We start from the raw sequence: 72,089 nt of genomic DNA on the forward strand, positions 1-72,089 counted from the left end.
CATTAGAATAAATAAATACAAAATACATATGATAAAACAATATGACAATCTAAAAATAAGTTTTGTAACAATATGAATGTCATCATTCATCATGTTTGATGATGTCCAATATTAATATTAATTGTGTCTCAGCTCTAAAATTGATTATTTTATATGTATGGTGCCTAACCTTATCTATGATAATTTTGTACTAAAATACACATAATAATATATGTATTATGTATTTATGCATGTAATATGTACCTATGATATAGTATACCTAGTAAATAGTATGTAGTTTATTAGTAATATTTTTATTTTTTATACTTTATTATATTTATGCTGGGAAATGAATGTTTAAATTGTCTATAAAATACTTCTGTGATATATATGACTAATTATTTAAATATTTTTTTTTTTTCATCACAAGTTTCAGCAATATAACATTGGTTACTGTCTGTCTGTAATTTTTTAATTATTGTGCCATAAATATTCTCTGTTCTGACCTTATAATAATTAATTATAGGTATTTATTGAGAATAACAAAATAATTAGCTATAATTATGTATTATATTTTTATTACAATCAAATAATGTGTATATGCCCACTTATCCCTGATAAACCTGTGGTACATTCAATCCAAGGTGCACCTTGATTTAACTGTTGACCGATAATTAAACACTTGGAATAATTTTTAGGAAATACGAAATTTGCTCCTGAGTCAAAGTAAAGTTTGTGTACTGGTAATATTAATAATAATAGTTATTATCATCACACATTTATACTACTCTATGAATTGGTTTCCAATGTTTCCATAAACATTAATGAATAATAGGTAGCCTTATTGAATATTATTAATATTTGATGTTTGTTATTTTTAAAGGTATGAGCAAAATTTTTCTCTACTTCAAAGCAAACTACTTATTATTGTGAATCGTTTGACATAAAACTAAATTTAAAATTTATTCCGAAATGTTTTTTTTTTATTTACTGAAAATTATATTTAAAATAATACTTTTTTGACTGGATTATCATTTAATTTTGATGACTCATTTATACATATTTTAGTTTTGTGAATATTTAATTTGGCACTTATTCAAAGTAAAAGGTTACATTGTTAAAATAAATTAATGGTTTGGAAAAAAGATAATACTTTACATTTGTATAATTGTTCTTAATTTGTTCAAGTATTTAAATTTGAAGTATCTACCTACATTGTACTAATAAACTAAATAGAAGATGTATAGTGTATATTATAGTACTCTAAGGTCTACCCTGTGTTAAAATCCAAAAATCTACTGTTGGGTAGCTTTAATGGTTAAGCGAAAAATGTGATAATTTAAATATTGTTTGAATTTAAATCTATCCATTTAAAATTATAATATTTTTACTTGTTAGTTAAAGGACCATATAACACAAAAATCATATTTTTTTTTTTATTGCGTATTATTATTACAAATTTGCATGCGCATAAAATGTAAATAAAAATCATCATCGGTGATTCGTTGTATAGTTACAGCGTTTTAAATAATACCTATTATGCGTCACGTCATAAGATCCAACTCTACGGCGGCCGTGTGTTATTCAGCAAAAATAAACGCATTATCGGTTATCAAACGGCTGTTATTATTATTTTATAGATGAAAACAATTTTATTTATATCTAGCACGGAGTACGGACTAATTGTATAATTATTATGTTAATTCGTACTTCGTAGTACCTACCTATCTATCTAACTTACAAATCTTAAAGTAATTAATGATTCTGTCAATTTAATATCGGTTTTAAATGTTTTAATGAACCTACGTATTACGTAGCCTAGGACATTTGTTAAATCGCATTACTTTGTTTCATTTTTTTATTTTATTTTACCTAGTCCTTCTTTAACTGTTAGTAAATTTGATATCAGTTGACAATTATTCTATTATTTATTTGTTTGTTCCATCATACTTGACAGTTGACGGGGTTTTTTGTATTTAGCAGATGCCAGATACCATATTGTCTATATCATAATAATTTTTAATTATAACAAAGTTCTCATTATTTTATATACTTTTTTTTTTTTAATATTATTGTCATAAATATGTTTACAGCAAGATACCGTTTTTTAACTAGGCGCCTAATCATTTTTTATACGAAGTTAAAAAAAAACTTTTTTCAGAATTTTGTTTTAGTAATTTCTTAGTGATTATTTATAAAAATATATATTACATACGTACATAATTTATTTATTATTTTTAAACTGGAATTTATTATAATTTTTCATAAAAAGTTTCATTTTACATTTTATAAGTTTATTTTTAAGTTTTATAATTAAAATGGTTTTAATACTAGGATTATTTGCGCAATTTTTCTTATGTTTTTTAGTACCTCTAACTTAGAATTTAAAAATTAATAATTAATATATTTTTATTTTAATTGATAGGTACGTTTTATATCTTTTGATATAGTCTATAATAAATGTAAAAAATATTTTTTTATGTGAATAAGTTTTGAATTTTTATTTGACTTTAGATTTTGAAGATGACGTTGTGCTCTGTTTTTAATTGTAATGAAAAAAGTGAAAAGCAATCTTCATTTGGAGTTTATTTTCATGAGTTTCCGTGTCGATCAAATCACCTTCTAGGTTTTTAAGTTAAACTGGAGGGTCAATTATTGTAAACGAAAAAACTTTAGCCCTGGTATGACACGATAATTTGTTCAAAGCATTCTAAGTCTGTAGATAATAACCAATCAGATTAATTACGACAACAATTAATGCTCAATATAAAAGTCAAAGTAAAACTTAATGCAAATGCTGTTCCTACGGTTCTTCAAAATATTTCAAATTTATCCGAATGAGAAGAAAGACAAAGGTCAAAAGAAAAAATCAAATTATATCTTCTATAATGACAAGTACACCGAAAAAGTTTAAGCCTTCATTTAGGTCTTTTGAAAATAGTGAATGTGAATCGAGTAATGTTGATGATGTCGAAGACAGTCATTTAGTGGAAATTACAAATTAATCATTTGTGGCTGATAGACAAAACGAGATCGGTATATATTGTGAATTAGGTAATGAAGTATTAAGAAGTCGTCATGATTAATCATTAAATTTATCACTTAATAAGTTTTCAATATCGGAGGATGAAAGTTTTGAAGTTTATGAAGAGGATATTGAAGTTCTTCAAACTGGATAAAAATCTAAAGAAATAGAAAATGATTCGTGTTACATTTTTTTCTGGGAGTCTTTATCAATTTTATTTACACGTTTTTATTACTATTCCTAATGTTAAAGTAGAAAATATTCATAATTATACCAAGGGAGCAATGTTGGCTGTATAAATTATATGTGAAAATGGCATGTTTTCTAATGAACATCTCAGTCATTATCTAAATATAATGAAAATATTTTAATGGGAGCTGCCCTAACATTATCCGGTGTATTGCATATTATTTAATCAAATGAAAACATTTTATTTGTCTTTAAAACTTGCATTTTTTTCAAGAACCATTTATGATAAAATTATTAACAACTATACAGCACCAGTAAAAAAACTAATTTGGGATCAACATAGACATAATAATATAAACGAACTAAAAATGGGTACAAACATTTGGTTAGCTGGTGAAGGTCAATTTGACTCCTCCGGTTTTTATGCCAAGTACTGCACATATTCAGTCATGAATATTCGAAGCTTCAAAATAATAGATTTTCAAAAAACTCAAAAAGGAATGGTTCAGGATGACTTGGAAAAAAAATCATGTGAATCACGACTTCAAAAACTTGAAAAAAACGAAGAATGTAATATTAATGTATTTTTGATAGATTGACATAAGGGAATTAGTTATTATATTTGAACGCATCATTCGAACATCGAACACGAGTTCGATGTTGGCACTTATCAAAAAGTTTGACAAAACCATTAAAAACTCTAGAAAAAAACCATCATAGTGCTTTTATGTGGAAAACGAATATAATAAACCACTTATGGTGGTCTGCTCAAACGTGTAATGATAATGGAACTGACAACTGTGTTAGTTGAAAAATGTACATCAATTCTGTATCAAATTTCAAATATTCATCAGTGAAATGATAATGGACAGATAAAAAATGTGAGCATGACCCACTCACCGATGAAGAAATAAAAAATAAACTTTGAACTCTTAAAAATAGTGAGTCGTATTTCGTGTTAAAAAAAGGATCACTGCCAAAGATTTACTGAGAAATTTGCCTCACGCTAAACATTTTATTCACATTGGCCGCCTAGAATCATATTACAACACTCGTTTAAAGTATACGCCAAAACGTATACATTTAAAGTACGACGGAATGTATATTCGATAAATAACTGATATTTTATACCATAATAATAATACCGACAAAAAAATAGTTGAGGATAAAATTATTTATTCCAAACTCTAGGACGGTATACAATAAAAAATACTTATGAAAACACGGAAGGAAATTGGAGGATAGACGTCATGAACAAAGTTCATTTAATGGCAATAAAAGGCTCTTCAGGACCACTGAAACTACGAGAAAATTTTTTTTTATTATTACATACAAAATAAAAGTTTGATGATAAGGTGTGACATTGTTAACTCATGATGAAATTTCTGTTAATTACCTTGGTATAAAACGATGTAATTGTTTTATAGTTTAGTTATTTTAATACCTATTATTATAAAATTTAAATGAACACAAACTCTGTATAATACTAAAATAATAATTATTACGTAGGTATCGAATAATATTATTAAATGACAATAATAATGTAATGAGAATTACAAATTAAAAAAAAAAAAAAATAATAAACAACAAAACTTCAGGTTTCATAATATCTACGGCTACAATATATGTATAAATAAACGACAAAATATGACAATCGTACATCGTCTTGACTGGCCCAACCAATTATGTTAAACATCCGTTATCTACGAGTTCTTTAACCAAGTCGGCAATCATTTGGCGGCACAAGTTGCTTGAGGTCATGACGGGGTAAGGTTCCTTGCTGGGTTCGTCGTCTACGTTAATCGTATCTTCGGTATACATGTCCGGAGCCAATTCCGAGTCACATGTAATGATTGGTATCATGTCTAGTGCTACTCCTAGACCGAACACGTTGTATTCACGCACCTCTTCGTACAACCTGTAGATAATATGACCAATGCGTTCATTTATTTGTTTGTAAAAACTAAGGTAGAATCCGTGTACATTTTAGTAATACCATTAAAAATATTTAAAAAATAAAACAGTAAAATGTATTAAAAATTAATAAAATCACAATAATACTAATACAATTTTAATTAAAAACCGTATTAATTTCAGAACAATATAGGTACTGCTCTACTACCAGTGGCACCGAAGTCAGTTTTTAGAGGTACTTATTGTAAAGCATACCTTTAAAGCAAGTAACCACCCACCTACCCTGTACCCACGTCCCACAGACCACATTGCCACAATAGGCTGTGGTAGTGATGTAGTAATACAATATTATTAAAATTAGTTGTTTATGGATATTAAATGTGATTATTACGTCTATTGTGTTATCTGTGTTTATAACTAACGTTTGACTGATGAAGAAATAATAGTTCAAACGGCTTTATTGCCATAAAATAAAACTCACTATAATATTACTCAATAGTTTAGCATTTAGCTTTATCATGATTATTCATAATGTTAGCTATGATGACATTATACTATTAATTATTATTATTATTATTTTAGCTATATAGGTAGTGTGTTTCGCAGCCTTACCACATCCACCCACCCTCAATAGGTATTGCAACTGCAAAAACTGGACATAAAGATCGGCGTCATTGTTTACTACTTTATCTACTCTACCTACTTAGAATCATTAGGTATAAACGAACATATACAATTTGTTAAATATTTCAATTTTCAACTCGAGAACACAAAACTGAGAAATTATCACGTTAAGGTCAGTCTAAAACTTTTAGAATAAAATTAATAAACTTTTATAGTTATTTTCTGAACCCTTTTCAAATTGGCATATTTCCGCAGCGACGAATGCGGAATGGATCATAAACAACCGGACAATATTTAAATATATTTCAAATAATAAAAAGTATAGTACCTTCCCGACTTAATATAGGCAGACAAATTAAAATAAAATTGTATATTATATTATAAATATCAATTAAAAAATTATAGTGATATACCAGAAAATATGAAAATAGAAATTAAATTAACTTCTTAATCGATTCTAAGTGGAAATCAGTTAGGTAATTAGAGTGTTTGAAGTTTGTAATATGATATTGTTCATATTTTAAAAGCTCATAACATAATATCATATTACTCTGATTCATAATTATATATATTTGTTGTATTACTTGACTGCGCACAAATTAAAATTAGTCTTTCTATTGTTTTTATTTCAGTTCAAGCAAATAATGTTTAAATATAAATAATATGTTTACATATTATTGATTAATTTTATGATTTTCTACTTTATAATTTTGGGCATATTTTTGATGTTAACACTAGAAACTACCTAACTATAATATAAGCTTTAAGGAGTTTCAAGGATTAATATATTAATATATAATTTATTGAAAATGGTTTAGTAGTTTTGAATTTAAATAATCGAATAATCTAGTTCTAGGTAAAAAAAAAAAAAAAAAATGTAATACTTACTTTTGTCGAATATTTGGATAATGGTTCAAGCAGTCTGTTTGCGTTAAAATACTGACAATTGAATCGTAATATTCTTCCAAAAGTTCAGGTAAATACTGTTTCCTTAACTCTGCGCTGGTACAGCAATACAAAAGACTGACCAAGTCCAATGCGGGAGAACCGTACCTAGCCAACTGAAAATCTACAATAGACACCTTGAAAATAATTGATAAAAATTATTATTTTTTTGCAATTGCTTTGCTCGTTAATAATGTTACGTCTTATTACTTCAGATATACTTCCGTCTTGAGCGTATTGAAACAAAAAATTGTTTGTCCAACAGTCACCATGACAGAGCACAGCTAGCGATTCTTTTGGGGATACCAGTCCCACCATATACCCAAAGAATGATTCGTGGTTGACAAATTTTCGAAATTTATCCAAATATTTTGGTTTCTCATCTTCGGTCAATTCAGACTCCAGCTGTTTAATAAAAAAACAAAAAAAATACCGCAAATATGATCGTTAGTATAATATTATACGTGACTCGCGATAATAATTATTAAGTGTATTAAGGATATCGATATGTATAGGTACCATTTTCTCTGCATTCTCTGCAGCTCGTCTGTAATATCCTTTGTACCACAATTCGTTTTCACTCTTGTAGTAAACTTCATTTATTGCGTCCGAAATGCATTCTTTAAACTTTTCCGGTTCGTCGACTTTCATAGACAGCGATAACCCGTGGAATTTTCCCAAAACTCTACAAAAACATCACGCCAAATCAAACTAATAAAATCATATTTTCACCAAAGCTCTATAGGTACTTTTACCTTAGTATGGCTCTACAGTGATTAAAATCAAGACCCTTCATCCTGTCTAGCATTGTGAATCCTTTGCATCGCATATCTTCTAATATGACAATATCACTTTGGGCCAAATAACATTTCGGCACACTATTAAAAGGTTCAACCAATTTTTTGTGCTCCTAAAGCATTATTTTAAGCCTCGCGATAAAAATAAATATTATATTATACTCTATTATACAAACTTGATATTTCGTCAATGCTGTAAACGATTTTGTATAGAATGTTACTTCGTTGTTAAACAGTATTTCGGATTTGTACGTATTTCTAGCCTGTCTGTTATCGGGCAAACATTTGTAGATCAGAGACTTTGACCATCCGTTGTCGCCATACAGTTGGATCCTGTACAACATTGATGTATAGTTATCACCTCGTTTTGACCCTAACGCTATCTGTAAAATACCGTAATTCGATCAAACCCTGCAGCAATAAACGTGCTTAATAGTGTTATACAATTTCACATCACTCACTTCGTACGAATTAATTTTCACTCCAGGTTCGGTTTTGTCAATCATAGATTGCAAAAAAAACAAATCTATGTTTCTAGATCCAGACGTCATGGTGCAGAGTTCTTGACTACAGGATGCATATGATTAAACTGAAGCTGAAATATTCCTGAGTACGAGACCCATTTGTCAATTACGGATACATTTTTGTTTATACTACTTATGTCAATGTGGGGACTGACGCACATCCGTATACACTCAAGTAGTTAAGTACAATCAACAAGACAACTATGTAGCTTCTGTTATGTGATAAAAATACAACTAATTTTTTATGACATCACAAAGTATTATGCATCAATTGCATTAAACACTATACGTACTATAATGTATTATGTATTAATAGCAAAATTTGTGCATAATCGCTGGAACAATGATTTGATTATACACAATAATTCGTGTCATGAAAAATCGGTCCGAAAACTTACATTAGTAATAAATTTAATAGAATAATTATTGATTCGCCAAATGTGAAAACTAGTTTTATATTTTAATTTATAATGAAAAGTCAATAGTATTTGAAGTATAGTGTATAATATATATTTTTTAAATTATACTAAGAAACAGTTGAGTCGAATGCAGCGGTGTCAAATTTTAGGGGTGGCAACAATTAAATACCAACTAAATTATCAAAATAAAACAGTGTATTTTATTTATGTTGATGAAGGAAATTATTGATCATTAGAATTATTTTAAAATTTAAACTTTATGATTATTTGATTTTTACAAAATAAACTCAATAATCATAATATTACATAGTATGATCTATAGATAGACGTGTAATTTCAATTACTTAAAGAAGTCAGTAAAATCTTTCCTCGGGATATGCTTGTAAAGTCTAAATTCTAAACAAGCCATTGTTGTCTTGTTGTCACTTACGGCTATATATAGTTTGTAAATAAACTAATAAAAAAACATATCTAATCAGTTTATAATATTAATTTAAACAGTTTTAGCTGCGTAATTTAAATATCTAATTATAAATATATAAAATATATAAATTGACAATTATTATTATTTGGGTTCAAAAATTGTTGACAGTAATTTATTTTTATATTACATCACATAATAATAATAACATCTATTAAAAGGAAAAAAGTAATTAAAGAATCTATTGTGGCCTGTTTGACTCAATCGTTCGTTGAACCATTTATGTCACCCATAGTAGGCGAGTTAAAATTTAATCATTGCATGAATGTAAATAGAACTAGGAAGTACCTTTATAATGTATAGCTATTATGTACTCATAACCTACAATTTTCTGTTAGAGAGTAAATTGCTGTACGTTTGCACTATGTTTATTAACAGGAACGTCAGGAACAGTATGCTGAAATTATTATAAAACCAGTAAGTCATAAATGTTCATTATTTTTATTTATTTAACACAGACATTGATCATTTACATGCTATAAAATAATATGCAAGTGAATAATTTATATATATGTATATGTATATATATAAATATATAAAAACTAATTATTGTCTTAGGAAAATCGATGATCAGGAAGTCCTACTTTCACTCAAAACATTAATCGCATAACACGCAATATTGATTTTTTAGATCCTTAAAACTACTGAGACCCATCACGTTTATAATGTAGTGTAGTTAAATAATATAATAATAAAAACAATAACAATACAATATAACAGTGGTACACGTTGACCTAAAACACGTTCCATCGCTTGAAAGTCGGCTAGGTCATGGTTGATATTCATCGCAGCCATCCAGCGAATTTCTCTTCCAGTCAGTAATAGATACCATTGGTTACTTGGTCGAGTTTTGACATTGGAAATCGTGCGGCTTCATTGGTATACCCGTCGGCCCGTCTGTAAACTGACAAATTTGCAAGCCCATTTTGGAGATTGGATGGCATTTACTGTGCTGGTTTCCCCATTTACCGTAATACTGCATCCAAATGGGAAGTTTTTTTGACGAGTTTAACACGTCGACCTTTAGCCAAGTTTTCCACGGAAATCCGTAACCGCTGTCGTCGTACAATCGTGGTATACGCACGTATTTGTGTTTTCCTGTAAAACGATTAGAAAGAATCAGTTTTGGTAATGCATAATATCATCAATCACATTATTATATTATTATAGTTATTGTGGTTTTTTTTTTTTTTTTTTTTTAATGAAAGCATTTATTCGAACGCTGACCGCAATGCCGTAGTTGTACGTATACGAATATTATTGTTATGATTTTAATGTTATAGATCTGACCTGGAGCGGTCCATAGACCGTGAGATCCCTTGGCCGCGAATAACACCGGATGGTTGCCTTCGTCTGTCAAATGCACCACTTCGGGAAACTTAGGTTTTTGCAAAAAACCTTTGCGCACTTCTTGTCGGTTGAACACGAACTTCCGACGATTCCGATCGAACCGGTAAAACGCGCCCGCATCGTGCACAGACACGTACATTTCTTCTGGTTCGTCGTAGCCCTGCAACAAGAGTAAATGGGTATTATTTTAACTTTATATCTATAAAATAAATAGATAAACTCTATGACAATGTACATGCAACACTATATAGCTGCTCGCAAAGATCACTTCTGTCGAAATAATTATATTTAAATTTTTTTGGTTATATTATATATTTTGCCAAAGCTTTATTTTTAAATTAAAAAATTATTTAGATTTGATAAGTAGGATATAACAAATGTAAAATTAATTATTATTATTATTAATAATTATATATTAACATCATATTTCTAAAATAAATGATTTAATAATCTATTAATGTCTATTCTGTTGAACGAACATATTAATAGGTACGTAGATATCCACTAGTATTAAAATTTGTTTCAACGTCGAAATTATTCCATTTTTTATTAAAGAACCTCGGACCTTAGAATATATATAAATACATTTTGCACAGTTGGTTTTTTTTAGATGTAACATTCAGTTTTGTATAATGAGACTTGACAATTTGATACAAGGTCATTTTTCACTTTTACATAATATCGAATTTATAAATGTTACATGGATAAATATTACAACATGTGCGTACCTATATAATTTATAATTTGTATGATTTTCTTCGATTAAAAAAAAAAACATTTAATAAATATTATTGCAAACCAAACGCTTCTAAGACTTAAGTACACGGTTTAAAATAATAACAGTAGGAAACTCGATTCTATAGATGATAAAATTGATATACTTAAAATCTGAAATAGATATAATATTTAATATTAATCTATTTAATTTAATTCTTACTAACTTATTCGGGAAATAAAAAAAAAAAAATGTTTTAAAATACTAATAACTTAATGTTATAGATGCAAAAGATTCATGAGTACTATTTTCAAATCAACGTGTATCTTCTTAACTAATAACCATGGACTTCCTATTAGTGAGTATATTGTATATAAAGTTTAATAACTAACTAGTTAAAAATTTTATTTAGATAATAAAGTAATACATTTTCAAAATAAATCATATGCTTAATAATTTGTATAATATAAAGATGGATTTCGATTAAAAAAAACAAGCCTAATGTATCACTAATTTTTAAAAATATTATCGTGACACGAATATAACCAAACCATTCTAAAAATCGGAACTTTAATAGACGCATATTCTGGAGGTTATGACTTATGAATATAATTAGTGAATTACCCTATGTATAATAAGTATCAGATAAGACTTTTATGGTTAATACATATTATATACAAAGTAGGTATCATACGTACGTTAAACATGAGACTCATGTGTTCCCAATCACCCACGTGACTGCCGAATTCTTTGAGGGTACCAAAACATCGGTTGTTGAAGACTGGTAACGGAAGTGGGCCGAGTACGCCCATGTCCAGTGTGCATATCGGTTTGCCCTGACTGAACGGGAAAAACAGCCAATACGACACGTGAAAATGTTTACGACCGCATTGAGTGACGTGAGCGTAGATGGGGACGGTGGTGGTGTTCGGGTTCTGCCCGTATAACACGGAAGTCGTATTTTCCAACAGTTGTTCTGCGGTAAACGAATAAAGAAACTTGCTGTGATAAATACCATCAAACGTACACGATATAATTCTTATTATATTTATATAACATTATTATTATCATATTAGGGAACATGATTTGTGCCATTTTTTTTTATACATTTTGTTTTCAGAATTTTAAACTATGTCTACCAAGAGTGAGTTATAATTTCTTGTTTCAGATATAAGTAGTTATAATAAGCACAGTTATTCAACATTTAAAATTAATGAATTTATGAATATCATATTGGTTTTCCAATCAATTTTTATTTCTTGTAAAGTAGAAGGTAATAAAACCTTCAAAATTGAGAGTGGTTTCTAGTAAAATTTGAATTTGTAAATCGTATTGTTAATCTTATCATTTTGAGGGATCAAAAGTATAAAATTTCAATTTTTTTAATTAAATAAAAAAAAACGAAAATTAAAAAATATAAAAATTAATTAATAGATAAAAACTCATAAAATTTACTAAATATTTTAAACTTAAAAATGTATTACCTGCAGATTCCTCATAGGAGCAATTTTTTTATATTTTATAATTCTTAGAGCAATTTTAGACCATAATATATGACACATCGTCTATCGTATTTAATCAGAATTGTTTTTAGTAAACAAATTTATCATTAAATTCAAATTGAACACATCCGCTACTGTAATCTGTATTCATTGTTAATGTAGGTACACCCAAAATTTACTACATAGTAGAGTAGAAATCTTTGAATTACATATTATTAATTTTTGATATTTTTTGTTATTTTTGTGTTATCAGTAAATTATTTTACACTTTTATATTGTTATGATAAAGAAGGTAAAAAAACTAAAATGCCTAAAAACCATTATACCAGTATACTATACAAATTTAAATTTTTATAGCATGAAAAATAAAAATATGTATGTTTCTTCTAAAATATGGGATATTATACCAACATTTCTCAAATTGTGGTACGGAAATAAACTTACTATAAAGTAATATTATTTAATATATATAAATAAATTATTAATCCTGCAAATTAACTAATGACCGCTGTCATACCATTTCTGTATCCTGCAGTATACATTTAATTCTAACGATATTCCTCTATCGTCGGGACGTCTTTATCGCAATAAAACGAACGGTTTATTTTGGAACTTCCGCGTCCAACTCTGACGCAACGGAAACAAATAAGATCAGCAAGTAGACTTATTTAGATATTTAGAACTATTCTTTTTATCCTGAAAAACCATATGAGTTGAGATAGATTTTCTGTAGAAAATTTGGGTTCTGTTGTAAAAAATTGAAAACCACTGGTACATGGTTTACCATATTAAGTTAGTGTTAACTGCAGTTTATACGGTTTTGTGTTCTATAACGAGGTTTTCATGTTTAATAAATAATCTTAGAAATTTATAACGCATTTTTAAAATACATACTTCATGTTTCAATAAGCTTAAAAATTATTATTTTGATTTACAACTAATACTTTTTTATTTTTACAATTTTAAACATTTAAAGTGTATATTAATTATTAAGCACTTATCGTATCAAGATTTTTAAGAACGTATGATTGTTAACACGATAAATTTTATTTTTTAGTGTCATAATTCATAAATCATAAGCTCTGATTATTATTATATGTTTGATTAATGGTTTTAACACGCAGTTATAATAATTATATACTATTATAAAATACGTATTTCGACACTTCAATTGATTTTAAATGTATCTATCATAGTATTATACCTAGTTCTATAATTGGGAATAAAGTAGATGGGAGCTCCAAAAGTGTAAAAAATTGGTGCGTACCTACCTGAATATTAAAATGTTTTATTGATCAGAATATAACTATAAGGGCTTAAGTGGTAGGTACTGTGCTGAAAAATTCAAAATTTAAGTCATTAGTTGAAGAAGATAAATCCAATGATATACTCGTCCTTAACAGTGAGTTCAATATTGTTGTTAACTATAGACAAATTAGTCAGCACTCAGCAACAGTCTTGAATGATATCTTAAATAATTATGAATGGAACTTTAATTAATTAGAATTATGTTTTATCTCATTAGAATCCGGTGTTAAGAATTGAGACTCGAGAGAACAATAAATACATAAAATGTCAGTCATTTTTTTAATAATGTATAATTGGTATACACTATACGCGTGTAGTATCACCGCGGTGATAAAAAAAATACATTAGAAACAATGAAAACTTTTAAATATAATTCATTAAATTAAACTTATCATATTAAAAATTATTCAATAATACTTAGAACGTAGGTAGTAGATAAGTGTAAGTATATAGTACCTAAATATTCTGTATATTTGATATTTCAATGTACCTATCTATGATATAGTTTAATATTAAAATATTTTGCGAAATAATATTTAAACTTATTGTATTCGGTTTGTTTATTTTCGTTAATTTCAAAAAAATATAATATTATTTAAGTACTAATAACGATATAATAATTTTGAAATGTAAAGCCATGTGACTTAAACGAACAAACTGTAATGAATCTGACACATTCTAGAAAGTCTATGTTCGTTTATGAATTTAAGAATATGTGTTTGTTATTCATATAACAAGAACATTAAATATTATAATATTATCTACGGAGTAATGAAAGCTGCAGAGTTAACATAAAAATAACTAATTAACTATAACACAATGTAACATAAATATACAACATATGAATACAATTTAAAATAAATGTATAGATTGTAATTTAAAATATTTAGTGCCTAGTCATAATATCATATTGTTTATAATCTGCTAGGTTCAGACTTTATAGTAATGCTAAAAAGAACTAAACAATAAGCCCTAAAAACACAAAAAATAGCAACCAGAAATTTTGTTCACATTAATTTTGATTTGTTATAATTATTATTCATAAAGCATTTAACTATAGATTGTAGATACCTATTCAAATTTAGATTTAAATTTGAAAAAAAAAATGAATTCATTATTAATGTATGATCTTGAATTGAATAAATATTTAAACCAATAGTACTCAAAATTATATAAATATAGGTTGATATGTTATAATATGTTCACATTTTTCATTCCCAGTTATTTCCATTAATAAACTAAAATGTATGAAAATCATAAAATAAATTTGATTTTAAACACAAATTAATAAAATTAGTATCAATATTCAATGCAAAAAATCTAAAATATTTAAAATATCAAATATGTAACATATAATATGATGCATATTCACGCATATTCACATTATACGTACATTTGTTACCTAGTATAAACAGAGCCACCTGCTAATTACTATTGCTCAACATGATTATGTACTTTAGAAGATACGTATAGGTAATAGGTATAAGGCCCAATAACCCCCCCCCCCCCAAAAAAAAAAAAAACCGACATTACATATTATAATATAGCAATATGCCTATCTAAATTTGAGATAATACTCTATTCATTAACTATTTATGTAAATAGTTTAAACTACTCGCTTCTCTAAACTAGGCATGTTAAACGTAAATTATCAATTGGACCAAAAATATTGATTAGCATACTATGCGGGCCTTACAATAAACTTATAATAAAAAAAGAAAAAACATTTCATACTATTATTAGGAAAATAAATATTTTACATTGTACATAATATGTATATTAAAATATAACTCTCTCTGGCATAGTTTCAACACAAAATAAAAATTATATTAATTTTATTGTTGTAATTGTCTTTATTTTCACTTAATTTTCAGATGAACCCGGTCGCCTCGGACTTTAGAAAAATAGTCTAGAGCAGCATGTAGTTCGTGAGCCATACGTTTAACATGCCTAATCTAAACATTCATTAAATTATATAAAGACCATAAAATATGTAGTAGTAATTAGTATTAAAAAAAAAAACACATAATTTAGATAATTATACTTATAGAAATGTAGAATACAATGTAAAATCCTATATACAATAAAGTGTATGAAATATAATATTAGGTACCTATATTGAAAAGATTTAATAGTGATTATTTTTACATTTTTAAATAATATTTTAATGTCCATGATTGAATAGCTGAGGTGTGTCATCGAAATCGAAATCATTAAAACAAACACTTACTGACTGGGTTAGGTATAGATACATTATTTTAGCAATTAAATATAATTTTAAATAGTGTATGTGGGAGTAACTAAAATTAAAATACGTTCAAATTTATATATTTCTAAGTCAAAATAAGCGTATTATTGTATAATAATTAATATACTATTATATTATGTACAATAATATTATCATAGTTGAATGACTGCAATCAACATAACGTTAAGTTTGCATACATTGAACTTGGAATTTTACGCATATTATTAACCAATAGGCCATATTTACGTATTGTCAAAAAATATACGTACTATTTATTTTATCGTTGTTATAACCAAAACATCAATTTTATTACTATTATTACTTTTTTTCACATATAATAAACAATCTGTATCAAATTATATTAGACACAATAAGAATATATGATAAACTGATAAGAGTTAACAGGTCATGAGTTTTCGAAGAAAGAAGCCACCCATTGATGACACTTTCTATTTGCTTATTATCAAAACATCATATTACCTACCTAACTAAAATAATGAAAACAACGGAAAAAATAATATAAATTATTTATTTAGTGATTATATATTTTTTTTAACACACAATATGAATAAAACAAATTATTTAAAAATCATTGTATACCACCGCTTATCCTTACAATTGTAATCATTGTATCAAAATGACTTTGAAACGATGTTTGTGTGTCTGTTATTACCTTTCGGAGCAGTAAAATTGTTTCAATTTTCTACCATTACAACGATTTATGGTAAAAATTTTAATCGAGTTGGTGTTTGAGAGATTGAAAATAAAAAAAACACTAATACTATAAAAATTAATTTATACATGGTTAATAATATTGATGTGTTACTCTATTTATAGGCTTTTAAAATATTCAAATATATTTAATTTTTTTTTTTTTTTTTAATATATAATAACAATTTTTACGTTATAACTTTATGAATATCGATAAAAACATATTCTCTTAGTAAAAAAACGTTAATAGTATTAAAAGGTTCTCATAAGTTTTTGTTACAGCAATTAAAATATATCAATAAAATATTGCCACACATTTTTTAATAAGCGTATACATTTAAAACTTTCACAAAAATATGTAAATAATTGAGTGCTTATAAATTCATAATAATTTGAATTTCAGTACCAAAGTTTAAAATTTTAATATACAATTCCTGATAAGTTAAACTCATTTTTTAAAAATACTATCAAAAATACACAGAGATGATTTAATTTTATAGATATTAAACTCAAAATTCATTTAAAATTGGATAATTAAACGAAAACTATCAATTTTTGTTATTTTATGTACCTACCTATTTCAAAAAATATTATTCATAAGGAATTGAAACTTTTCGTCTGTACTCATATTATTATTTATTATACTTTTACTATAAAAGTTTTAAAATATTAAATTTAGATTCGTTCGAAATTATTTTTACCGTGAACCTATTCAAATATATACTGTTTTTCGGTGATTTTAAGTTATGAAGCTTATAACAGACAACAGCTATAATAATATTATATAAAATAATGTTATAATACACATTATATAATATAAGGGTATGATTTATTTTTACCAAAAATGTATTTAACCTACCTACCTTATATTTATTAGTCATTACTTATAAAAAATGTAATTATTAATACCAAAATAAATATCCAATAAAAAGTCCATAGAAATATTGACTGACAGATAGATTCTAGTTGAAATCGTTTTTAGCCGTACATACCTACAATGATTTATCAAATTTAACATTAATTACATGTGACCTCAATGTTAAAGTACATCCGTCGTTAAACAACTATACAGCAGAGCAACTTGCTTGGTATTATTAAATATCAAATTATTAAACACAAAATATATCATTTTTTTTCTCAGTCGTAATTTGAGTCAAACTTGATATTTTTGTCTACGTTTATAGCGTATATGTATATCGATATTTTATCCATTCACCAGACACATGTAGGTATACTACAGTCTGCAACCGTATTAAAATTTATCGTGACATTACATATCCACAGTATGCCACTAATACAGCACAGTCATCTAAATACAGACATAGACAACAACTAAAATAATGTAATGTGTTACATATTACAAGATTCGAGGAATTCTGTGTTTATTCGAGTCTTTACGTGAATAACATTGTAACATTATGTTATGTATAGAACCGTAAAGGGTTAATCATAATAATACAATTGTCTATCCAATCGAAAGTGTTTATGTAATTGATTTACTGTACCATTGAATCGCAAACTCGCATAATGTTAATAATATAAATATATTGGTATTTGGTACTGATTTAGAATGGTGTGCCTGCCAATCGCCATATATTTTTATATATTATTGTGATTTATGTTCCGGTCACCCGACTTGGTCCGTGTACACCGACAATTATAACATAATAATCGTATTATGACTATACACGTCATTATCAGTTGCATAATGATGATATTACATTATTATTATTTACAATTACGAAGAATTTAAATTCGAAGTCATAACCTCTAGACTCTAGAGTCTAGGTAATCTGCAGTTGCACATACTCACGTGGTTACAGGCTTTATTGCTCCAAGTCAATGGAGAAACAAATATTTAGTCTTATTTGTATTCCCGTTTGTACATCATAAGATTTTTAGCTACACTTTAACGTACACATAACTTTATAATTTTTCAATGTTAAAAAATAGTAATGTATTCATATATTCATATATTTAATACATTAATGTATAATGAATGCGTTTTAATTTATCTCAATTTAATTTTTTGAAATATACATATTTATTTTCGAAAAATTCAGAAATTTTTATTCCTAAGTTTTAAAATACATTTCTTTTTTTTCTTTATTATTTCATGAAAGTGCTTTTTATTAATAAATATAACATACTTAATATTTTTTAATATATCGTCTCGAACTCTGCTTGTATTTTATAATTATATACATAAGTAGATGTAGTGGCGCATTTTTGGGAAGGGGGGGATTCTTACCCTGGAAAAAAATGTTCAATAGTCATAAATGGTTTGCTACGTAGGTGCAGTGAAAAGGTTTTTAAATACCCCCCTCCCCCTCAAAAAATAATAAAAAAAGAAATTTTAAAATATGCCACAGAATAAACTTTAATACAATAATACGTAACAGCCTTCAATGTATACACAGTGATTATTTTTTAAAGAAGTGAACCAAATCTTTATTCCGACAAACTTTCCTTAACATCTTTTACTTTTAAAAATAATTAAGTTGACCTTTACTTTTTTTACAGTCCTCTTAATAAGACGACAATAATCACTATAATATAATATTGACTTTTGATTTTAAAACAAATTTTAATTAAAATAATCTAAAGTGAAATAATTTCATTAAATACAAAGTTAAAGTTCTATTAAATAAATTTCTAGCAGTTATATAAGTAATGATAATAAGTGTTCGCTGTTAAAAGAATACATTTTCCTGTATGTACAATGGTATATATATACATATATATATATATATATTATATATACGGCATTAGCCATTAGTACTAGTCACTTTTAGTATAATTTGTACGTGTATTATGTATACACTATAAGTATTACTCACCAACTTCAGACTTGGTGACTAAAAACCACGACTGCGAATCCGGGCCCATAGGCACTTTGGAGTGTTGTTGCACGTCGTTAGACAGGCCACGTGGCTTAGGCGTAACGTGATTCAAGAAATCGGTCACGGAACCAGGAAGAAATTGTTCATCTGGTGCTAACCATATAAGTGGAGCCCAGCGGCGGACCATCTTCTCCACTAAAACACAAAAACGCGACAATAAAATACATTAAATAAAATATAGTAGGTATATTGACGTGAGTAAAGAAATTGATTTTGTAGGTTTTTACTCCGTATTCTTGTAGTAACCTTAATGAGCGCTTTTCCGTGTTAAATTAAATATTGTGTGCATGTTGGTACGTAAAGTTCAATAAATTATTTTAGCAATATCGAGGTGAGAAAAGACAGGTCATAGCTCGTACTATCGCTATTATCAATGTTGAAAATAGTTAGTATTTATAATCAACGGTACTACCGCACTCAAGGTATTTCACAAAGCATACAACTCATGTCCACCCACCATTTTAGATTCTGAGCAGAACTTCAATGATATGAGTGATAATTTTATGTTTGCAATAATACTCGTAATTTTTTGCTTTGATTTTTTTAAATTATTCTTAGCACAAAATGTGAAAAAAAACTAAGAAATTACTTGTTTGAAATTCAAACGAGATGCTTCAACGTTTTTCAAAAAAATCTATTCAATAACGATTGGTAGTAAAAAGGATAGTTGTATCTTGAAAAAAAAGAACTTTGTGTCATCATCATAGGACTTTCTTTTAATATTCCAAGAAACCTAAGTACATGAAAGTACGATGAAATATAAATATAATAATTTAAAATTTAAAAAATCAAAATTTTCATAAATTAATTACTAAAAAAAATGGGGGATGAGCATACTCAAAAAATCATTCAATTTATATTATAATATTGACATAAAACTAATCATGTGATCAAAAAAACGTGAAAAATCCAATATCACACTTGATAAAGCTTATAATAAATAATTCATTGTTATAAATGTTATGAAATTTCTTCGTAGAGTAAACAAAATTGTTTTTACAGTAAAATATATTGTGTTTAATATAATTATTCATAAACACTATTTAACCTAACATATTATAGGTTCTAAAAACAGAACTTGGGTTCTAAGGCTTCTTAACGTTTTACTATGTTTTGATTAGTTATTTAATGTATTATACATAGTTAGATATAGTTAACTTTCTCTGTACCACAATAGTTTCGAGAAAATTTCCCTATTTATTTTGATTCTTGTTATTGTATTACCTAATTGTTTACTAAATTGATGAAAATTAGTTTATTAGATCAAATGCATCCAATTCCATCAATATTATGTACCTATATTTAATAAGTACTATTTTCAATTTTGTATTATTATTCTCGACGATGTCTATCATAGTTATTATAATGCATGTCACTAGCTCTTTTCGATCATAGTATGAATTATGAATATATATAAACTTGGTATTAAACATACTAACTATAGTATATTTTATTTTAAGTAGGTTGAATTAGAACTGTATTACCAATGTATTCTCAATATAATATAATATAAATTTTATTTATGAATTTAACAACCTTAAATCGAATATCACATAAATACTAATTGAATTTTAGTCTTTATTAATTTTTTACTATGGTATTTTATATTTTTATATTAGTAAATTAAATTTTCATTGTTGGAAAATGTATTTTTGTTTTTATAGATTGTATTTTAACAGGTCAATTTTTTAATTTTAATTTAATCTAATATCAAATAGGAAAGTTTAATATAATTATGATAATAAATATTTAATTTAAAAATATAAATGCAATGCCAGTTTCAAAAAGTGTGTGTGTTATAGTAAAAGAATTAATTTTTAATAAATTAAAAAATAAAATGATTTATACGTAATTAACAAAAAAAGAGAAAAATTAAGTTCAATATATATAATATACCTTACAAAATAGTATAAAGATAAAATCATAGTATGGCAAAAAAACCGAAGAATATACCAAAAAATCATCGTATGATTTTGTAAATAAATACAGTAAGTACATCAGCATATATTTTACATAAAAATCTTAAAAACCTTTTTTAGAGATACTAAAACTTAAAATGATAAAATACCATGCTTATTATCATATCGAAAATTATTTATCAACAATTTTCCCTGATGTTAAAAAATAATGGAATAAAATTCTCTTGTTAAAAATTCTGCTAGTATTTTTACACAAAAATTATGTTTTTTGTCGCGGAAAGAAAATAACTATTCGTTTATCTAAAATTAAAAATAAATTATTACATTTTTAAAATACTTAATTTTTATTAACCCGTTTTATTCATCTAGGCATTCATAATTTTTATGATTAAAAAAAAAAACTAGTGGTCTGAAAACTTTATTATCACAACTCTTCATTTAGTTCGTGGAATTATTATGTTTTTTTCAATATATTGTTTTTGAACCACCGTATTTGTAAAATTGTAACAATTACTGAATGCAAAGTTGTACTGGACTGGTTCTAATAAAGCTATTTTTTTTCTGGTATAAGTGCATAATGCATAAGTATAATTTGTATTAATTACTGAAACTGGAACTCGGCAATAATTTTTCAAAAATTAAGTTAATGAAAAATTATCTGAGAAATTCTATGAGACAATGTATTGTATCGGCAGTAAAAGAATTGCTCTATTATTAAATATAGCGAAGATGAAAATTGAAAGACTTCAACCTATAAAATGTACCTATTATCATTTTTACCAACAATGAGAAAAACATTTTTAAGTGATCACGTTGCTGTAATAATAATTTTAGTTATTTTATATTGTTAGTATTTACATTGTTTTCTTTTGTACAATTTATTCATACACTTTACTTATATTTAGTGATTCTTGTTATATAATATATTATATTGATATACATTATGTATATAACAGACAAACAAGTAATTAGAGTTTAAAAAAATATGATATACTGTGACAAGTGAAGCAGACAATTTTTTTTTTCACAAGGCCCCAAAGATATAAACACCTATAGGTTAAATTTGAAAAAAATAATACCTACCGGAGGGCAAAGATTTAATATAGATCCTAGGCATATTATATAACTAAATTCTAGACAAGTGCCAACTGTTATTAAATGAAATTCTACTTTGTTTTTCCATGCACAAAACTGGTTTGCTTAATGTTACATTTCTTTTTAATTCCTGAATTATTAAATAAATATTTCCACCTCGTTAATAACGACTACTAGATACTAAAAACTACTTAGACAACTTGGATTAATCTAAAATAGTAGGTTCTTGTATACTGCTTATACACAATCTACTTATTTGTTGGCAAGCTTCAAAAATTTTTTAAACTATCAAATATTTAAAATTTTTAATACGTAATGAGTTATAAAATAAATAATAATTTTAATTCTTGAATATATGACCGTTGACATTAAATAATATAATATGGATGTAAGTAACATCCAACAAACTATAACAACTAACGGGAATCGGGCAATAATCAAAGCTGTTGAGAATAATACGGGTTTTATTCAATAATACTAAACAGGAAAATGTTTACCTAGAAACCTACTTAATATTTTATTTACAATAAGCATGTTAAATTTCGGGACATATTGTACACAATATATTAGAAAGATAAAGTTATATGCACAATAATAAAGTAATATTTTGAGTTTTTAAGTATTAGTACTAATTATTTTCTAAAATGTAAACTGTATAGAGACAATAAATCAAACAATTTAGTATGGTGATTATTAGTGTTTGGATTTGAAAGCAAAAGCCTTTTTTTAATAATAATAATAATAATAAAATAACCGTCAACGTTTTATTGAAAATAGCTTATCTAAGTACATGATAATGATTTATTTTTTTAATACAAATTAGTTAATTTATTTAATTTTTTAGCAAATTTTTTAATTGGTTTTTTATATAAATTAAATGCTTTTTTTGCCGTTTTTCACAATTTAAAGGCATTTTTTATTGATTATATTGCCTTCAAATTCGAACCCTAGTGATAATTAATGATAATTTATGAAATCAATAATGTGATAGTATTGTAATATTTTTTTTATTTTATTATTTACTATCGTTAAAATAACATCAAATGTAATGTTAAAATCTCTTAAATTTTCATTATTACGTTAAACTGCTAAACATTGTAAGTGTTTTGATTTTCAGGTTTTTATACAGATACTATTGAATTACCTATTATATTATATATTTTAATATCATCACCTATTTATTATTATACTATGTTATTTATTGTAGCTGTATACGTCATACAAGTATCAACATTTTACGCGTGTCAGCTAACTTAAAAAGGTGCATGTTACGAAAAATACGAAGTTATGTATTCATCCTAGGTAGCCTATTTTCATCAAGACGTGTAGAAATTTAATGAATTGTTACCGTATAGCGAATCTCTAAACAATCTAAACAATCTGTAGATTTATGACTACAATTTGAAATCTGTTGATTTCAAAAATTACTTTGTCATATGCATCCATTAGGGTGTCCACGTCAAAATGATCTCAAACATGTTTTATTTTTAATGTATGCTCTTTTTTCTAAGAAAATCGTCGATATATGTTTATATCTACTATATTCAATAATTGTACAACGAGTTAAATTCATTATTAAAATCATAAAACACCACTTATAGCTTGTTAGTTAATAGTTAGTTACGCTAATTCGTTGGTGAGGTGCATCACTTGTAAAATAATCATTATTTACACTTAAGAATAGTTTTACTAGTAATAATACAAGTACTTAATGCCTTCATCATTTTTCAATAGTTTTATTGACAAGCTTTTTTATAATAATGTTGTATTAAAACTTAAAAGTATACGTGCATGCCGCATATATGGCATATTGTATGGTGGTTTTATTTCTACGAATGAATTAGCGATTTATTTATTTTATTTATTTAAGCAAACGACTTTTCAAATAATAAAAAAAAAAAATGCGTCAATGTCCTTCGATCGGTAACAAAACGAGTTCGTTAATATACATGGATATTATAATAATATGGAGTTATATTTATTCTACGAGTACCACGTATTAGTTTTGTGTATTTAGTACCTTATTAAATACATTATAATAATATAATACATAATACGAAGTGCAGCATTACTGTCAAATCATTCATACTAATAACACGTTTCGTGAATACTGGTAAGTATAAACATATATATTACAATATTATACTCGAGAACACGTTATTAAAAACGCGTGGCAAATATGACTTATATATATTATACGTGTCAACGTGTGCACAGTCGGCATATGTCTACATATACGTATGAGCACTACTCGACGCTCATACAATGCGGAAACCCCGTCCATTATTATAAACCAAACCAGAAGAAGTGAAAAAAACTGAAACCGGGTTGATTGCTATTCTTTTTCATAGTCTCCGTACGAGTATAATATTATAATATAATATGTTTATTACGAATAATTAAAATAACCATCGTACACTGATTTAGCAAGATTGAACAAATTTAAATCTACTGCAGTTAAACCGACGTGTAAAAACTAAAACAAACTGTATAAGTTACGTTTTGTTACTTTCGTTTTTATTAACATAATCATTTACTAAAGTATTTTTGTACAATTAATAGATTTTAGGTGTTAGTTATAGAGCTGTAAGAATTTTACAGGTTAAAGAATCGTCCACTTGTGTGAACTTAAAGTAAGTGTTACGAATAATTTTTTTGACAATAATTAACTTGTGTTTTCATTTTCGTACATCATTTTACGTAATGGATTTAGCGAGAAGCGACTTCTTAGGTCAAATTTATTAATGCTGTCAATCTAAGTTATTCGCAGATGTACAACTTGCATATTTTACCTATAACTATCGAGTCAACTCCAAAAAAAAAATATGGTTTTTGTCAGATAAAAAGTCGAAACTAACACTTGAAACTATATGAACTCGCTGCAGTAGGTTAGATACTCACTATTGTGCAATATTTATGTTATAGGCGAGAAAAATGTTAGGGGATTCGGGGTGTGCAAAATCATAAAAGTATATTTTATAATAACGACTCAACTGTATATGGAAGCGGCATAGTCGAAGAAGGGTTCGACGGGCGGGAGAGGAATCGATGGTTTAGCGCGACGGTCTTCGACGATCTCGTTGTCCTGCAACTGTTCGTCGCGATCTCCGACGATACCGCCGCCAAATCTCTGCGGTCGCCAACGATCGATCGGGCCCAACCCTATTGTCACTGTCCCGACTGACAACTGGGACGAAGGTAGTTGAAGGAGCATCAGGAAAAGCAACGGACCGCCAACTCCGACGCCGCCGCCGACGATCCGCAAAAAAGCGGACGTGCACCCTGTCAGGTCCATCGAGATCGCCGCCGCAGCCGCCACCACCACTGAACCAACCGCGGCGGCTGACGACCAAAGTCATAGCCAATATAGTTCACATCAGTCACAGCGATCGCGTCACGAGCACGATAATAAATAAATATTTCGATGCGCCGAGATTTCCGTTACGCGTTTTCGCGGTCGAGTCTATGTATAGGTACACAGATTATAGAACGATCTGTGACGGCTATAATAATAATATCGTATATGATTATTGGATCGCTTAGTCGGTATTGTTTATTATGGACGGTGGTATGATGAAAGTGCAAAAATTCGACTGGCCGTGCAAACGTCGTTCTGTTTCGGATATCGGTGCTAGGGAACTAGGGATTTCCGCGAGAAAAAATATACAAGTAATGTATTGTCCGAGAGAGTATATATCGCGTGATCGGAGGTACCGGCACGACTGGGTCGCTGTTGCAGTCTTTGGCCGACGACGGTCGCATTTACAATTTAAAAACCGCCCGTGGCACTTTCACCGCACGCGATGGATAGCGGCGGCGGCGGCGACGTCGCCCGACAGGATCGCGAGTGTGCAGTTTCTGCTTGCTGCTGTTTTGTTTTTTTAACTTTGGGATTTTTGGCACCAAACGACGGTGAAAGCGAAGATCGGTAGTCAATTTTTTACCCATCATCTTTCATCTCCTCGTGATGGGTCACGTATATTGGCCACTCATCGTGTCCCCGCCCGTTTTCCATTTTTCCGCGGGCAGACGCAACTCTGCGCAAAATGGACCTATATATAATGCGATTACAACTAGGCCGCGCAAAAAAAGTAAAACCGTACGATAATCGGCTGCATCGGCCGACTTTTCAATTTCTAGATTTTCGGTGACCTTGCGCGCAAATGACCCGCGAGAAAAATTCGAGTATAATACGCGCGTGGTTACAGCTATTAACTGGTAGGCAGGCAGTTATAATGTTATATGGTCGCTATGATAATTATTTATCTATTTCGAATGAGCATGCAGCTGAGTCGCCCGGAGCACAGGCTCATTATATTTTAAAATACATGCCGGGCCTGTATCGAGTTTTTCGTTCCGGTCTCCGTTGTAGTGTGGCTGTTTAATAAGTAATAATATCAAATCGATTCCACTATTCAAGCATATTATATTTGATAGTTTATTATGATTTCCGAGAACACTAAATAATAGACAAACGATCGATCGTACGAACTTATTTTTCAAATACAGACCATGGTTATTAGTAAATTTTCACCCTTGTAGACGTTAAAAAAAAACTAGAGACCAACTATATTCATCTATTATTGAAAATTGTAACTACAAGAATAAAATCGTGAAATAAAGGTAAAAACAAATCTATAGCCTATGAGTATTTTTTTTTTCAAAAAATTAACAAATAAATATTTAGTTTGTATTTAATAGTATAAGATAAAATGATATTTGTATGGTTGCATGATATATGATTAAATTTACAATGTATATTTATAAATGACCATGGTTATTACAAAGTGTTACGTAATATGAAATACTTTTTTGCTTTGAAAAGAAATTCGTTCAGCGTAAAATGAAAGTTAATATCCGGACTACCTATAAAGAAGTTACTACATAAATCTGCATTCAATTTTTAGAAGCTTTATTGTGATTACGAAATTTATTTTTACGTACTTATTTACAGTTTTAATATTATATTATGTAGACCACGGAGTGTTACCGATAGTGTGAAGGTAAGACTGTCTATTATTGGATATGTGTATACCTATTAACTTGTAATATTATGAAATAGATAACTCTTTTTTTGATTTACAATCGAATGTATGCGGTTTTTACTTTGTTTTTGTCCAAAAACTGTATGATTTTCATCTTATTTATTTATTTTTCAACATTTATTATTATTTATGTTGGTGTAGGCGCAGTTAATAGTCATAAAGATTTATCACTGGGTGACATCAATGCCATCAAAAATAAAAAATAATTTTCCACGCTACATGTCGTAATTAAAATCAACATGATGTAAACAAAATCTTACATTTATCTAACAATACTATCAAAACTTGGAACACATAAACAAGTACAAATAATTTATAAATTAAATTTAACCTTTTTAATTATAACATAATGGATGACATTCAATATAAATATTATGTAAGTATAAAAAACTACATAGTATAAAATAGAACAAAAAATTAAAATTGTATTATATTTTCAAATTTCTTAATAGCTTGAAAGTTCAAAGTAAAAAAAAATATTCAGCTAATAGGTATGGACAGTAGCGTGCTCAAGTGAGTGGTAGGAGTGTTGTCAATACAATAGTGTTTTCTTGCATTGAATTATCTAATAAAAACCTACAGTAAACGGTTGTCGGTTACACACGGATTTCCATCGCACAAAATCTCAATAATTATTTTTACTTACAAGTTCAAATTATCAAATGAAATGATAAAAATATAAATAACAAAATTAAACATAAAAATAAATTACCGTTTACCATCAAATAAAATTGTAAAATAATTTAAAATTTCGTCATTAATTTACTAAACGTCATTGTCGAATTGTCACCCAGTTATTAAATATATTATCTATAAAACGACAAACATTTTTCTTAATTTTCAGTATAATATATTAGTTAAAATATTCTCAGTGTTGACGTATAAGCGTATTTTAGGTGATGGTCAAGGTCCATAAATTGTATATAATTATAATATTGTGACAGTCGAAAGGTTTAAACAAAATTAAGTGTTTTGTATGTAGGTAACGTGCATAAACTTATAGATCGTTAATCGGTGGCACAATATCAAAACAATAAAGAAAACGAATAAAGATCGATTCTTACGACATTCTAATCATGTATATATAGACAAAACCTATGCATTGATATTTGGTAAGTATATACTATTTTAACGTCAAACATTTTAATGTGTTTTGTTACACGGTCAGACTTGTACTATCATAATATTATTAGTATCTAGGTACGCGTTTTCTTGCATCATAGGAACACAAAAAATCTAAAAACTGTACCTAATCATAAAAGAAAAAATTAGAACGCACTATATTATCTACTATTTACTCAAATTAAAAATTAATATTATTTGTCATTGTAGTTAGTTACATACTCACATGCATATAATATACGTAATAATATTGCATAAAGTGTAATTAAATTGAAGTTGGGTTGATTTATATTTTTAGATATTTTATAACTTTAAAAATAAAAGCACTCTCAGTAGTTTTTAAATTGTATTTTATTAATAAATTTCAAGGTTTCGGAGGTTTTAGTTGTAATTATTTAATTTTTTTATTATGTCGATATTAATTTTAGGGTAATCTATAAATCATACAACTTTAAACTAAAACGTAAATTAATAATTTGATTTTATAGAACATGATTTTACTATAATATGATTATACGAGTACATGTAACAAAGATATGGGGAACAGATATTAATATGTATTGGAGTGGTGGCGCAATAATTTAAAGAAGACAAAATCTAAATATGTAATGTATAAGAACATTATTTGTGAATTGTGATCATTCATTGGTTTCTACGATATTTTAATATACATATATTTTTTAATTTAATTGAAATATATCTACACAAAAATTATTATATTAATAATATTATTGTGTATCCAAAACTTATATATTTTCAAAACGTGTGTTACATAAAAATTATTTTAAAATATATCAGCCGTAAATTAATTTGATGTAAATAATATTATTTTCTTAAAAACCTCAATCATTCAACACGGAATCCCCACCAAAAACCTTTGTTTGTAGATTATAATATCATTCAAAGATTTCCAACTAAATGACCCACTTGCCGTGTAGCATAATATATCTAATAAAGAAATTTAATCTTTTCGTTTTGTAAACAATCTTATATAGGTATTATAATATTTGACTTTTTTTTTTCTCTGATCTATCATATATACTTACATTAATGATATGTATCTCTCACCCATAGTACTATTTATGTCAGTAGCTGGCCTAATATCAGTATATTCTAACAGACAGGTGTTTACTAATTAATAAGTTATTGTCTGTGTAAGTTACATGTCAAGGTAGTTGCAAACGTTTAATAGAGATGAGAAATTATATTTCCTTTTTTAGGATCGTAATTGGAGCGAAACGAGCTGATGGTATCTTAGAGATTAGCTTTTATCTTATGAATACACAGAATATTTTTATTATGTTTTACGGTCAATTTGAATGATTTGAAATTAAAAAAAAAAAAAATTATTATAAAAGGTTTTATCATGGACTTATCTGATCAGTATAGCTATTATATTACCTATATATTCTGAGTGAATCTTTTATAAATAAAAAAATAAGATTTTTAACATTGAGACAGAAAATTCAATCTACTGAATATTTTGGGAGGTTAAAAGTAAAAATAGTTATAAATAAGAAAAAACTAAAAAAAAAAATATAAACATAGGAAGCGAGAAAATTCACGTTATTTGGTTTTTTTTTGTTATTTAAAAAAGAAAACTCCTATAACCTTGAAATGTCTACCAAATATTATCATTCTTTAGTTATGATATAATTGTTTCATTTTAATTTAGTTTAACCTTGAGCACTATAAAACCTCTCTAAATTTATTGTATAATCATTGTCATCCGCAACTTATTCTTTTTTTAAATTATTCTTATACTCACACATTTTTTTAAGTATTTTGCATTGGAAAATCTTATTCTTTACATTAATTTATAATTATTCTTAACATCATTAAAATAAAAAGTAAAAATTGTATGTATAAAATCATTGTACTCGCTTCGAAGAGACCTCTGTTCATTTTATTTATTCTATATATATATATTTTTTTTTTATTGTATTAATAAAAAATTAAAAAGTTTTATCTCTGATACCAGGAAAAATCTTTAACTATTTTTATAACTAAAAAGTTTTGCCAATACTCATGTTTCTCTTCATTTTTTTAGAATTATTATTCATTAGTCAAGTTCAAATTTCGTTTTGTTTTAAAATAGACTTTTTTTGGGGTGCCTGCGGAACTCTTAATTTTGAGGCGATAGCTGATGATGACACTTCCAAAAATGAAATAAATAAAATGATATATTGATATTGATTAAAATCACTATGGTAACCTAATGCAATTATTTCTATACTACGAACTTTTAACTCTCATAATATACTGTATACATAATAGGTAAATAAATTAGAATTGTTTACATACTTATTGTTGGCGATAACGTTTATGTGTTGAAAGTTCGAGAGACATTTTATCAAGTTTTCTTGGCTTGTTATCTATACCGTTTACGACCGAAAATGCCTGAAATCAACGGTGTTGTTTTTAGATTAGCGATAGGCAATAAATAACAATAATATTTAAAAATAATGCCATCAACATAATTTAATATTTAATTTTACATTGTTAAAACTTGATAACAGCGTAAATTACATTTTAATTTAGTTAGGTATTTAAAAATATACCCATAACGTTTTAGCAACGTCTACGTTGCTTATATGCATGCCATTGTATTATACTACTGTATTGTAGGTATATTATTATTATTATAATTGACCGAATGCTTTAGACACAAATAAATATTTATTTGTATAATCACTACATTCATTACTCCATTCAGAATTTAAAATTATTATAGTATTAGTTATTTGTAAAGTTATTTTATTGGTATATTATAATTATACGCAAATCAATAATGTAAATAATCAATATTTCTTTTTTTCAGTCGATGCTCTACTCATATTCTATAATAATAAAATAAGAATGTTTACTTATTAATAGTAATAAAAAATGCACAATTCATGCACTAAGAATAAACTATAACTCGATCAAGTCATGATATTATATTATAAAATTGATTTAAATTTTTTAGTAAAACGTTCACTTTTAACCCACATTTAGAAACTTTTTCCCGTTTGTCAGCAGATTATGTGTACATTGTTAAATACAACGCTTAAGTACTTGCAGACCTTCAATTGAAGTTACGGACAATCTCAAATTAAATACAAATGAGTAGTGACTAGAGAGTAGAGGTACTTCAGAATTTTTTTAATAATGTACAACGAAATTTGTAAAACGCAATTTTATTTCTGTAACTGACATAGTGACATTGAAATAGAACGAACATTGCAATTAACAAACCGTGAATGATAAACATGTTAGCCATTAGGTATTATAATAATTAATTTATATTTGGGTATAACTGAAATATAACAGCAGTATATGCATTGAGACATGCAAAACATTGCATAATATATCACTAATATGAGTATCTTTTGTATTCAATTATATACACTCTAATGATTTTTTAGAACATAATAATTGATTATTTTTAATGTAAAAAATATAGATATATATTTTAATGTTATGAGATCAGCAAGCTATTGTAAAATTTAAAAATATTACATTATTAACCATAAAAATTAATAATAAATTTGCATGCGCGTTTAACGTTTGAAATATGTATACTGTTTGCGAAATCTAACACATTCAATATTGAATATACTCGTATTTAATAATTATTTTATAGATATTACAGTGTAAATAGACTACATAACTGCAATGTAAGTATACCTATTATATTAATCCGGTAATGTATTCGAGAACAATGTGATTGACTGAAATAGATTGATTGGTCCACGTATAATTATGTCATAAATTATAATTATAAGTGTGTCTGGAATCTGCATAAGATCTACAAGCTACATGTCAATATTTAATGTATTTATAGAAAAACACCATGCAAAAGTAAAGATTTTTTTCAATTTTCATAGTTTCACGTGGGTATCATATTTTTCAGCATGTTTAAAATTGTTAAGTTCCTTACTCTAAGTTTAGCATATTAAATTGAATCAGTAGTGATGGCATGCAGCTACAGAAATGTATTATAATTTATAATAAATTATAAACATAGATAATAATAAGTATAAAATATAGACAATATACAAACAACTGTAAAATATTAAAATAGTTAATATAATATCTGTACATTTTATATTTTATACTATTATATCCTATGAGCTAAATGAGGTGTGTTGTACGTAGGTATTTACTTAACGTAAACCTAAATATTTCTATTATTGAAACAGACGCATACGAGTTGCTTACTAATGTATCCTAAATTTTTTCGTAAACGAAAAGAATCTTATACTAGTTGCCTTCCAATGGGTAATTAATAACTATTATAAGTTGCTAAACGGTTAAAAAATGTTTGATTTATTCAAATTTGAGAAAGATTACAATAACTAATAAGTCAATAGCTGTACGTCAAGATAGCGTCTTAAGGTCGTGTTGTACTATCGTAAGTGATCACTGATCAAATATCGTTAGATGATTTTCAGTACTCACATTATAAATTTATTTAATTTTAATTATTTAGTGATTTTTAAATTTTAACTTATATCACGCATTATCGCATTAATTAATAAATATTCCTGTGAACTTAATTTTTATAACTATTATATAAACAATATATTTTGTATACATAAATTAATTAATTTTTGATTTAAAGGCAAATAAAGTTTGAGATTAAAATATTCAATATTGAAAAATGCAATTCAATGAGAAGCTATAGAATATTTTCCTCTTTATTAATTTTAAAATAAAATAATCAAATTTAGTTGATTCAACCGGACAGTCTGGATATGATTATTATTATCGTAAAGTGTAGTTTTTGAGGACATAACATTAGTACTAAGAGGATGTTGTTTGGATTTATTTTTTCTATCTTTGACTCACGCAAAACATAAACGAAACGCATTCATGCAAATTCGTTTTTTTATAGTTTTTTAAGTAATTTTATATTGAAATCTTTTATAAAAAAAAAAATACAGAAAATAATATTTTTGAAAATTATTGGCATATTGGTTTTGTATTTTATTTTATTTTTGAGTGAAAAACTAAAATAAAATTTACTATAAATTTACTTATTTAATATGGGTATTGGGTACCTATCACATTTTTTTGAGATAATATTTAAAAAAAGTTATACATCATATCATCAAACATATTATTCTTTATAATTTTTGGAAAATTTTTTTACTTGAAGATTACCTGCTGGTTGCTCTGTATAAATACATTTTGTCTATACGTTGTAGATGTGTTAGAGAAAAAAAAACGAATAGTGTTTAGTTCACTGAAAGTCAACAATTTACTCTTAAAACAATATTAAAATATTAAATATATAAAGTTTATCACTTTATTACATATACAACGGCACTTATAAATCAGGAATTCGCGTATTAATTTATTATTACAGGTAGGTAGGTAATATAATTTAGAACAACGAAACTATAGATTCAAAAATATTATTTTTTAATTAAAATTTGTGGAAGTCTGATGTACGTTACAATATGCGATGCTAATTTCAGAGCACATACTTTTATAGAAAAGAATAAAATTTAAAAAAATATAATAAAAAAAAAAAATGTTTAAAATGAGTTGGCGCTAAAAAAAACTTTACACAATGATATTGTTATCATTGAATGAATAAATTATATATATTTTTTACTCCACGAAACAATATTATCTGTCAATGGCTTTGACTTTTTTAGAGGTTATGTTGTTAAACTTGTTGTTATCGTTATATTGTAATTTATCTACTACTCACCGCTCCAGCGTAGTAGCGTCTACCGTCTGCCAAGTGTTGACCCTGCGGTCTTCACTTTTTTGTCTTCTGTGAGTTTACTCTTGTTTAATGGTTAGATATGCATAAACTCTATTCAAATATTATATTTATGTTAACTAAATATTTATTTATTTATTAGTAGAAACTACTTGTCGTCGTCTAAGTTTGTCAGTATTCGACGGTTTGTTTTGAAAACCAATGGTTCGCGGTAGTGGACGTATCAATATGAATAGATTTCCACCATCATTAGCCGGACCAATGGTTCCTCCATTCATGTCCCGCAGAGTTCCAAGACATCCTTTTGATATAGTCCTTTGCGAAGGCGCTTTCCCTCGTGTTAAGCCTGGCGCTCACACTACCGAAGAATCAGCTTTCAATGCTGTAAGTGTATATTCCTTGACTAATCTTGCAATTGTTTTCTATACAAAAACATTGTATACCTACCTATTATTATAATATATCTTTATTCTCTAGGCTTTGCTCAAAAGGGCACAGGTGCTAACACCCAGTTCCGAAGATCATTCATCCCTGTTGGGAGTTGTTACCAAAATACAGTCTATACTGGATAATATTATTATATCCCCAGGCAAAACCGAAGTATCTGTAGGTTTATTTTTATGGCATATACTTTTAATTATTCTCAATTTGTAATATTATGTTTATTATGTTTACATTATAGATTGAAGAGGTTAGAGTAGTTGGATCTTTTAAAAAAGCGACTATCATGAAAGGCCACACTGTGGCTGACATAGTGGTTATTTTTAAAACTTTACCGACTAAAGAGAGTGTAATATCTTTATCACAGCGAATTATAGCTGACTTCAAAGAAAGTTATCCAACTGGAGAAAGTTATCCAAGTGGAATGCAAATTGCTGAGGGTTGGTTTAGAATTTGCTTATTTAATTATTTTTTATTATATTCATCGTGTGTGTTAATTTGTTTTTTTAATATCATTTTTAGATGTTTTGATGGCTCCAGACAGCACTGGTTTTGATGTTATTTCATCACAAGGTACTGTACGTATACTAATTTCTACTATATCTACAAATTTAAAGAAGCTTACATCTGGTCTACACTTGGATGCAAATGCAATGAAACTACACATGGGTGCCATACGCCATAGGTAATTTTTTATTAAAATATTTAGTATGTTAACTATTTAGTTTCATACGTCATACATCTTTGTCATTGTTCTCAGAATTATTGATTAATTTGTGTAACAAAAAAAAAATAAATAAATACAAGTACTTAAAAACATTGACATGGCAGGCATATTTCAAAACCTAAAAAAAGTATTTAAACAATGATCCAACCACTATCCCTTACAGTATAATATATAATTTAAAATTATATGCTAATTTTGAATTTTTGTTATAGGACATAGATCATCAACAATTAATATAAAAAAATACTATGATAATTATATTCATTTACACAAATTTTAATTTTTAAATTCAAAATAAATTTCTAGCTCTAAAAAATTTCTTTAGTCAAATTTTGTTTGTCATATTGCTTATACATAAATTAAATAATATTACATGTAGGTAAATAGGTAATAGATTATAATATAGGTTGTGATATGATAATTAATATTTATTTTAGAAAACTTAAATTATAAATGTGTTTTAGATAACCAAGTAATATAATATGAAAAGTATAGTTACATATTTTTAAATATTGATGCTATTATCCTATTTTTGTGATTTTAGCATTATTTTACACTTATATTATAATTTTATAGAAGAAATATTTAAATTATCTAGAAATTTTATTACTACTATGCTAGTGTTTATTAGTTTATATTTAAATTATTATGTTCGGCACTAAATATTATATTGGTTGATGTATATTTGTCAACTGATAAATAGACTGTTTAATAGTATTGTTAATTAATTGGCTTTACTATTGTAGTGCATGCGTTAATAAATAATATTTTTTAAGTTTATAGGTATCCTCTGATGTTTTCATTTTTTCTTAGAAACAACCAGTTACTTGAACACAATTTCTCATTGATTTGTAAACCTAGTTTTCCCACATTTTTTTAATGATGCCTAAAAAATATTTTACAGATTTATGAATGAAAATTTTGGTTATTTTTTTTTTATTTTTTTTTTTTTTTGAACTTAGCCAGTCTAATGTTCCAACAAAGAAAAATTTGGCATTTTTAATGAACCAATAGAAAAAATTTATATTTTTACTTATTTAACATTTTTAGTGCATATTTAAATACTTATATGATTTATTAAATGCATATTATTGTGATTATAACAATCTGTTTTAGAGTTTCAAGTTACGAGTGCTAATCAACAACTATTACTATTTTTAATTTTATTATTTAAATATTAATATTTTTAGTGATAATTTCAGTATTCACTTAATGTCTTTGTTTTTTTTTATTTGCAGTCGGTGGTTTGATGACAATGCTTCTCATTCATCAAATAAGATGCTTGTTAGGCTTCTTAAAGATTTGCGCAACCGTTTCAGTGGACTTAAGTGTTTAAATCCATGGATGATAGACTTATTGGTTAGTTTGAATTGTTTGAAACTTAAGAAATAAATTATTAGTTGAATGACAATGACTTTTTCACATCAAGTTTAAGAAACTTACGCAGTTTTTTTCATTTTCCTTAGGCTCATCGTTCATTGTTAAACAACAAACAAACATTACCTATTCAGATAGCATACAGGAGAGTCATACAATTACTAGCTGGCGGGCTATTTCTTCCTGGTTCAGCTGGAATAATAGATCCTTGCGAAAGTGGTAACATAAGAATTCAAACCTTACTATCATTAGAACAACAAGATTTATTGTGCATGACTGCACAACATTTGGTTCGCGTGATGGCTCATGGTGGTTTTATTGCTGTACTAAATGGAAACGATAGTATGTACAACTTCTTTTGACGTATGAATGTACATTTGATGTTGAATTTTTGTTTTTCAGACATTCTAAAATTGAAGTCTATCAACACTGTTATTTTTGAAGACTTGCAAAAAGCGTACGAAAAACAAGAAGAGATGGTAGAAGATGTGGATGCGGCAGGAACAGAAAATGAAGAAGTAGCAATGGAAAGTACTTGAGTCAATAGTTATAAATTAGTTTTTAAAAATTTGTGATTTTTCGTGTATATATTTTGTGTTTTTGTGTGTATTGAGTGTGCATAACTGGTTCATTTTCTATTATAAATTCATATTACGATATATTATATTTACACATTCAAGTACTTCATTGTTTGTACAACCCTCTCATTAAATAAATTCCTTCTGATATAAGACAGGTTGAAAACACAATTTTTTTTATTGATTGTATTATAAAAACAAGAGTTATATCATAACATATTTTAAATGTGGTTAAATACACAACTTAAGTACAAATGTGACTAGATTAGTATTTTAAGACTAGTAGTATTATTTTAATATTAATATAATATAATATAATAATAATAATAATAAAAAACAACAACAATAATATTAATTTGTTTACTACCACCTATAAACTAATTAAATTGGAGTTATTTCATTAATTCAGCAAACAATGAAATATTTAATTGTACTAACATGAAATACACCTCAAACGATAGTTAATAGGTTGAAATCCATTCAGTTCTCGGCTAATACTTTTTCTTTTTGTGATACATTTTGAGTTTACTTGATGGTTTGATTGATTCCATCGTCCACAGTGTATAATATAAATTATACCAGAATAAACTAAAACAAAAAATTAAATTATTTTATTAATTAACTGTTGTATAAACTATAAATACATTAGCATTACTGATAATTTAAAGTTTTATTGGCTTAAACTTAAATGGTATATGAAAATAATATTCCTAGAGGTGATTACTTAATATCAAGATTAAAAAGTTATAGTAAACTATAATAAAATTAGCACTGTCACTGGAGTTTTTTTTTTCAAAAAAAATTATCAAGTAGTAGAAAAATGTTATTTTTTTAAGTACATTTAATTATTAGAATAAAACAATATCAAAAATAAATAATTATTAGTAATTTTATGTATATAAAATACATACACATTTGTCTACAAATGGTAAGTATATGTTTACTTTATTTAATGTTTTATAATACTGACAAAATGTTTTTACACAATATTTAAGAAAAAATCAGTTAAAATAGTAAAAATGTTTATTTCAGTAAAATCAGTTTAAGATATTGATGACTTATTAGCTAGAGCATATAATACACTAAGCCACAAATATAAAATTATTAAGGGACATTAATAGTAAAGTTAATTACTTTGAGCTTTTTTGTATTACATTACGTATTATTTGACACAATATTAAAGTATAAATAGTTATATATTCAAAAACAAAAGCATTAAAAATTGACAATAGCATTATTGCAATAGAGCCTAGGATTAAGTAACTGGTGTCAAGTATTGATTCACTTGCATGACGCATACAAACAATTTGAGGTTCCAAACAAGTGTAAAACTATCCCATACAAGAACAATGAACCATATCAATGATGTATTTTATTTCACACTAATTTAGGCATATAAATTTCTATACATTACTAAAAAAAATCTCATGAAAGATCAATAACAATTTGTTAGTGAGATATTTAAATTAAAAAAAAATGGAATTGAAGACAAGCGTTAAAAAAAGTACAAATTATTAAGTTAACCAACTCAAAACAGTTATGGAATGGTAAGTATATGCAATTAAAATAACTCAAATTTATGGCAATAATTTATATTAGAAATGTGTATTATTAGTATTTGAGACATATACATTAAAGTTTAAAGTATGCAATTAAAATTATTAAAATTATAGGAGGAGGGGGGCAAATTGTGGTGTATATAAATGTATATGAAAATATTGTTAAAAATACTAACAACTTTGTGAAAAAACTAAATATACAATCAAACTTTGTACTGAATATCACCATTTCATAGAATAATTATATATTTTAAATAGAATATTGAACAATAACAATAAAAAAAATTCAAGAAGTCTTAAACCACAACAAGTTTGAAAAATAATAATGGTATTTTTTTTTCTTAGACTAATTTATAGTTAATAGAACCATTGATTATAGTATTTATATACAATGGTAGAACTAATGATTTAACTATTTATCTGAGTTTTTATAAATTTAAATAAACTATACATAACAGTAATTACCATTTTATTTGCACGGATGATTACTTTCTCCTATATCAATCATACTACAAGCCATGTGAGAATTGTAACTTGTTGACACTGGAACTCTGAATACCATTCCGCTCGGCATACATATGCATAATTTATATTGATGAGCAGCAAATTTGTTTGACAGTACTACAGGTAAATTCTGTACATCTAAGTAAATTCCTGCAGAACTTAGTACTACTGTGCCATTTACTGATCTGAGAAATATATCTCCTTCGGCTGACCATTTTATTTTAGAACCATCAATGACAGTTCCTTCATTACCTTTCAGCCGAGTATAATTTGAAGATTTCAATATCAGAGTTTCGTTTATTGGACTTACTATCCGATTGGTGTATACTGTGGCTACATCCAAATGACGGACTCCTTCTGGAAGTCCAAAATTTGGAAATGATGTAGTAAAAATAGGGTTTTCTGGATCTCCCACTGTGAATGAATCAATGTTTTTTACTTGTGTTTTAGAAAATCCAAGTTCAATTGCTGATTCCAAACCTAAAGAAAATATAATAAATTTCAGTGCATAATAACTACAGCTTATATTCTTTACTGGATTTATACAACTTACTTTTGTCTTCTGGGTTAACAACATGTAAAAGTATATTATCATTATCACTCATTATTTCTAATGGTATGTCTTTAAACCCTTCCATGATACCATCAACTTTATATATATCGTCTAAATCGATATTGCCCATAAGTTTAGTCAGCTCACTGTCAGTTAAAAATTCTATACTTTCCATTCTAGTAGTGAACCGTAATACAACCATCAACATAATTGTGGCACCTAAGCCAATAACTGCAACTACCATTAATGTCCATGTATAAATCCAAAAGTACCAATTTGTAGCAACTAATAACCTAGAAAAAAAATTAAATTTAACTTTACAATATTATAATTTATTTAAAGATTTTAGTAATAAAAGTATTGGTTATACACTTATAAGATAATATATTTTTGATTAATTTTTTAGCAGTAAGAAAATTTTTATTTGCTAACTAATACAAATTATTAAGATATTTAAAATTAATAAATGTGATTTAAAAAATAAAATGGTTATTTTTAAAGATACAATCTGTAATATTAAAAAACAATTAATTTTGATCTCATGTAGGAAAATGTATCCAAAACTTGTATAAGATGATTCAAGTGGCTAATATATTGTACAATTCTTCTGATACATCTGAGCATGCATTTTTTGTTATGAGGTGAATAAGTTCTATTTGAGATCTAAGATGGTATAGGATTGTTTCAGTAATTTATCCATACTAAGTATTAAAAAATATACATATATTTATTCTGAGCAAATTTTACAATTTACAGCCATAAAAAAAAAGAAAAATGAATTTTGAATAACTTGTAAACAACTATCCTATAATATAATTAAAAGTAAATGTAGATATATTTGGAATGTTTAAATTTGAAGATTGATGGGTATTAGGGTAAAGCCCCTATGGATTACCTTTGGTATAATATTAAAGTTAGCTTCCCTAAGATTTAGTGCTAGTTGCGCTATTATATCTAACTAGTTTCTACTAGTGAACTAAAATAATATATTTTATAATAGGAAAAAAATATATTGATATGCAACATAACCACAAAAATATCTATAAAGAACAGTTTATAAATTATTACTTATAATTAAAATTTTACACAAGTATATTAAAGTAAAACTATAGAAAATGATATAAAATTTAAAACCTAAGCCTAATCATTTAAATTTTAAAAAGTCACTTAGACAATTAATAAAACTAGTATATATACTTTATGTACTCCCATATTTAATTAAATATGTTAAATGAATACAAGTAGATACTTTTTCTAACAATTATTTTAAATGCTTTGTATAATACCAATATAATCAACTTCTAAATACTTATCTAAATAACTTACAATTATATAGGTACTCAATGTTTATTATATATTTTTATTTTATTTTAAGTATACATCAAACATACTAATGTATTAATACATTAAGTGGAATATAATTAATAGAAAGCGTATTCATAAACTTGTTGATATCTAATAAACTATTTTAAGTAGTTGGTTTTCATGAATAATATTAATAGATTTTAATACGAGTTTACTTTTCAAAATAAAGTAGCGTATAATATGTACATTTTACAACTCACCAGTCGTTTTCTTCTGATTGGTTTTGTTTCTTTGATGGTTTTATCAGACGGTTAGGCAACAATAAATTTTGTGACGCCACGTTTTTTAAATTTTTCATCATTTTTACAAACGAAATGCCAAAAACTAAATTGAAATAGGGTGGTAAGTCGTAGATACCTATCTGTTTTTGATAAATTGTAAATTATCTTTTATAAATAATAACATTGTATTATTGTAATTCTTATCACATTATCACTAGAATGGTTCTTGCTTCTTATTGATTATTCTTGTCACGGACTGTGGAACAAGGTTTATTGTGATAATAATGTATAATTATACCTAGTGACAATGTTGTGACGTCACTGCTATATATTTTTTTTAACCTCAAACAATTATTATGGCACAAATGTACAATATTGTAAACTTTAAATTTTCCGCTTAGTAATTGTAATCTTGATTCTAGACTATAGCAGATCCTAGATACTAACAACACAGAATTGTTCTGTGCTAATAATTTTTATTTGATTATTTGAGGAATACTGAAGATTTATATCATTATTCTTTTTTCCTAGTTAATAGAATAACATTTTTTGTCAAATATGGCTACTGAAAGATACAGCTTTTCGTTAACTACATTCAGGTAAAATTAAGCTTTTCTATCATTGTTCGACAGTTTTATGATATTTTATAATTTTATTCTGTCAAAATTGTATCGAGCATTTAATATCAATGTGAATATTAATGTCCTTCAGATTTATTGTAATTGTTTATGTTACTTTTACAGTCCATCTGGTAAACTTGTTCAGATTGAATATGCATTGGCGGCTGTGTCGGCTGGTGCAGCATCAGTTGGTATTAAAGGTTTGTATAAAAAGATTTTTATTTTATATTTTGGTAATTTAATTAACTGAATACTAATTAAAATCATGTATTTATCTGATTAATATTTAAAACATACTAAAAGTGTCTATAATTTCTTTAAAATAAAGTTATTGTTTAGATTTATCAATTTCTTGTTACCAATAGGCAATAATAGTACAGTTGAAGTTTATTAACTCATAGTTGACGATAATTTAGACTTATTGAAAATGTATCAGTGTAGAGTTAGAAAGTTTGAAGTTGATTTAATATGTTTCGAGTTATTGTAGCTCAACTGTTATTATATTATTTTAATTAAATAAATGTTAGTCTATTTGGTGATTGTTTTTTGTTTTAAAATAATGCAATTTATGAATTTAGAGTTCAGAAATTTATATATATATATGTGTGTTGGAATAAAATAAGGGGTGTTATTGAAACATGTAATTGTGGCAGCATTTAGTTTTTACTATTTTTGTTCTATTTTGATATTAAATTTTTTCTTGTAGCTTCTAATGGAGTTGTAGTTGCCACAGAAAACAAGCGTAAATCTCTTTTATATGAAACAACAGTAGAAAAAGTGCAAAAAATTACACCTAGCATTGGAATGGTCTACAGTGGTAAATATGAATTTGATGTAGTACAAATATTTTATTTTTATATATAATAAAATATAAATATTACTCAAGGTTTTTAATCTATTGGTTATGGTATTTTAAGGTATGGGACCAGACTATAGACTTCTTGTCAGAAAAGCAAGAAAAGAAGCAGCACAATACCAATTGAAATTTGAAGAAGAAATACCTACAGCTTTACTGGTACAAGAAGTGGCTAGTGTTATGCAAGAATATACACAATCTGGGTAATTATTTGAAGTAATTTATGTTATTAGAAAGTGCTAAGCAAATATCCCCTCAAATAGTGGTCTGGTCTACAATATTCTACAGAAAAAAAAATTGTTTTTAGACATCAATATAAAAAAACCTATTCTCAGGCATAGTCAATTTTGTTTTTACCAAGTCCATTATGATAAATTTTAATAAAATATTATGCATTAAATATGTTTATTTTTAAAAATATATTTTTATTCTTAATGTTATATGCCATTATAGAGGTATATACTCTTATATAAAGTTACTTCAGGATGTTGGCTTAAGAGTACTGTGGTGTTAATGGTTATGACTAATGCACAAAGATATTTTTGAGGCCTTGGTTTAATTAAATTATTTTTTAAATGTTATCTTTAATATAAAAATAAATGTTTTAAATGTTTGTATAAATTAACATGTTACAAAAAAAAAAAAAAAGAAAAGAAAGGATTTTAAGTTGTATCTTTATGCCTAGTATAAAAATTGCATAATGTTATTAGTATTCTTGTCGTATGCGGTCTACCTCATGTTTCTACATGTCATATGTGGTCTACCACACGTTTTTATACGTCATATCAGTGGTGTAGTAAAAAAATTTGAGCTTCCCGCAAAAATAAAAAATTGGCCCCAAAAATATTGTTATACCAAATATAACCCTATAACCAAAGGCCCCAAATTACTATGTTCTCCCCTGCAGCACGGGGTCTCCGGGCCCTCAGTTACGCCACTGCGTCATATGCGGTCTATAACATACTTTTTATATTTTGTAATGTTTGGCTAACATAATGTTAAAAAGTGCAGTAAATAAACTGAAAAATAATGGATCATGTAAGTATTACAGCACAAACTGAATTGATATCTTATGCGTTTACAACTACAGTCACGATTTTGGCAGGACCCAAGTTTTATTATAGCAGGTATTTTATTATTGATATAGAAATCACATCGTTAAGATAAAACTTAATCGTCATTGCCGTCAAATCGTTGAAAGTTATCATTAGTAGATAAAAAGTGTGTAGACGTGTGATAGACTGCATATGACATATAAGAACATGTGTGGTAGATGACAAGTGTGCGGTAGATCGCATACGACAAGAATACCATGTTATTGTTCTTGTAAAATGTTTATGTTGATATGGGTTCAATTTAAAATTTTATAACATAGAGTGAGTTTTTTAATTAGAAATTTTTTTTTTTCATTAATTAAAGTTTTCCTGACATTGTCATCTAAACTTATTGCTAATATAGTTACAATTTTTTTTGACATTTAGAAAAAGAATAGCTACAACTAACTTATCATAAATCAGTTATGATGATAATATAAGTGTTCGACAATGAACTGTATTTTAATTATAAAAGTAGTTAACAAAGAAAAATAGATACTACTGCATTTTATATATTTACAATTGAAAAAAAAAAAGATTAGATTATAATAAAATGTCATGTGGGTGTCCTTGCTTGAGTCAGTTTACAGAAAGTGGATCATTTATACTGTAAAATTTTGCACTGTGAGCAGAGTTGATGTGATTGAAGAAGTTGATTGTTAATTTTTTTATGTATTCAGTTATTGTGAGTAGCTGGAAATCTTGGTGAAGTGAAGCATTACGAAAAAAACCTTGTAGTGTTACATATTATTCTTAGAACTTTGGATTGGAATACTTATATTTTGTGTACGTGGATTTTAGCACAGTTTTCCCATAAGAAAACTGCTTATAAAAGTAATGGTCATAGAATTTGTTTATAAAGCATGAGAGAACATCTCCAGTTTAATAAGGTATGGCGGTTGATCAAAGAGTATAGTATTTTTAGTCTCTGGTAACCTTGTTTTAGTTAGGAGATGATATGTGAATTCCACGTTAGTTTTCAATCCAGAACTACTCCGAAGTATTTGATATTAAATGTCCAAGAAATATTATTATTGTAGAGTTTTAAGTTACCGTGAGTTTTGGAGTGGCAGTTGATGAAGAGGACTTTTTAATAGATAATTAAAATTGTTTTTTATTATTGAGTTAAAGAAATAATTTATTTTGCAAGAGTCCTATTATTATAAATATGTTAAGTAAACATTATAAATAAAATGCCTATAAAATAAAACCCATGATATTAGACCGAGTTATATTTTGATTACTATTAGTCCATCATCAAAAATAATATTTAAAGAATGTTTTGGATTATGAAAAAAAAAACACTATTTATAATTGGAAATTAAAAATTACAAAAGCAAGATATTAATAATTTAAAATTTGATTAATTGATTTTCAGTGGTGTAAGACCTTTTGGTGTATCATTGTTGGTGTGTGGTTGGGATGAAACTGGTCCTAAACTTTATCAATGTGATCCATCTGGCGCTTTTTTTGCATGGAAGGCCACAGCACTGGGAAAAAATTACGTTAATAGCAAACAGTTCTTAGAAAAAAGGTAAATTTTAAATACATTTCTTAATATATTTTTATTTTTAATATACTTTTAATCATTGTTTAAATGTATATTCATTAGATTAAATACCATTTTAGTAGCATTATATACCATTAGACTATGAAATCTAGAATTGTTATCATTTCATTAAAATAATTTTAATAGATCTAACTGTTTATGGTATATTTATAGCAGCTGTTCACTAACTATGCATTGTGGTACCTTTAGGTTTGAACTTCATTCCTAAAGCACCGCGGCTCTTATTTACAATTTATCATAATTATTTTTATTAGTTTAATTTTAATTTTAAAAATTCAAAATATTAAGAACTGCTGTATATTTATAAAAAAAATGTAATTAATCAAATCATATTAATAAATTATTATTATTTATCATTTACCTTTATTTTTAAACTGTTTTAGGTATAAAGAAGATTTAGAATTGGAAGATGCTATTCATACAGCTATTTTAGCATTAAAAGAAGGGTTTGAAGGACAAATGACTGCAGACAATATTGAGGTTGGCGTTTGTCGTAAAAATAGACAGAATGAAATTATTTTTGAAAAGCTTGATCAACAACAAGTGGCTGATTATTTAGCTAATATACCGAACTAAGTTCATGATATTTGTAAATGAGTACTTACTAAATATTAAATGTGTTTGGAGTTGATAACTCCTCTTAAATTATATGAGAGAGTATTGTTATCTCATTAAATTGTATAAATACGTTTATTAATGAAACATTACTCATTTTTCAAAGTAAAGGCATGCGGTATTTTTTAAGTACTATACTACTGTTTTGTATTTATTTCCTTTCATGTATTGGTTTTTACATTTTTTAATTAAATAATATTATGCTGCAAAATAATAAAAATTCATTTTTCTTAATTGGTGATTTGAAACGTTATATTAAATATGCAATTACATTTTTCAGTGCTGTATTTTCTAAATTATACAAGGTCTGTTCAAAAAGTACCAGGATTTTATTTGTAATAATTACAAAAATGAAGTTAAATATTATTTAAAGATATCGCCTTCAAAATACTCTCCTCCAGACGTTATGCAGTGGTTCCAGCGATCTTGCCATTTTGCAAGAGAGAATCCGCAAAAAGCGCCCAGAAAAATGACGAAGTGGAACCTGGTTTCTTCATCACGACAATGCGCCAGCACATTCAGCATTGTCAATTCGTGAATTTTTGGCTGAAAAAAAATACCTGTGGTCCCGCACACTCCCTATTCTCCTGATCTAGCCCCATGCGATTTTTTTCTTTTCACAAGAATAAAATCTACGCTTAAAGGACAACGATTTCAAGTCGTAGAGGAAATTAAAGCGAATACGGCAACAGAACTCAAAGCTATAACTTAAGAACAGTTCCAAAGGACTTTCGAAAAATGGTAAGATCGCTGGAACCACTGCATATCGTCTGGAGGAGAGTATTTTAAAGGCGATATCTTTAAATAATATGTAACTTCATTTTTGTAATTATTAAAAATAAAATCCTGGTACTTTTTGAACAGACCTCGTAGTATAATAAATATAATTATTAAATTGGTTGGTTCAAATTAAAAATGTTCATCAAATGTAATTTGTTTATATTTTCTATATTGCAAGGTAAAAACAATAAATGTGCGTTTGTGTCAAAGTCATAACAGTAAGAATTTGTCGACATAACAAAATTGTTCTTTTAGATTATTAATAAAAAATTGAGTTAAAGAAAAAATTAGCTTATGGTAAGAGTTATTTGTCAAATAATTTAAATGCTCAACCATTATACGCTAACCGGTATATTACAATATTAAGTACTGTACATTTTATACTTGGGTTAAATTGATGATTCTATCACAAAACTTAAAAATAAATAATATTAAATATAAAAAAGGATTTATTACTTTAAAATTATTATTATTGGTACTATAATATAATAAAAGTAATATGTCCCTAATATTATCTTTTTGTAAAACAAAAATTAAAGTATCAAATATTTCTTTATAAAACAAGTTATCTCTTTGTTTAGACGCCACCATGATATTTATCAAAGGCGGCGCATAGTATATACAAATTTCTAAATACCAATTGAGGAATTTGGAATAAAACTTGAGAAGTAACAATTATGATTCAAAAAGTAATTAGTTTACAATTATGTAAATATAATAAAGTTGTTGTAGACATGAAAATATTAAGTGGTATTTTAACGATAAATAATTATTTTGTTATAAATCAAAAACATTGTAGGACTAAAACTTTTACAGTACACATTGACATTTTTTAAATTTATTTGAAGATTAGGGTTGTATAATTTAATTAATTAATTCAGAGTGAGACAGCAAAATAAGCAAATTAGACTAAAAATATTTCAGAAACATAACAGGTAGTTCCTACCTAAAAATAAAAGACATTATTTTATACATTTTAAAAAAGTAAACACATTTATATCAAAAATTGCATTTATTGTTCAATTGATTATAAAATATATATTTCTTTTGAATTATCAAACAAAAAAATAAGTACCTATTTAAAATTTACTTGTAGTTCATCTGGGTTCTTTTTTCTCTATTCAGTTGATCATTTAACTGATGAAAGTAAAGACGGTTAAATGTTAACATACTCATAAAATTTGGATCTAGTTTTTTGTAGTTGTACTTGTACATTAAAATACTTTCCACGGTATCATACTGCATACGATTTCGTTTGTCAGTGGTCAGTTCATTGTATTTTCAATTTTCATTAAATAAAATACACGTTTTTCATTAGCATTGTGTGCTGGTATTGCGAAAACATATTGAGCTATCTATAAAAGTTCTGAATGTTATTCTAACTAAAAAAAAATTGTAAATTTTTACTAAATAATTTTATTTTTTTAATCTAATTTAATTTTTTTTTGTAAGTACATAAGTTTTTTGACCAAACAATAAAAAACACTACTGATATAAGTTGGTACGCAAAAAATAAAAATATTTGGTAATAGTCATTAATCTGTACCGCTCATGTCGAATATCAATAATATCATCTAATATAATAATTAAAGATTTAAACTGTACAGTGACAGGGCGTCGGCGCAATCGGCGCATACGCTCTTGCTTATTATACCTACCCTCAAATTTTCTCAATATTGTTATAATATATAGGTATTTAATCAATAGAATTAGGATTATTACTTTATCCCATATTTGTTAATAATAATATTCTGACCCTGGATTACAATAATTGAAAATATTATATTCAAAAAAATTGTTGAAACGTTTATTTTAAATATTACTTATTTATTTATGGTATGAGTCTACTTTTACTCTCATACAGTCTTTACAGCTAGATTTTATTACATTTTGATTTATAGAGAATTTGATGTAATTTGGTATAAATAATTAGGTATTATTATAATAATTAAATATTAATTATACCTATAATAAATGCAATATTTTTAGATAAGCATAAGGATATAATTAATTATAAAATTCTCTAATATTTTAGTCTATCCTAAAGCCAATGTTATTAGGTAATAGATATATGAATAATAAAAAGTGGCAGTAGTCAAATAGCAATCACTATTATTTTTATTTATTTTTATCTTATGCCACAATAGCATAATAACAGTGTGATAAATATTTTTCATGTTTTTATATTATCATTACAACAGAGCGGTACTTAACACTTATTTTTCAATTTATTTTGTTTTTCAAATTGTATGACTAAAATGACCTTGGTTGATTTAGAGGGCGTGGTGGGATGGCAAGATCAGAAAATTATCACAGTAGCTAATTCAAATGTTATCAAATTTTTATTTGAAAAATTGTGATTGAAAGTGTTACTATTACGTTATTTGCGGCCTACTCAAACTCAACTAAATAAGTAAAATTTTGAAATTTCAAAATTAAGGTTGGTTATTTATATACCATAATAACGGTTGTAGTGGCAACGTTGTAAAATCAAAATTTGGAGTTTTTTTTGTTAAATTAAATATTGTAAAGGACATTTGTAGTATTACACTATTTTTTTTATTTATTATTATATATTTATAAGTTGTAATATTTTGAATTCAAAATTATTTTTGCAATGATCATAAAGAAAAAATTGTTCTTACGGCGGGTCTCCACCATACATGCTAGCGTGTAGTATGTATATGTATAAAAATGCTTTGCTGTGATTGGTAGGTATCCGTGGTATGCATTTGGTAATCCAGATTCCATAGTGGTTATACAATTTTGTCATACGATTAATTATGTTACCGTATTGTTGAATTTAGCTCAACATTTTTCGTATACAAAGCATAAATAATTTGAATTTTGGTGAAACGTCCGTGGCGAACGGATTCGATTTTCAAAATACGTTTATGCTATCATACTAAAATTATATGTTCATGACATGGTTTAAACATGTATATATGCAATCATGATCATTTATGTGATAGGTTAGGTTTATTGTTTTAGAATTTGATAAAACAAAGTAAAACATAAAACCGCATTGCATATGAATACGTATTATTATTTATTATTTATTTTCTTTAATCATTGTTCTCCGAGACTAAGCAGTCGTTTGCATTACAGATTTGTCCTGTGTACCTATGTATTTATTTTTTTCGCATTTTTACTTATACAGTATACACCGTAAATGAGTAGTAAGTACCTTGTAAATTAAAGTAAATGAATTTCATATCGTTAATTCATATTTAATAATAGGTAAATATATATTGAATACCTAGGCTACCTACTTCAATGTATTCTGTGTGAGCATAAAAATATGTATTTAGTCTATGTATTACGATTTGTATAATCATTTTGTCTACTGATTATACTAAGTTTAACTAATCACTGCTTAAAATTTGTAGGTATATCAAATCATAACTCTCAGGAATACGTATTTTTTTTACATCTAATCTATTCTGTTTTTGTTTTCTAGTACCTATACTATTATAATTGCCATTAGGTATAATCAAAAATTACATTAATTAATATTTTATAACTTGAAATTTTCATTCTATCTTAATCCTTATAATGGTATATGAACTACCTAGACACATTATTTCTTTTGTTATATGACCTTATATTTAGTGTGATAAGGATGTACAGTTTTAGTTCATTAATTTTTAGTATCTTAATGTTTGCTGTCCATTTAATTATTAGGCTACGTAAATGTAGGGCCATATTATGTTATAAACTTGTAGAAAGATGGAACAAATTTGTTTGAATTAAGGCCACAGCAATTGTTTGAGAGGGAGTACATGTATTTATAAAAACTAAAATGACAAATAGAGAAACAGGTAGGTAATGTGAAATATTACTACGAATTATATTTTTATTATCCCTAGAAAACAAGCATTTAAAATATTTATGAGAATTCACGCACATAGTGTTTTTGACAGTGTATTGAAATATTTTAATTAAAATTATTTTATTGCTCTTAAATAAATAAAGAATTGTCAAATAATTGTTTTGATAATTTAAACAATATCATAAACATGTTATTATATTATTATTTAATTAATTATAAAGTGTTTTGTTCTAAAAAAATAATTTTCTCCTATTATTTGCCAGTAATTATTAGGAAACACAATTCTAAAATAACCCATCATTGAGTGTTCATAAAATAAAATAATTTTTAAATGTCATGGTATAGTATGCATAGTCTTTTACACTGTATTTTAATAGGTAATACATTTTGAACCCTTCTATGTTATTGAAATTATATCATATACAGTTGAGAGTTGTTTTGATTTTAGTTTATCATTTAATTAGAAGGTTACTTGGGTTAGATTATGTTAAAATTTCGTGTTCTTGAAACAATGAACAAATTTCTAAAAGCTTGGTTTTTAAGAGTGTAAAGCATGTGTTCTAGAGTTAAATATTTTATGTTAATGTTATTAATTTTTCCTTGATAGTTTGTCAATATTCTTGACCATAGTGAGAATATATTTCAAGTAGAAATGGCTCGATATTAGATTTTAAACACATGTTGTTTTAATTTTATTTATGGTAGTCTTAAGAAGAGTTTTACAATAAAAGTTGGATAAATGGGTTAAAAATGTACATTGCTAGGCCTTTCACTATAAAATGACATGTTTTACATAAACAATACTAATTTTATTTTAATGTATCATGTTTACAGAATTCAAAAAACATTAAGGAAGACCTAATTCAGTATGAAACAGTTAAGAACGACTATTAATAACTACGATAAATTCTAAGTGAGCATAACATTAGTATAATATAATTACAAATTATTGTAATTGTAACTTAGTGTTTTAATTATTTATGTATTTAATTACTCAGTTTATTTTGGATGATTATTTATTCACAGATAAAATATCTTATACAACAATAGAATGTGTAGTACTAATGTTGATGCATTATAAAATATTTTATAACTTCATAAACTAACATATACTATTAAATAATATATATATTATAAACTTACAAGATATTGTATAAATTTAAAATGTGAACATACACAAATGAGTAATCATTAACTTTCAATATTAAGGTTCAAGGCTATATTAAAAACATTGTGTTTGAAAACTTGCTTTGACATAAAAAAGAAATCAACTTGATTCACAATTTTATTTACTAAAGTAAGAAATTCTGGCAAAAAATGTAGCAGTTTCATGATTATTTTAATTAAATTAAATGTAAAACAAATTGTTTGACCTTGTACAATAATTATTTAAACTAAATTAAACCATTGCTACTGAGGAATCTATATAATAATTTAATTTTTTTTTTTTTTTTTAATCTGTTTTAATTAATATGTATCAATATTACATGTTACAATAAGTTTGTTTAAAATTATTAAATAAATGTGTTAACGTGTTATTGATGTATGGAAGATATGATATGTGTTAAGGATTAGGAATGATAGGGAGTTGAATTTTGTTAAATAAGAAAGTTAGGTAATTAAAAAAGGTTTAAGGATTGATTTTAATTTGTTGATGAATTTGACGATGATGTGAAGTTGTTGATTTGATGATGCTGTGTTAGCTGTAGTTTTGGTGTATGATTTTCAAAGTATTTTGTCTCTGAGTTATTTATTGGTTTTTGAACTTATTTTTATTTTTTTTATGTCAATAAAAAATTATTTTTTTGTCTAAAAATTTAAAAAATTTAATTAGATAATTTAATATAAGTTATCTCATATAAGTTGTTCTTTCAGATATGTACAATTTAAAATTAAATGGGCACATTTATTTAAATAAGTATTTGAAGTTCAAATTTTCACAAAATTATAAAAAAATTTAAAGTGTGCAATTTTCATCAGAAAAGTTTACAAAGTTCCTGTAAACGCTACATTTTGAAATGATAGTATTGTCAAAATTTTAAGTCAATATATTATAGTTAATGCTTTCAGTTGATTCTTTGTCAGTTCAGACAAAATCGCTTATAATTATAAAATTAGGCAATATCTTAAAATTTGAATATTTTAAAATGACAAAGTGTATAGTAATTACTGATTAGTAAAATATATAAGTATACATAAAAGTTTTAATGTCTGCAAATAATATTTCTGAATATTACTTAGCTACAAAATTGAATATTTTACAAATTTTTAATTATTTTATGATTTATAAAGTTTCCTAATCTTGGTTAAAAATTAAATTTGCAATAGTTAAAATAAAAATTCAACATTGTGTTTGTATAGTTTTAGATTAATTATCAAAAATTGATTGAAAATAAAACATTTCATATATGAAGACATTAATTACTAATAAGGATTTTTGTAATTTTTTTACTTATAACTTATAAGTAGAACATGGATTTTTGTGCATTAAAAGTATTAAAATATGCCATATAATATGCAGTAAAAATCATAAAAATATACAACAAATATGCAAGAAAATTTTTTTTATTTATATTAAATTCACAAATTAAACAACTTACAACAATTAATTACTTAAATAAACCAAGTAGGTATATTAAAATATTTTGTTTTAATATGCAATATATTTTGAATTTTGTTAAAACATACAGAAATATACAGATAAAATTTTACCTTTAGATTCGAATTGTTATGATTCGTGAAAATAACTAAAAAAAATCTAAAAAAGTGAAAATAAAATAAAAAGGGATTGCTTATAAATTTGCGCTCTGGTTATTATTTAATGCCAACAAAATCATTTTTAAAATTTTGCTTTAATATGCAATATATTTTGAATTTTTTTAAAAATGTGTAAAAATATGCATAAATAATATGTAATAACCATTAAATATGCAGAAATATGCAAAAAAAAAATTCATCATTAGATTCAAATTGTTATTTCATGAAGATATCTGACAAAAATCCAAAAAAGTAAAAGGGAAAAAAATATGCATTGCATAGGAATCTGCGTTCTATTCATAAGCAATCTTCTAAAAAAATTTTAAGTTTGAAGTTTTAAAAAAAAATAATTTAAAAATTTTCTTTTTGGTTAAAAAAATTTGTAAAAGTTTAAACAAATACTGCTACAAGAAAGTATTGTGACTTGTATTGACTATCTATATTTTTTAATTGGTATATTATCTATTTATTTGAGATTTTTTGTACAACAATTTTATTAAAGAAAAAAAATAGTAGCCAACAATATATAAATTAAAATTGTCTCATGTTAAAAATGTTCAAAAAAATGTCAATATGGGCATTTATTTAAAATTTCAAGTTTCTATAATTTTGATTTAGTTGAAAACAAGTTTTGTATTTAAATTCTAGTTTTTTTTTGATTTTTTCTTTTATTTTTTGTTCTTTTGTTAAGTGAGAATCATTTACTTTTTTTTTTTTATCTAAGTATCACCTAGATCGAATTTATTGAAATGAGAGAAGTGTGAATAATGATATGAGGAGAGTTGATTTTACTTTTGGCTTTGAAATTAGCTAGCTTGTTTTCTTTTATGTTAGAATCTTTTTGTTATGTAGAATGTGAATTTAATTAAGAAAATATAGGCTAATATCTCATGGTTTATATGTATTTTTAATATTACTAATAGGTGATAGCATTGAGAGAGCTAACGAGGATGAGATGCCTTGGATATTATGTTTGGCTATAAAATTGAGAGATTTTATTGTGACCAAAGATTTTTCTGTGTTTAGATTAAGCTGTAGCTGGGAAGTTTGTTCATGAATTCTGTATTGTTTTATATTACTAAACTCATCTTGGGATTTTAAAGCGCCTAGTATTTTTTTAAATTACGACATTTTGTGTTAGGTAATAATATTCATTTTTATTGATAAAAGAAGGTGTAATTTTTTTTTTTTAACATAAAGTTCAGTGGTGGTTTTATTGAGATCTTTCCATGGGGATCTAGAATAAGTAAAATAGGCAAAAATGAAAATATTTCTGAGTTTACCTGAAGTATTATTGGTATTTGGTAATATAGGTTGTTTCAGAAATTAGTATGAATTTAAAGACGTTATAAAAATCACAAATTTTATTAAAAATGAAACAAATTTTCTCAGACTGCACAGAAAATAACTCATTCATGTATAAAAAATTAACTCTGTCATAATATATTCAACCATGGAGTCAAGTCATTGATTTATGGGGTTATTGAAATTTGCAATGACTCGCCCACAAACAGTAGAGCTGAATTCGCGGATTATTCTTTAAATTTTTACCTTGAATTGCAGAGTGTTTTGCTGTTTATTCTTATAAACCTTCAATTAAACATAACTCTATGTAAAAAAAGGTTTTAAAAGAACTTAACTACTAAAAAAAAACTTATAAGTATAATAATAATTTAATTTAAATTGTATTTAAATAGGAACTCTAAAGCATGTTGTGTAGACTTGTGTGTATAAACCAAATTACAAAAACTTGTTCTATAAATGAAATAACTCATTTTTTTTTTTAAATTAATATTCTTTAGTTATAATCATTATCTTTTATTCTATATTGGTATTTTTTTTTTTTTTTTAGAACAAACTATGTCAAATAGAAGAAAATGTCCATAGAAAAAGAGCAAAAATAAAGGATCTGCAATACATTATTTAATTCTAAAAAAGCTTTTGACAAAGTATACATTGATTCATACCAGTTCAAGGCAAAAGCTATTTGTGATTATTGTAATAAATTATTTCATAGTAAATAATGATTGAAATCACATAATATACTATGTCATACAGGAGAAAAAACATGTAAATGTGATACATGTGATTAAGTGTTTTCTGTAGATTTAAACTTAGCTGCGAATACAAGGATTATATACTGGGAAAAGTTGTTTAAATGTGATACCTCAAGTGTTTTCTACAGATTAAAATTTAGCAGTGCATACAAGGTCATATACTAGGAAAAAGCCATATAAATGTGATATCTGTAATAAGACATTTTTTTAAGCAGAAAATTTAAAATTTATTCAAACAAAATGTCATTCAATTGTGATGTATGTAATGAAGATTTTTCTTTATGTTTTTCTCGTCATGAAAGCACATGTGCAATAGATAATCCATGTATATGTGTCATCTGTTTTAAAGTGTTTTCTTCAGAATATGAATTAACAAAGCATGAAAAGACACATAATGAGGAAAAGCCATATGGATGTGATAGTGATGAAACATTTCCTCCAGTAGAGAATTTAAAAAGCCATACAAAAACACATTCAAACGAAATATCATTCAAATGTGATGTATGTAATGAAGATGCTTCTACATGTTATACCCGTCATGAAACATTTTCTCAAACAGGAACTTCAAAAAGTCATAAAAGCACATATAAAATAAAAAAGCCATTTATATGTGATATCTGTTTTAAAGTTTGTTCTTCAGAATCTAATTTAGCAATGCATGACAGGATACATACTGGGGAAAAGCCGTATAAATGTAATATTTGTGGTATGGCGTTTTCTGTAGAATCAAATTTAACAAAACATATAAGGACACATACAGGAGAAATGCCATATAAGTGTGATGTATGTGATAAAGAATTTCCCAGATCAGATCAATTAAAATGCCATACAAGGACGCATACAGGAGAAAAGCCTTATAAATGTGATATCTGTGATGAAATGTTTTCTCACTTAGGAAATTTAAAAAGCCATATGATGTTACATACAGAAGAAAAGTCATATAACTGTGATTTTTGTGATAAAGTGTATCATACATATTCAGAATTATCGAAACATTCAAGGGCACATAGTGGAGAAAAGCCGTATAAATGTGATATCTGTGATAAAACATTTTCTTTTATTGGAACTTTAAAAAATCATACTAGGACACATACAGGAGAAAAGCCATATAAATGTGATATTTGTAGTAAAGGGTTTAAAACATTTTCTGTTCTATTAGTGCACAAAAGAACACATACGGGTGAGAGGCCATATAAATGTGATGTCTGTGATGAAACGTTTTCTCAAGCAGGAAATTTAAAATGCCATATGAAGACACATACAGGGGAAAAGCCTTATAAATGTGATGTCTGTGATAAAAGTTTTCCTAATAATCCTAAGTTGACAAGGCATAAAAAAACTCACACAGGAGAAAAACCTTATAAATGTGATGAATGTAATAAAAGGTTTTCTTTAAATTCAAATTTAATTACACATAAAAAGTTGCATGCTAAGAAAAAACTGTTTAAATGTGATAACTGTGAAGAAACGTTTTCTCAAGCAATAGATTTAAAAATGCATTCAAAAACTCATTCAAAAGAAATTTTATTCAAATGTGACGTATGTAATGAAGAGTTTTCTTCAAAAACTAAATTAAAAGTGCATATAAGGGCATATCATCCTATATAATAAGAGAAAATTCACATAAATGTGTCATCTTTGGTAAAGGGTCTTTTGTAAAATCAAATTTAATAATGCATTCAAGGACACATACTAGATAAACGTCTGAATAATATTAGAAATATAAATGTGATTTTTGTGTTAAAAGATATACTAACGCATACAATTTAACAGAGCATACTAGGATACATATCAAGAAAAGTCCTTAAAAATGCAATTTATTCTGGGTTCAGTTACAAGATGGATATTAATGTAATATTTGGTTTTCTAGCATTGATTGATGACTATATTTGTAAATCAAATTTTGTATTGGTACATACACATTTTTATCAAAATGATCAAGATATCATAGCATTCCCATATGTTATTTATTATTATGTTTATATTATCCTAATTTAAATAACTTTGTTAATATATTACTGTATATCCTTGTACTTCCTGACACATCATGTGAAACTAAATTAACTGACTCTTTATTTGAAAGAATTAAGAAATTATTTTAGAAACATAACGTCTGAAAATAAATTTAGTAGGTTATCCCATTTTGAGTATGTTAAAAATCATTTGCTCTGTTTTATTATATTCAATTTTATATAACATGATATCTTTTATTTATAAGGTGCATAAAATTTATATTTTATGCATTTATTGTTATACATTTTTCCCCTCTTTCAATAAATCCTTGTACCATTGGTTGGATTTCACTAAATATATTTATGTATATTACAATTGCTAGTGATTAGTAAATTATATTGTATCTTATATTTTTTTTTTTTTTAATATATAATTTATAAGTACCCAGTAGTGTGTTATTAACTCGTGTATTTACTTGATCTATATTTTAAATTAATTTATATGCATATAAATATTAAAAATGTACTTAAAAAATAAATAGTAAATTAATCAAATCAGATAATAGATTCATTAGGTATCTATAAGATTAACAAAAAAAAACGATTTAAAAAAAGTAATAGATTTTATCCATCTGGTATTATATGGGATAAGTGATGTACACTCGCTAACAAAATTATAAAAAGTTTTTATTAATTAACAAATATAAAATGTAAAATTTCAATATAATTCTATTGATATTTAATGAATATTTATTTTGCGAAGACGTTTTATTTAAGATCTCGCATGCTATTTTTTTTCGGCTAAAAAATAATTGGTAAATTTATCAAGATTTTATATCTAGTCAATATAATTTAGAATTTTATCGAAAATCTTAGTTTTTTTTTATCAATTGCTACTTTACTTCAAATAAATGTATTTAATACAAATTATAGACCATTTATGTGTGTAAAATAAATTGATTTTATTAGGTAGTTATTAGTAATAATGTTCTTGATATTAGAATATGATCTGAATTGAATTCGATAGTAATAATACATTTTAAATTATAAAATAGATGTTTTGAAATAAACGGTGAAAAAGTATTCAGTAAAATAATGTTATTGCGATAGATATCGTACAACGATTCATAGTGCGTATAATTTTTATAATTTATTGATGTTTTGTCGTTGAAATTATATTTATTTTGTCGTATAAAAGAATGTACATTTTCTATGCGTTTAATTGAAAAGTTTTGTTAAAATAAAAAATCGATTCGTTACATTTATTATTATTATATTACGTTACGTAAATATATTAATTGATTATATTTTGTTTCATTATTAGTAGTAAATAATAATTAACTGTTTTTACGAACTTCCATTTTTTACATAGTATTTATAATATTTTATATTTAAGTTATTACGTAAATCGAATTAAATTTGATAACAAAATGAACTTCGCTGCCCGTTAAAAATGCCGAATTTTGTTTAATTTGAAGTTATCATGAAAACTACAAGCCTCGAGCTATGATTGTTTAGGCTCTACGTTCATCCTTAGTGATTAGTCAGAATCATGTCAGTCAGACTGTATGACAAATTCGATTATAATTTATTAATTTATATTATTAAAGTTTCTATTCTGCTCGACTCTACCCGTGTTACACGTTTTTGATTATGTGAGTAGTGCATTATGAGGTACTAGGTAGGGTATTGTGACCCCGCGAGTGTGTACTTGCGGAAATTTATAATTTCTAACTCAAAGATATCATATCAAGTTTGTTAGATAGTATAGATTGAATTCACCGAGAAAAAAATGATCAATTATTACAAAATACAGCTTTTTATTGGTTTTCGTATAATTTCGTGTTATTTTTCTGCGCTGTGCTGTATGGTATTGAAAAATAAACATTTATAAAGAAATAATTATGTATTGAATTAATTTATAGAATTGAAATTAAGCCTAAGACATAGTCCACGATGTATTCTTTCATTAAAAAAAAAAAATCAAGATAATCGGAAGAGCAGTTTTATTAAACAAGCGTGATAAAGATTTCTATTTTCACATTTATACATATTATACAGTGTATAAACGCTAATTGAGAACACTCAATATCTCTGCGTAGAGCTTTCCAATTGGAACTCTGCTTTTAGTTGGTTGTTATGACACAAAAATACACATTTGTATGGCTTTTGAATTTTTTTTAACTTAATTAGCCATACGAATGGGCAGTACAACTTTTTTTCTTAAATGGCGACCACTTATTTTAACCACTGATTATTTTTACCTATTTTTATTTTTTTTTTTTGATGAATTTTGGTAGTTTAATCAACTCTCTAAGTCCAAAACTTACCAATATATAGCAAATCATCCAAAAAACTGGAATATGCATGCAATTTCTAGTTTTTTGGTTGATTAGCTATAACTTGGTCAATTTTGGAACAAGAGAATTGATTAAACTACCAAAATTCATTAAAAAAAAAATAGGCAAAAAATAATTGGTGGTTGCTATTTAGGAAAAAAAAGTTTTACCTACTACTGCGCATACATATGGCTAATTAAGTTCAAAATATGAAGATCATAAAAATGTGTATTTTTATGTCACAGCAACCAACTAAAAACAAGATTCAAATGGAGGGCTCTACGCAGAGATATTGAGTGTTTTCAATTAGTGTTTACAGTTTACACATTGTATGTATACAACGGTATGTATTTCATCGTTTAAACTTCTAGGAATACATTCCATGTACCTACGTGCAATGTTCGACATTATTTTTATTGATAATTTTCTTAGAACAACTAATATCTAAACGTAGATAATATGAAACACATTATTTGACGAACAAAAAGGTCAGATTACAGGTAGTTGGGAACCATCCGTTGGCAACTACGCCGCATATAGGCGCACCTATACAATTTGGGTGGGACACTTTTCAATGAAAAAGAACCTTTCTCTTTAATTCACTTTTCGGCCATCCTGGAGTGTTTGTTTTTGATGAGTACACCGTTTTGGTCTCCAATGAAATATTCTTCAAGTTTTTTTTTTTTTTGTTAACTACTAATTTATTAAATAATCGTATATTATTATTAATTTAAAATTTATATATTGAATCAAATAAAAAATAATTTATATTATCAATTTACAGAATAAATATAAAATTATAGAGATATTTTATATTTATTTGAATTAAAAATACTATGGAGAATCTAACATTTATACGCAACGGTCGATAAAAATAATAATTAATATTTTATAGTCTCCCGGACTCTTGCAGACGTGCAGTAACCATTATCGATGTGATCCCCCGAGCTTTTATTTACCTCCTATTTATTAGAATTGAGACTGTCGTCCGACCGTCGCATTCGTTTTACGATTGCGTCGTCCGTCGACCGTCGTTATCGCTAAATCTGAAAATAACTGGTTATTTGCATTTTTCTAACACCTTACTGTTATTACGTATATATGATTTCTCTTTCAGCCAAAAGTCATTAGTAAAAGATAATTTAGAGATTTAAATACGATGTTTAGTGTGACACGACTTTTCCAGTTCTTAATTATAAGTATTATTAATATATTACGATATATATTTATCACACGTCCTATACCTGTATGGAGTGGGTAGATATATTGTATATACGAGAGCCGATTTCACTCAAAAAGAGTTATACTGTTCTTCAAGCTCTTACAAGCAGTCCACGTGCTACTATTGTTCTTAATCCAGTGTTTATTACCTATCAGTAAAAATGTTTAATTGCTGTGTTCGTGACAAAGTTTTCATTGTGAAGTGTAATATGTTGAGGCATGTAAAATCTCATAAACAAATTAAATTTACATGTGGTGATTGCAAACAAGATTTCACCCGTCGAAGTAATCTGTCCGACCACATACAGAGCAAACATGGTATGTATTTTATTTAATATTATATAGATATCAGATCAGTGACTGATGACTATAATTATCTAATTAAATATATTTATATATTTCCACAGGCCTCATAAATTAATTTTACTATATTATAAGCTATACAATAAAAACCAATTAAATAACATGACAAAATGTTTATTTATATAAATTTATACAATGGATTATTACATTTATTGTAGGTATTTATTATAGGTATATATACATTATACATAATTTGAACAATTTACTTAAGGAAATGGGGGAATTAAAATAATGAGGGACCCGAAAACAATATAAGAAAAAAAATAAAGGGCACGCGTCTTGCGACGCTTATTACGGGCCTGTAGGGGTGGGGGGCAAGACACATATATTGAAATATATCGCTGTTTGCTTATGTCACATAAGTTATGTGTCTTGTCCCCTTTTGTGTTGTTTTATTATAACATTACCAGTATTATTACCAATATTATTATAATTACCAGTATTATTATAATTAACAGTATTATTATAATAATTATTATAATAATTATTATAATAATTATTAATAACACTTGCAGGTGCTATTTTTTTTTTTTTATTCAAATAGGTTTGCATAATTCCAACCAAAAATGTTGCTGCATCTATTGCAGTACCAATTTTTGATACATCACGTGTTCTAATTTCTTCACTATGGTCATTTGTAATGTTTATTTTTTTTATTTCCTTAATTAACTCAACTAATGTGAATTTAGGTTCCTTTAAAATATTAAAAATTAAAGTTAAGTTAAAATCATAAAAATATTTAACCATCACTTAACTGGCTGAATTCTACCGATTAATTAGACACTTTACCGGATATTGCGGTGCACACGAATTGCGTACCAAGTCTGGTAAAAAACCTATTTCCTGATCCTAGTACGTTTCAGCGCGGGGCGCGAAGCCAAAACCTTTCTGCATGATGTATACATGCTTTTAACGATTTTTATTTGATTCAGCGCGAGGCTGAAATGTTCACAAGTTTTAACATCACCATTTATAACAACACAAGATGTATCAAACTTAAAAATTTGACTTACATCCATTTTTACTTTAATGAAGTATCTAATAATTAGGCATCCACATTTAACAATATATATAAATTAAAATTACCACATTAAATAGGTATTTATGTCACATAGAACGTTGTGAACACATTAACCGATATTTACAATTTTATCTTATTTGGGTACATTTTACAGACGATTCTGATAATTACCCTGTGTACAATAATAGTTGCTATCATAATCGTTATAAACTTTTAATACAAAATACTACTTATTATGCCTACACAGCCATAACTATTAATATTGATACCATCAGCTTGAGTCGAAAGAAACATTATGAGATAACTTAACAACACACTTTATAATCCACAACGCTGTATGTAACACGTACCTATTCAGCCTGATTAAAAATATTTAACTTATATTATTATTACTGATACTTATATTATGAGTTATGACTATGTTATATGTATATAATGTGACGAACATATTAATAAAAACAGAAATATGTATTTATTGTTAATATTTTTTGATTCATAACTATAAATCTTGATAATAAAACAACGTATGTAACATTTAATATTATATTTGTTTTAAGTGTTTATATAAAAATTACGAAGCCTATCACGCTGAATCAGATTATATCAGATACATCATGCAGAAAGCCACGTTGAAACGTACTAGGATCGGGAAATACGCCAAAGGTTGTGGAAAGCTACCGTGTCAATTGTAAAAACAGCCCTTAGTCGTGTGCAAGATATAACAATCAACTTACTTGTGTTTTTTTTAATATTGCTGCTGATGACATAACTAATGAACAGAATACAATTAACATTATTATCATAATAATTTTCTTCATGGAATTATTTCGATTTAACACAATTTCCGAATGACCCATCTAAAAAATACCAAACAATTTTATTTTTTCAGTTATAAATCAGTTTTAGATTATAATATAATATTTACTTCTATTATGGTGTGCTCTTTGTACATTTTCGAACAATTTCTTAATAATAAATAATGTATAATAGTTGTTTGTTTACTGAAATATTTGAGAAAATGACTTCTTAATGACAGATGACGACAAAAATCATTCAAGCCAACTTATTATTATATAATGCATACGTACAATTGTAAAGCTGCTCTTTTTTATCGATATTTATTTAATTTTGACTCCTTTAATTTCTATAAAATTGTATGCTTATGTTTTAGGAACAACGCATGACTCAAGTGACGTGCCAGATTTTAATATATTGTCACCTTCTAACGCAGAACGAATGAATAAAGAATTAATAAAATATAAATAAAAGATTATTGATATTTTCAATAATTCACTCGATGGGCGTAGAAAAAATACTATTTCACGCATTCAATCGAGTGACAAAACGATTTTATACGATACAAAGCTACTGCAGTTGGAGATAGGTACTCTGAAAGGTGATATCACAGATCTATACGAGTAAAGATAAAATCGTTGGAAGACGATATTCGGCAAAGTACAAAATATCTATTAGTGTCTGAAAGTTGTATTAGAAAACCTTTATCGGATTTAGCGTCGTTTATTTCAGTCCTGGAAAAACGTTTGATGAAAATCGAAAATATTTATAATATTTAAGAATAAAAGTTAATTTAATCGAAAATAAGTTCGGCTACCATAGACATTCTGTGCATTCTCGGAGCTGACAATAAATATATGATAAAAGAAATGTCTGTAGTGGACACGGAAACGTGGGCGTGTCAACACTGGATTTTAAGAATTCAAGCTCTAAACAGGACAACAAGAGTCGAAAAACGAATAAATGGCCCGAACGTAATTATCATTAACTATCTCTGGAATATGGTGATGTCGTGTATGAGAAAGTCAGTCGGTTATTTAATTCATTGAAATTCCAATTGTATTTACGTGAAGGGTGAGGAGAAAAAACAACTTTTTATGGAACATATTCCACATGTCGCACTCGTCAACATCGAAGACTTGGGTTTTCCTCGATTGGATCAAACATGCGGTGGTGATGTGACTCTACCCTGCTGTATTTTTCACACGGAGTTTAACCCCAAACAATGTACATTCTACAAAGTTTTCGCCATACGTAAATGGTTTGTAAATAATTCTTAAGAACTCTAATACATGCCATGGCACGATCACTCATGGAACGGCCGCTCTCGGCGGGTGTGCACCGGCCACCGGTTAAACATGGATTCAGTTTAATATTAATATATACATTTTGTAATGATGTGCTCTAAGCAATCATAGTTAAATATTTATATAATAAAATTATGACCTTTAACAATAAGTATTTTATCAATATGACAAATATCAAATATTTAATAACCTTTAGCTATAAGTCATCTATTAAGATAATAATGTAAAATAATAAAATGACCTATAGTCAGACAAAACACACACACAAGACACACTATATAAGAGGGCCGGTCACCTACGGTCAAGGCGGAGTGCTCTTCCAGTCTTTTTGTATAAATGATCACAAGCGAGTGTAAAAGACTACGCAGATCAGATATACAAAAAGGCATGTTAGTGTTAAAATAAATTTTATATTTATGTTAAAGTTAAATCTATTAAATAGTGTTAAAGAAAAACTATAATAAAGATAATAAGTGTATTTAAGTGAAAAAAGTCTTACATTTATTCAACGTGCACTGGTCACCTTATTCCACATTCAGAAAGAAGTCATTGCCAAGAGAAGAAAGGTAATGTAATGATTTTATGATTGATCTAAAGGTGTATAATTAATAATCTCTGATAAATATTACCCCTTCATTTCCAATCGCCTTTTTAAATCATTACAATTTTTTATAACTATATACATTATACATTTATATAAACATAATACTATTATATGACAATGGATATTTTTTTAATTATTTACATAAGTCTATAAAATACAATATATAATATCATCACACACGTAGTTTGTAATGACCGTAAGCATGTGTGCGTATCCGATCGTGGTCGACAACACGTTTATCGTCGAAACGATTAAGGGTCATTTTCATGGTCTTGATCGTCTTGAAACGGTGCTCGAACGATCGGATCAACACGTTCTCCCTATACAGTGTCAGTGTGTACCGTGTACGGTGTATAGAATGAAAGTGGTGTTGGAGTGAATTTCACGCCGGCAATGTTGGCGACGGTAGCAGTGGTGGCATTCCCATGTATCGTCTCGATGACAGATCGAGCCATCAGACGTGCACGCAGTTTCAGCTCTTCATCATTTAACATAATATATTACCTATATTTAAAACATCAGAAATCTTCATAAATTGTATTTCATGGTATAATATCACAACCTGGTCGCTAAATGGTATGCTGCAGGCGAAGTTTATCCAACAATTATGAAGTCGTGTCAAACAAAATAACATGTTTAAATTGGCTTATATTTTTTGTAGTCATAAGTCCATTAACCTAATCTTTTGCGCCACCTACTGTAATATTATTTATACAATGTCGTCATAATATCATGTGGTATTAAAACTAGGTGTACAGAATATCAACAGTGTGGCCTGGTGTGGCGCGGTGGTTGGCCTCAGTCACTAGCTCTCGGATGGGTGACCACCCTCGAGTTCTTAGTGACAAATCCATGACGCACATACATACACACACGTGTTCCAACCCTACTAAACCTTACAAAAAAAAACCTACTGTTCCTATGCACAGCTAATGGTCTTAGTTTTCGGGCTTAAATAAGATCAATAAAAAAAAGAAAAAGAATATCAATTGATATCAATACGAATGTTAATATGTCCTGATGATATTAAATTAAAATCGTACTGTGGGCTGTTATTATTTAATAGACACTTAAATTAGTGAAGACTTATTGTTATGTAACTAATATTTATATTGTTGTAAGCTAATAATTTTAATTGTTGATATAAACCAAGAAAAAAATTAAATTAAAAAAAATTAAATATCAAAAAACAAAAAAAAAAAAAGGTAAAAGCGGGTACTGTTCTGCCAGTGATTCTCAACTAGGGAGGGAATTCAGATACTGAACAGGGGAGAATATATTTTTGATGATATAACGAGAATTTTATTGTTGAAATAATTATGTTATTTTACAGTCAGTAAAATCGAAAACAAATTAATTTTCAGACTGTTGCCCATTGATAACAATTTATTATACGAATACCTTTGTGAGTCAGGCTTTTTCACGCTTTTGTAAACCAAAAGCAAGCAAAGAAATCGATCGGATGTGGAAAATGTTATGCGTTGCGCGTTATCAAAATATATATCCCCACGGATTATGGATTTGGTAAGAAAAAACAAACTCGAATTTCTCATTGAGTTAATTTTACCATCATATTTAATTATTATTTATAAAATTGTATTAAAAAATGTACCTATTAATTATTAAGTTGATTTGTTTTTATTTTTAAAATTATTAGAAAAAAAAATGTCATTAGTTGTATTATATAATATAATATATAGTTGTTTTGTGAAATTTATTTGTGCGACTTACTAAAAAAAGATCATCTAATTTTTAAATTAAGGGAAGGAAGCGTGAGATTTTTGAAAATGTATAAGGAGTGAATGGAATAAAAAAGGTTGGGAACCACTGTGCTATGCTGTATATTGGGTGTTGAAAGGGTCACTATTAGAGGTGTGTTAAATTTGAATTCAATAATATATCATTGGGTACAAAAAAAAGGATTCTGAATGGAATTGGTTTATCGGCCCATATCACTAAGTGATAGGATTTTCTGATATAACTATTAAAGTCATTTATTTTACTTTTAGTATTATTGTATTAATATAGTAAGTTGATATAATGCTTTCCGAAAATATTGTATTTATTAAATTATTAACACATATTTAATTGTTATAAACTATAATGATACATTTTATACCATATTATATTAACTTATGTGATACAAAATTTAACAACATTATTCTGTAAATATCGCAAAATTTTAAAAATAGATTCATAGTAGCTATAAAGAGATAACGATTAGAAATAAATCAAAAATATTATTTAGCATATTAAAATTCATAATAATATAAAATAAGTTCTCACGAATAATGTTTTTAAATATTAATAACAATATAACATATTGTTATTTATCGTTTAAATAAGTTATTTCGTCCAAATTGGAATTTAAAATGTCTAAAAAGTAAATGTCTTAATACATTTCTAATAATTTATGGTTTCAGTATGAACTACTTATGAATATTGTATACAATTTTTTAAAACTTAGGTACAAAAATAAAATGTTTTTGAATTATCAACTACAAAATAGTTTGATTTTTTTGTGAATTTGGCAAAAATTGTTAACATTTCAATTTCAGATTCATGTAAAAAAAAAAAATTGAGCCTATGTATTTTTAATATCTCTATACAGACACAAGAATCACTTTTTTGAGATCTTTTATTAAATTTTTAAGCACTTTTATCTGTAAAATAATTTTTAATCAAAATTTATACGAAAAAAAAAACTAAAAAAAATTTAACATTTCTTATAAATAGCTCAACAATGAAATATTCTAAAAATGTTATTGAAATAAAAAATGATAATAAAAACATTTAGTGAACATTTTTAGTACCCATCTAAGGTTATTCATTTTTGAGTGACATAGAAAAAAAAATAAAATCAGCTTTATCAAAAATTGGATTTTTGTAAAAACTTTCGTTTTTCCTGATTATAAAAACAAGTCCTGAGAATTTTGAAGTAATTTCATACCTAAAACTATCTCCAGTTTTGAAAATCGAAGCATTTAATCATCACGCTATCGGGTACTCATCCACAAAAAAAAAAAAAAACATCATGATAAAATCAATGCATTTATCCCTCCGCTTAAAGAGAAAAAAATAGGGATTCCTATTGTACATATACTCGTATATAAAACATGTATATTGTATATATTTTTTTATTAATCTATATTATGAATTCTTAGTCATATATTCTAACACGTCAAAAATGAAACGATTTTTATTAAAAACTTTTTATTATATCATCAATTTTTTAAAATTAAAATTGTATAATAGGTCATATAGATAATGATGATTGTTTTGTAGTTGTTGACATTTGACTATAATATATCAGTGTAGAAAATTTTTGTCTCGATACATTGCTTCTTTCAATAACAGCCAATCAGAGAGCATCGGTTCGAGTTCTACGCGTACCTAATTTTAATGGCTTATAATATATGAATCATCTCGTACTCCATTTCACTCTCTATAACCACTACAAAATATATTATACCCGCGCGAACAATAGGTTACGATGACAACAATAAATCGTTCAGGGTTGAGTAGTCCGACGTCGCTCACGATGGTCTGCAGGTTTGAAAGCATCACGCCACACCTTTTAATGTTTTCCGTGGTCTCATCGACATTTCCGTCGTGGATTTCAAGAGCTTATATAATATTAGCTATGTGATACACCTATACTTACACGCGTTGCTTATAATTTTATTCATACCGAGTTGTTATTTCAACGCAAATTAAACGTGCGAATAAAAAATTGTCATGAAATAAATATTCTAGGAAACCAACCGGTCAGGTGTTTAGTTTCTATCGGGAACGAAGACGCTTCTTTTTTTTGTCCAATCATTTTTCTATCTGTTTAGTTAGGTAATTTATAATTCTGTATTTTATTTAGAACTATCGTTATTTTTATTACTATGTATACGTACTATCTATTGTTAATTATATGTATCTATTTACTTTGTATTCACAGGGGTCTGTCCGTTACCTAATTGTTAAAATAAATAAATAAATAAAAACATACTCATATAATCTTAAGATTCTTGAGTATAAACCTTGCTAACGACCAATTAAGACTTGAATGGGTACAAAATCAATTCCTTTTTCACTCTAAGTTCTCAAAACTGAGTATACACTTGCCACGTTTACTATTGCTTACAACGATTCTGTCAAGTATTCCTCACCTTCTTCACGTCTTCATAAAACAGTCATTCAATTCCTTACTTCTTTTTTTGATAATTACCAGATACACTTTATCTCCTTGCCAGCATTGACTTCCTACCTTCTTATTTTTCAAAAGTTCCTGTGATCATTATCGTTCTGTTCATTGAATCTCTTACACATTCGATTACACAATATTCATAAATAATTAATTATACATAGTATACCTTAATGTTAGTTTTTCTTTGTATTCTAATCAATAATCATTGTAAATACCATCAAAAATTATTATTTTCTTACTATTATATTTATTACTTCAAATTACTGAAATGTGTAAATATGTTTAAATAAATAAAACAAATATTACTAATGTTCTTCTTGAAAATTAATTTAAAAATTGTAAATAAATTATTATAGAGTGATATTTGTGTATGGGATTTGTTTTATTTTACTTTTAGATATAATATATATTATTATAAATTATAACTCTGGTTAAATAACATAATTTTATTTAATGATTAATTAAACGTATTAATAGGTATATCTAGTATGTACGTAGTTTTCTGCGGTAAAATTGAATCATATTCTTTTGATTATCTTCAAAGTTCAAAGCCAATTAGTTGTCTTACTATTTAGTATTTAAAACACATTATGTGACCTATATACACCTTTTATAATTTATTTTCGATATTTTTTTGTGTAAGAAATAATATTAATGTTAGTACATTTTTATAGAATGCATTAATAAATTTCACAAATTTTAATGGTTAAACCATAACTCAATGCTGTTGTCAAAAATGTGAGACCATCTGGAAAAATCTAGATAGCAAAATGAAAACTACAAAAGGGCTTAAGAATATATAGACAACATCAATTCAAAAACCTAAACACTATATAACTGGTATGTGATACTTCCACGTCATGTCTGATAGAATAGATTTGAATGAAGCGATGAATGTATTGATTTTACAATGATGTGTTTTTTTTTGTTTGTATAAATTTAGGTACACGGTAAGTAGTCAAAAAATGGTTTGATTTTTAATTTTAAGGATGGTTTTTGCTAATGACAAATTAGATATAATCTATAGTACTTTAGAGGAACTAGAATAAAAAATTTACAATATTTTTAAAAATAAACAAAAAAATAAAGAAAACTGAAATTTTTTTGGCGAAACCAGTTTTGTTTTTATGGTAACTTAAAAAAAAATCTTTAGATACTATTGTTTTCTACAGATAATTTAATTTAAAAAACATTCTGACTATTTTTATACTATTTATAGAGGTTTTTAATTTTTATATTTTTTTTTTGTTCTATAAATGTTGATAAAAAAATGTATCACTGGGTAAAAATGATGGAGAATTTAATAAAAGGTTTCTCATAAGTTATTTATTTACCAATTAGAAAATATTAAAAATTCATAGTCATATTTTTTTAAGTCCAAATTTTTCGAAATTTGTTAAAATTGTTTTTACATTTTTTATTAATCATATTATATTACAAACTAAAATATTTCGTAGTTAGTATTTTTAAAATCTTCAATTTCTTATAAATTAAATTTAAACATTTATTTTAATATTTGTCATGAGTATTTTCTAATATAACTAAAAATATCTAAACAATATACAATTAAATTTACTTTTCATAGATATTTTTTGTTCAATTTCGAACAAAATATTATACTTAAATTAAAAATGAAGATGTTAATTATTTTGTAAAAAGAAAAAACATTATTTGCGGGAACTTTTGTATACAACATACATTTAAGTATGGGTACACAATACCATTTAAAAAATATTTAGATTAATTTTAGGATATTATCTATTTATCCTATTATTAGATTAAAAATTGAGTTTTATTGTCAGTTTAAAATATAAGAATTGATATTTTATAATTATTTATTCAATTATTTTTTAATATGTATGTATGTTAAATTTTTTATGCAAGAAAAATTTAATAACGAGGACTAATGTATTTTTAAATTGTATTTAGAAGCCATTCTGATTTTAGTATTTATGACTTGTACTAGTCTTGATATTATGTTTTGATTTTCTATTCTCCTATCAGTTATCACAGTGTTTAATATTATATACTTACCATCATGTCAGTTATTATAATGATGTACATTAATTATTTATCCTAATAAATCCCTTGTAGTATTACTTCAGATACCTATACATATAGCTCAGATGCAGCTCGCTTACTTTATTCTACTAACAAGTTACTAATTGTCTACTACAGAGTATAAAAAACGTATCTATTTTTATACAATTATTTTTGTTTTATATTTCTGGTCGGGTGTATGTTCAAAG

At 26.4% G+C, this 72,089-nt stretch overlaps 6 protein-coding genes across 15 annotated transcripts; 3 read left to right on the plus strand and 3 right to left on the minus strand.

Annotated features, from left to right (window-relative positions):
* Positions 1 to 4,710: 4,710 nt before the first annotated feature.
* Positions 4,711 to 8,319, minus strand: LOC112596362. The gene is made up of 7 exons (XM_025342003.1): positions 7,935 to 8,319; positions 7,650 to 7,856; positions 7,432 to 7,586; positions 7,196 to 7,361; positions 6,887 to 7,081; positions 6,620 to 6,813; positions 4,711 to 5,111 (listed from the first exon to the last, which is right to left on the minus strand). The coding sequence occupies exons 1-7, from the start codon at positions 8,022 to 8,024 to the stop codon at positions 4,877 to 4,879; spliced, it is 1,242 nt and encodes a 413-aa protein (XP_025197788.1). The 5' UTR covers positions 8,025 to 8,319; the 3' UTR covers positions 4,711 to 4,876.
* A 1,061-nt stretch (positions 8,320 to 9,380) lies between these two features.
* On the minus strand, positions 9,381 to 26,386 carry LOC112596322 (vacuolar protein sorting-associated protein 62). Of its 2 annotated transcripts, XM_025341934.1 has the most exons (6): positions 25,643 to 26,386; positions 19,572 to 19,769; positions 11,661 to 11,938; positions 10,188 to 10,407; positions 9,867 to 9,995; positions 9,381 to 9,794 (listed from the first exon to the last, which is right to left on the minus strand). In XM_025341934.1, the coding sequence occupies exons 1-6, from the start codon at positions 25,941 to 25,943 to the stop codon at positions 9,733 to 9,735; spliced, it is 1,188 nt and encodes a 395-aa protein (XP_025197719.1). In that variant the 5' UTR covers positions 25,944 to 26,386; the 3' UTR covers positions 9,381 to 9,732. The 2 variants fall into 2 exon arrangements, with proteins under 2 accessions (XP_025197719.1, XP_025197718.1); XM_025341933.1 differs by having other exon boundaries at positions 9,381 to 9,995.
* An 8,122-nt stretch (positions 26,387 to 34,508) lies between these two features.
* LOC112596407 (interleukin enhancer-binding factor 2 homolog) lies at positions 34,509 to 37,810 on the plus strand. Of its 5 annotated transcripts, none has more exons than XM_025342068.1 (8): positions 34,509 to 34,587; positions 34,677 to 34,918; positions 35,012 to 35,140; positions 35,217 to 35,415; positions 35,498 to 35,660; positions 36,941 to 37,061; positions 37,169 to 37,421; positions 37,482 to 37,618. In XM_025342068.1, the coding sequence occupies exons 2-8, from the start codon at positions 34,736 to 34,738 to the stop codon at positions 37,616 to 37,618; spliced, it is 1,185 nt and encodes a 394-aa protein (XP_025197853.1). In that variant the 5' UTR covers positions 34,509 to 34,587; positions 34,677 to 34,735. The 5 variants fall into 5 exon arrangements, with proteins under 5 accessions (XP_025197853.1, XP_025197856.1, XP_025197854.1 ...); XM_025342071.1 differs by having other exon boundaries at positions 34,680 to 34,918; XM_025342069.1 differs by having other exon boundaries at positions 34,515 to 34,609.
* A 203-nt stretch (positions 37,811 to 38,013) lies between these two features.
* Positions 38,014 to 42,029, minus strand: LOC112596408 (beta-sarcoglycan). 2 transcript variants are annotated; one of them, XM_025342074.1, is made up of 4 exons: positions 41,839 to 42,029; positions 40,274 to 40,566; positions 39,682 to 40,200; positions 38,014 to 38,245 (listed from the first exon to the last, which is right to left on the minus strand). In XM_025342074.1, exons 1-3 carry the CDS (start codon positions 41,937 to 41,939, stop codon positions 39,686 to 39,688), a joined length of 909 nt encoding a protein of 302 aa, XP_025197859.1. In that variant the 5' UTR covers positions 41,940 to 42,029; the 3' UTR covers positions 38,014 to 38,245; positions 39,682 to 39,685. The 2 variants fall into 2 exon arrangements, with proteins under 2 accessions (XP_025197859.1, XP_025197860.1); XM_025342075.1 differs by having other exon boundaries at positions 41,825 to 41,894.
* Positions 42,030 to 42,243: 214 nt separating this feature from the next.
* Positions 42,244 to 46,743, plus strand: LOC112596317 (proteasome subunit alpha type-2). The gene is made up of 6 exons (XM_025341926.1): positions 42,244 to 42,458; positions 42,603 to 42,679; positions 43,186 to 43,296; positions 43,397 to 43,538; positions 45,808 to 45,963; positions 46,383 to 46,743. The coding sequence occupies exons 1-6, from the start codon at positions 42,418 to 42,420 to the stop codon at positions 46,573 to 46,575; spliced, it is 720 nt and encodes a 239-aa protein (XP_025197711.1). The 5' UTR covers positions 42,244 to 42,417; the 3' UTR covers positions 46,576 to 46,743.
* Positions 46,744 to 50,086: 3,343 nt separating this feature from the next.
* LOC112596428 (zinc finger protein 501) lies at positions 50,087 to 58,158 on the plus strand. Of its 4 annotated transcripts, none has more exons than XM_025342099.1 (3): positions 50,087 to 50,105; positions 52,061 to 52,139; positions 55,836 to 58,158. In XM_025342099.1, the coding sequence occupies exon 3, from the start codon at positions 56,281 to 56,283 to the stop codon at positions 57,646 to 57,648; it is 1,368 nt and encodes a 455-aa protein (XP_025197884.1). In that variant the 5' UTR covers positions 50,087 to 50,105; positions 52,061 to 52,139; positions 55,836 to 56,280; the 3' UTR covers positions 57,649 to 58,158. The 4 variants fall into 4 exon arrangements, with proteins under 4 accessions (XP_025197884.1, XP_025197882.1, XP_025197883.1 ...); XM_025342097.1 differs by lacking the exon at positions 50,087 to 50,105 and adding an exon at positions 50,376 to 50,573; XM_025342098.1 differs by lacking the exon at positions 50,087 to 50,105 and adding an exon at positions 50,585 to 50,634.
* Positions 58,159 to 72,089: the final 13,931 nt, after the last annotated feature.

This window comes from Melanaphis sacchari, unplaced genomic scaffold (genome assembly GCF_002803265.2).
Source record: "Melanaphis sacchari strain LSU unplaced genomic scaffold, SCAv2.0 Contig31_pilon_pilon, whole genome shotgun sequence".
Lineage (NCBI taxonomy): Eukaryota > Metazoa > Arthropoda > Insecta > Hemiptera > Aphididae > Melanaphis > Melanaphis sacchari.

Excerpts from the sequence above, each read along its gene's own strand:
- LOC112596317 (XM_025341926.1), top strand. The coding sequence starts at position 42,418 with ATGGCTACTGAAAGATACAGCTTTTCGTTAACTACATTCAG. Across the intron at positions 43,297-43,396 it reads CATTGGAATGGTCTACAGTG|GTATGGGACCAGACTATAGA; the intron begins GTAAATATGAAT and ends TGGTATTTTAAG. Across the intron at positions 43,539-45,807 it reads CAAGAATATACACAATCTGG|TGGTGTAAGACCTTTTGGTG; the intron begins GTAATTATTTGA and ends ATTGATTTTCAG.
- LOC112596407 (XM_025342068.1), top strand. The coding sequence starts at position 34,736 with ATGGTTCGCGGTAGTGGACGTATCAATATGAATAGATTTCCACCATCA. Across the intron at positions 35,141-35,216 it reads CAGGCAAAACCGAAGTATCT|ATTGAAGAGGTTAGAGTAGT; the intron begins GTAGGTTTATTT and ends TTTACATTATAG. Across the intron at positions 37,062-37,168 it reads CATGGATGATAGACTTATTG|GCTCATCGTTCATTGTTAAA; the intron begins GTTAGTTTGAAT and ends CATTTTCCTTAG.
- LOC112596408 (XM_025342074.1), bottom strand. The coding sequence starts at position 41,939 with ATGATGAAAAATTTAAAAAACGTGGCGTCACAAAATTTATTGTTGCCT. Across the intron at positions 40,567-41,838 it reads CAATCAGAAGAAAACGACTG|GTTATTAGTTGCTACAAATT; the intron begins GTGAGTTGTAAA and ends TTTTTTTTCTAG. Across the intron at positions 40,201-40,273 it reads TGTTAACCCAGAAGACAAAA|GTTTGGAATCAGCAATTGAA; the intron begins GTAAGTTGTATA and ends TATTTTCTTTAG.
- LOC112596362 (XM_025342003.1), bottom strand. The coding sequence starts at position 8,024 with ATGACGTCTGGATCTAGAAACATAGATTTGTTTTTTTTGCAATCTATG. Across the intron at positions 7,082-7,195 it reads CAGAGAATGCAGAGAAAATG|CTGGAGTCTGAATTGACCGA; the intron begins GTACCTATACAT and ends TTTATTAAACAG. Across the intron at positions 5,112-6,619 it reads TATCCAAATATTCGACAAAA|GTTGTACGAAGAGGTGCGTG; the intron begins GTAAGTATTACA and ends TATTATCTACAG.
- LOC112596322 (XM_025341933.1), bottom strand. The coding sequence starts at position 25,943 with ATGGACCTGACAGGGTGCACGTCCGCTTTTTTGCGGATCGTCGGCGGC. Across the intron at positions 19,770-25,642 it reads CTATGCCGCTTCCATATACA|TGGAGAAGATGGTCCGCCGC; the intron begins GTTGAGTCGTTA and ends TTTGTGTTTTAG. Across the intron at positions 10,408-11,660 it reads ACATGAGTCTCATGTTTAAC|GGCTACGACGAACCAGAAGA; the intron begins GTACGTATGATA and ends CTCTTGTTGCAG.
- LOC112596428 (XM_025342099.1), top strand. The coding sequence starts at position 56,281 with ATGTCATTCAATTGTGATGTATGTAATGAAGATTTTTCTTTATGTTTT.